General features: G+C 31.3%; 4 protein-coding genes across 4 annotated transcripts; 1 reads left to right on the top strand and 3 right to left on the bottom strand.

Moving 5' to 3' along the window:
- Positions 1–4,086: 4,086 nt before the first annotated feature.
- On the bottom strand, positions 4,087–5,019 carry LOC126891180 (homeobox protein 2-like). The gene has a single exon (XM_050660363.1). It carries the CDS (start codon positions 5,017–5,019, stop codon positions 4,087–4,089), a length of 933 nt encoding a protein of 310 aa, XP_050516320.1.
- A 25,926-nt stretch (positions 5,020–30,945) lies between these two features.
- LOC126891181 (uncharacterized) lies at positions 30,946–31,638 on the bottom strand. The gene has a single exon (XM_050660364.1). The coding sequence runs from the start codon at positions 31,636–31,638 to the stop codon at positions 30,946–30,948; it is 693 nt and encodes a 230-aa protein (XP_050516321.1).
- Positions 31,639–36,526: 4,888 nt separating this feature from the next.
- Positions 36,527–37,219, top strand: LOC126891182 (uncharacterized). The gene has a single exon (XM_050660365.1). It carries the CDS (start codon positions 36,527–36,529, stop codon positions 37,217–37,219), a length of 693 nt encoding a protein of 230 aa, XP_050516322.1.
- Positions 37,220–46,819: 9,600 nt separating this feature from the next.
- On the bottom strand, positions 46,820–48,187 carry LOC126891183 (GATA zinc finger domain-containing protein 14-like). The gene has a single exon (XM_050660366.1). It carries the CDS (start codon positions 48,185–48,187, stop codon positions 46,820–46,822), a length of 1,368 nt encoding a protein of 455 aa, XP_050516323.1.
- Between the last annotated feature and the right edge of the window lie 23,902 nt (positions 48,188–72,089).

A 72,089-nucleotide genomic window follows, 5' to 3' on the forward strand; every position in this document is an offset into this window, starting at 1 on the left:
CTTTTAGATCTGGTATTCCAAAAGGGATTTAATTGTCTTAATTCGAGATAAATTTTGTTTTCTAAAATTTGGATTAAATGATAGGAGTCTTGAAATTCTTTATTAAAGCTTAGAATTTGGGAAGTATTTGAAAGGGTATTTATCATGGAATCATATTGATTTTGTAGAGTAAGGAAATTTGTAGTAATGTTTGTAATGTCATAGATATGTATAAAAGTCCAAACATCTGTCTGAATTCGGGCTGTGCCTAAATGAAGGGGTAAAAGTCCGGGATTGTCGTTTAAGTTATGGAATTTGGATGTGTCTCGTCTTGCGTCGACGTTTGTTGTCCAGAGGGTGAACCTGCAACGGGAGGTTTCTTTAGTTCTTTGATATGTATAATTTCTGTCTGGTTAATGTCTTTTTTATATTTAAGTCTTTGTCGTACAAGTTCTACTCGGTTTCTGTCAAGAATTTTGGTTATTTTGTAGGGACCTAAGTATGGTTGATGTTTTTTGTTACGTTTTTGGGTATTAACTTTATAAACTACTTGTCCAATTTTAAATTCTGAATTTATTTCTCCTTGATCGTTTCGTTTATCAATTACTTTAGTTTTATTTTGTGTTAGATTTTCATGTACATTTTGGTAAACGTGTTTTAATTTATCTTTGTGATTATTTATATATTCTGAATAGAAATTTTGGGACAGAAATAGTTCGTTGGGGTTTCTAGAATCTGTGTGTCCGAAAGTTAGTTCAAATGGGGTAAATTTTGTGGAACTATGAATAGAATTATTGTAAGCTATAAGAGCATAGTCCATTAGGTCATCTTCGTTAGGATACGTTTGTTTTAGAAGTCTTAAATGTTCGATTAGTGTAGAGTGTATTCGTTCAGCTATTGAATTTGATTCATGGTGGCCAGGAGTAGTAAAATGAACTTTGATTTTGTGAATTGCTAATAAATCTTTTATTACTTCATTATTAAATTCTCTACCTTTGTCTGCTACTATTAATTGGGGAATGCCGAAAGAAGTGAAGTATTTTATTAAGGATTTCGTAATGTGAATTGCGTTTTTACCTGGAATAGAATAAGCTTGAGCAAATTTAGTAAATGCATCTGTGAGGGTCAAATATTTGTTACCGTCATATGTAAAAATATCTATATGAATAATTTGAAAAGGTTTGCTGGCGGTTTCCGTAAGCATTAGTGGGACATAGGGGGTGTGTCTACCATATTTATTTTTTTGGCAAATAGAACATTCGTTAATGTAATTAGTAATAGTTGTCTTCATATTTTTCCAGTAATAATTTTGACGTAATTTTTCAAATGTTTCGTTAATTCCTCTATGGTTAGTTTTTCCTTCGTGGTAATTTTTTAATAAAATGATTTGTTCCTCTTCGTTTGCTACTGTATTAATTAATCTAGTGCATTTAATTAGTTTCGGACCATTTTCAGAAAAATGTTTTAGGTAATATTTATTAAAATCATTATACAGGTTGTCTTTACTGAAGTACAAATAAAATGTAGTGTTAAGGTCTGTGTATGCCATAAGAAATTCAAAAATATCTTTTTCATTATCAGTTTCAGGGATTTTAACTTTAATTATTTTATGGTTTTGATAAGTTTCATGAGTTATATCGGTTTTTGGGTAAACGTTAGGGTATACTAAGATTTGGTGAACTTTGTTATTTATTATTTCGTCTAAAATGGGTATTCCTTGATTCGTTGTTTCGTTTGCGGTTGTATGTTGTGTAGATTCGTCTGAGCTTTCGTCTTGTGTATTTATTTTGTCTGGAGGTATTCTTATATCAGAAATAATGTTAATTTTTCTTGAGTCGTTATTGTTACTTGTTGAAGGTTGTTGGTCTAATGGATTCTCTGCAAAATTTTGGAGGTACTTTAAAATATCTTCGTCTACGTCTCCAGGATTATTTATTATTGATTCATCTTCTAATGCGTTAATTGTAATGCGAGATAGACAGTCTGCGTTTGTATTGTGTTTTCCTTTTTTATAAATAATTTTATAATCGAATTCTTCTAGTTTTAGACGCCAACGTATTAATTTTGAGTTTGGCTCCTTTAGACTAAAAAGCCAAGATAATGGTTTGTGATCCGTGTAAATGAAAAATTTTCTTCCGTAAAGGTATGGTCTAAAATGTTTACAGGCCCATACAATTGCTAATAGCTCCTTTTCTATAGTTGAATAATTTGTCTCTGATTTATTTAGTGTTCTTGAGGCGTATGCGATGGGTCGATCATTTGGTACATTTCCTTGTGATAATACGGCTCCAATTGCATAATTGCTAGCATCTGTCGTTAATATAAATGGTTCGCTAAAATTTGGGTATTGTAAAATAGGGTCATTTGTTAATATTTGTTTACAAGTTTCAAAACAGTCAATAAAATCTTTATCGTGGTTTACTTTAGAACCTTTTTTCAAACATTTGGTCATTGGTTTAGTAATTTTTGCAAAATCTTTTATAAATCGTCTATAGTAACCTAGTAATCCTAAAAAGCTTTTTATTTCAGTTTGGGTTTTTGGAATGGGAAATCTTTTTATGGCGGCGATTTTATCAGGGTTTGGTTTTACGCCTTGAGGGGTAATTACATGTCCTAAATACATAACTGTTTTTTGTAAAAATTCTGACTTGTCTAATTGTACCTTTAAATTACTTTTTCTAAGTCTTTCGAAAACTATTTTTAATTTTTCAAGGTGCTCTTGTAAAGATGTGCTATAAATTAAAATATCGTCTAAATATACTATACATGTTTCGTCTGTTAGTCCTCTTAAAACATTGTCTATTACTCTCTGAAAAGTTGAGGGTGCATTTTTCAAACCAAAAGGCATTCTTTTAAATTGAAAGTGACCTTGTGGGGTACTAAAGGCTGTTTTTTCAACATCTTGTGGGTCTACTTCTATTTGGTGGAAGCCACTTGCAAGATCTAGTGTCGAAAAATAATTTGCTCTTCCTAATTTATCTAAAATTTCTGTTATGTTTGGTAATGGGTATTTATCATCTACGGTTCTCTCGTTTAACTTTCTGTAATCTATTACTAGACGCCATTTTCTTTTTCCTGTAGCATCTTGTTTTTTCGGGACCACCCAAATGGGACTGGAAAACGCTGAATTGCTATCTTCTATTATACCTTCTGCTAACATCTTATTTATTTGGGATTTAACTTCTTCTCGGTGAACTTCCGGGAAACGATATGATTTTGTATATATTGCAGAATCATCAGTAACTTTAATTTTATGTTTAATACTATTAGTAAAACTTAAGGGTATGCCTTCACAATAAAATATATCTCTGTATTGGAAACAAAGCTTTTTTAGTAATTCTTTTTCTTCTTTGTTGCAATGATTTATCCTTATATTTTTTAAATTCCTTTTTAACATATTATCATCATTAATAGACGTTTCTTCGTCAGTTTCCATCTTTCTTATAAAATTAGTATTTACTATATCTAATGGTTCTATATCTAAGGGTTCAATATTACTTAACGTTGTCTTATATTCGCTCATATTCGTAATAGTGGTTATAGCAAAATTATTTTTAACGTTAACTATTGCTTTGGGCATTTCGATTCCTTTACCAAAATTTTTATATTCTAGTATACCTAATCCTTCATTTAATTTTACCGGTATTTTGACTATTTGCTTAGTTCTAGGGGGAATAATTATTGTATGATTAAAAGTTGCTTTGGGATATAATATATTCTTTTTACTGGGTTCAAAAATTATGGGTATAGTTACATAAGGCGTTTTCATTTGTCTCGTGTTGACATTAATTGAAGCTTTTAATTTTTATAATAAATCTATACCAATTAATCCATCAAAATTTTCGCTAAATTTAAAAACATAAAACTTATTATATTGGTTTACTTTAAAAATGTTAAAAGCTGGAATATTAATTATTTCATTGTGCATGGAAATTCCGTGAGCTGTCTGTATATTAAAATTTTCATAGGAAATAAAATTTTTATAATATTTATGCGCTAACTGTGGAGAGATTAAACTTTTGGAAGACCCTGTATCTAATAAAAATCTGGCATTGAGTTCTGGTATAATAATATGTGGTAAATCTGCTATCGTTGTATTTAAGTATATTATGTCGGATTGTAATTTTCTTGGGTCATGCAAAAATTTACGTTTTCAACATTTTGAGTTGGATTGTGATATGATCTTTCATTTGTGTTGTCTTGAGTTTGATAAGGACTGGATTGAGTTTCATAATTGTTCTCGTAAGGCGGTAATGAATAGGGTAATGAACTTTGAGTCGGGTGTTCGTAATCAGTGGGAATATTATTATTTTCAAAGGGATTTTCGAATTGTATTTGATCGTTATTAATTTGTTGATTAAATAATTGCGTGGAGGTAAAATGTGGTCTAGATCTTAAAGAAGTATTTCGTGAATTTGTATCCATCGGTTCTGGCTGGTATTGATTTTGATTTTGAGGTTGATTATTAACATTTCTTTGTTGAAAATTAGAATTATTATTATTGAAGTATCTTGGTCGAAAATTAGAATTATTATTGTCGAAATTTCTTGGATTGAAGTTAGAATTATAATTATTATTGAAACTTCGGAAATGATTTTGGTGTGGTTGAAAAGTATTGTTAGGATTAAAATTATTATTCTGGTATTGCGGTCTGATATTTTGATATTGGTAAGGTAGAAATCTCATATTAGGGCGATTTTGTTGAAAATTATTTCTAGGAATAAAAGTTTGATTAGAATTATTGTTTCTCGTAGGAGTATGTCTCGATGAGGGTCTAAAAGAATTTTGTGAGTTTAAATTATTTCCGCGTTGTAACGAATATAGAAAATTCTCTTCTTCGATAACGAAGCACATAGCTTTCTCTAAACTGTCTGGGTTTCTCAATCTAATATTTGTTTGTAACGATAAGGGTAAGCCTCTAATGTAAGTTTTTAAACATAAGTCATCGTAACTTTGTATTCTAATTAATTTTTCTGGTGCTTTAATATTAAGGGTATTTAATTTTTGTGCTACTAAACTACGTGTTTCTTGGCATCGCATGCCGAAATTATAAGGGGTTTCATTTTTGAAAGGCCTCAACGTTATCAGGTCTTGGATAAGGCAATCGAGATCTCTCTGATCTCCAAAACTAAGATTTAGGGCATTCTTTACAAGTTGCCATGTATTTAATTCTGTCCTAGAGCCTATTAACATTTGAGCTCTTCCATTTAATTTACCTAATATAGCTCGAAGTAAAAATGTATTCAAAGTGCCATCTGTTTGGCTAGCAAAATTAGTTATTAAATTTTCACAATTTTCAATAAATATGGTTAAAGTATGTGGATTACCATCATATGCTGGGATAGAATCTAAGTATAGTTTTAACAATTGGTAGTTTGTTTGAGCCATTTCGTTATCTTTATCACTATTTGGTTCTAAAATTGAATTTAATTCTGCTACAAGGCTACTTAAATCTAATTTACTATCAGTTTCACTCATTAAATTTTTTTTTTCAAATAATATATCAGGTTATAATAAAATAATATTAAATATGTTTCAACTTCAATATAATCAAATATTTTCAAAAATATAATAATATAATATAATAATAATATTCTTTTTCTTATTTAAAATAAAAATCTTTGTAAAATCATAAAATCTTAAAAAAAATCATTTACTGTCGTTAGCTCTCTGACTATAAGTATTGTCAAATATGTATAGGAAAATATAAAATGGAATAATAAAATGGAAAAAATAGGAAACACTTACATTAAAATGTAGAATTTCAACATTTCTGCCTATAGGATTCGACGATTTTGTTCTTCTCCCAGGTCTCGTTGAACTACTGCTTAAAATCTACTGCCTCTAGGGTTCGACGATTCTTGTTCTCTCCCCAGGTCTTGGTGATACCTTGTCTAAAGCTGATCTTGGACACTTTCACAAAAAGTTCGGTTTTCCGGTAAATCGTTAAAACGAAAAACTACTCGCGAAATCGTTCGATTTTTGTAACGTAATTTTGCGACGTAATTCCCGAAAAATCCTACTGACTGCGCCAGTGAAGTTTCTAAGTCCAAGAACAACGTTTTTAAAAAGAACTTTATTGACAAGGGACTACTTACTACAGTTAAATGCAAAATAAGAGTGACGCTATACAATGCAAAAGTTTATTTATAAGCTCGGTGACGCCGAGGTGTGGTCGAGGTGAAGCTTGCTGACGCTGTCCTTTTATTATTGGTGATTTAGCAGTTCTGGTTTCTTAACTTGCATATAAATATCTAGTTATATCCTCTATAATTTAAAATATGTAGTAGTTTTTGATATTTTGATTACTAATTTAATAATCTAATACTAACTTTTCAACTTAAAATAAAATAAACAGATTTTTGTGTCTTTTTGACATTATTCGAGTGTCTTTCTGGCATTAATCAAAATTAAAAACTAAATTATTAAATCGAATTTTTGAAAATTAAAACATTGCTATTTGGATAACATTAGAATAAGAATTATATATATATATACTATGTTTTGTGAAAATGTTTAGGAATAACCTCAAGTTGTAAGTCTTTTTTGTTATTTTTTATACAATGTATTTTAACTTAATTTCATTGTATTTATAATATACTCATTTCAGCTTACCCTGAAGAAGCAAATATATTTTGCGAAAGCTAGGTAATAACACAGAGTTTTACTTATCCTGCCCCTAAAAAATAAATGACTGCAACCCCAAAACAAAACTATAATCTACATAGTATCAGTCAATATTACCTAATTACTTATATATATATATATATATATATATATATATATATATATATATATACATATATATATATATTTTATGCTCCCAACGAAGATGCTGCGGTAGCAATTAAAGAGAAATTTTACGGTAATCTTCTGAACGTATTAGAAGGAATTAAGAAAAACCAAGAAGTATTCATTCTGGGAGATTTAAATGCACGAGTGGGAAGAAGAGACAACAGTCAGATTATTGGAAAGCATGGAGAGGCTATTTTAAATGAAAACGGTACGCGACTTTACATCTTATGTGAGAGCTTATCGTTAAAAGTGACAAATGGATTTTACGCTCATAAAGACATACACAAATATACGTGGACACAGCCAACAAGAGGGCTAAGGTCAATTATTGATTATATCATCATGCGCCAACAATCAAATCTAAAAGTTTTGGACGTAAGGGTGTATCGAGGAGCGGAGCGTGGATCGGATCACCACTTAACCGTGGCAAAGGTGTTAGTTAAATACCGGGAAAATATCAGCGACCAGCAATATGAACAAACAATACCCGGAAATACGAACGTAAACAAATATAACTTGGAAAGTCTAAAGAATGAATCCACCCAATTTTTGTACAAACTCAGATTGGCTACAAGACTGCAAAATATTCGAAAAGAAAACAAGACGGTGGAAGAACTATATGGTCAAATTAAAGACTGTATCCATCATGCAGCACAAGAGGCCATAGGCTATAAGGAAAATGTGCGAAACCAAGATCCGGAGTGGTGGTCACAAGAAATAAGAGAGTTGGTAGATACCAAAAAGAAAGCCTATTGAATCTGGCTACAAACACAAAATCCAGAAGACTGGAAAACATACACTTACTGGAATAGGGAAGTTAAGAAAACTGTGTCCAAAAGAAAGAACGAAACATGGGACAAAAAATGTGAAGAAATGAACAGATATATGGGTGGAACTCGAGTATCTGAAGCATGGAAGTTTATAGAAATCTCAGAAAAAATCAAAAAGGAACATGGAGATTAAACCCCATAAGTATGTCAGAATGGGAAGAATATTACAAATTCCTATTGACAGAAGCAAGACCAAATTGCGAAATAAATTACAGAGACTTAAGAACAGATCCAATAGACGCAAACGAAGTACAGCCAATCAGTGTGGATGAGATAAGACGATCCTTAACGGACATGAAAAATGGGAAAGCCGCAGGACCTGGAAACATCCCCATTGAGTTAATAAAATGTGGACCGTCAATACTAATAGAATTTTTAGCAGAGATCTTTAATAAATGTCTAATCAAACAAGATAATATTCCAGAAGATTGGAGTTTGGCGTGCATAAGCTCTATCCACAAAAAAGGTGACAAGAAGAAATGTAAAAATTACAGAGGTATAAGCGTTATTAGCTCATTGGGGAGGCTGTACGGTCGATTGATAAAAGAACGAATCGAAAACCAATATGAGGAAATAGAAGATCAAAGTGGATTCCGTGCTGGCAGATCTTGTGTTGATAATATATTTGTACTTCAACAAATTATAGAGAAACGAACAGTCAGAAATTTACCGACTCATTTAGTGTTCGTTGACTTAGAGAGTTGACTTATACAGTACCCTTAAAAAGATTATTTGAAGTATTGACGAAGGCAGGCCTAAGTAAAGCATACATGAACGCCATAGCGAGCATGTACATTAATGCAAAAAGTGTCGTTAAAATGGAAAATACAATTTCAGACCCGTTCCCTGTAACAAAAGGCTTAAGACAAGGATGTTCTTTGTCCCCAACCCTATTTAAAATCTATATTCAGGAAGCATTAAAGAACTGGAGGAGAAAATGCACAGGAATGGGAATAGAACTTGGAAACAAGTACCTAACAAATCTTTTCTTCGCAGACGATCAAGTGATTATGGCAAATGATGAGGAAGACATGGATTATATGATTCGAAAGTTAACCGAAGAATACGAAAATTGGAGACTCACAATCAATATAAACAAAACAGAATACCTTAGAATTAAAGACGAAGAAAGAGACCCAGAACTCTCGATTAGAGATATAAAACAATGCGAAGAATTTAAATACTTAGGGACAGTCATAGCGAAGGAAGGAACATCGAAACGGGACATCCAGCAGAAAATACAACAGGGTCGAAATGTACAAACACTAAACTCGTTACTTTGGTCTCCTAAAATTAGTTTACAAACCAAAATGACAATCTACAAGTCGGTTGTAGAACCAATTTTGACGTACGGATCTGAATGTTGGCAAATGACAATGAATGAAAAGAAAAAACTGGAAGTAGTAGAAATGAGAAGAGCGTGTCGGATATCTAGACTTGATCACATCCCTAATGAAGAAATAAGAAGAAGGACAAGAAGAATCTACAATACCATAGATACAATAGAATCCAAACAACTTTTATGGTACGGGCATGTAATGCGAATGGATGATAAACGATGGCCAAAACAGGCTTTAAACTATGTCCCATGGAATAGAAGAAGAATAGGAAGACCAGCACTGAAATGGAGAGAAGGAATCAGAGAAATAATGAATGATAGAGCCATAAATGAGGAAGAATGGACCGACCGAAAAAGGTGGAGATCGAAATGCGGGATGCGGCAGAGGCTGTAGGACCCCTGTATATATATATATATTGTCATGATTTTAAATAGTTATTATGATTTTTTAAGATACTCAAACCATAGAATAGTTAAAAATAATAGATAATTTAGTAATTTTAATAAAGCCCAAAGTATATGGATAATTTTTTTTATTATTGCCACTTTTGAGGGGTATCGTTGATTGGAAGGTTGAGAAGAATGAGAATTATAAAAAGAACTAAAGTTAGGAGAGCACTTAGTAATAATTAAATAGTTATAAGATGGTTTTATTTAAGTGTATAAAGGTAGAATTACATAAGAAATCAAAATAGATAATCCTATATCAAAGATGATATTTCAATGACATATAAATTAGAAATTAGTAACTAGAACATATAATAATTTGAATTTTGAGTATTACCAGAGAATTACTTCTATTTGTAACATACAATAGCCTTATTTGTTCGTAAGAATCATCAAAAGGTTCCATGTTTCCAAAAGTCACTTCGAAAGGAACTTCGTTAAGGTGATACGTCTTGCATCATTTAGCTGCATGTATAGATTTGTGAAATTATGTTGAAATAGACATTAATCTAAAATTTGAGAACAATAGTTAGTTCAATATTAATAGTTTTAGTATAAATTTTAAAGAAAAATGTGGAAAATAGTTCAATAGAATAATAGCTTTGACAAGTGTCGAAACTATAGGTCAAATTAACGTATAAGAATGATATTTTGAGGAAATGGCTTATGCATATTCAATTGCTGATTTATTTTGTGTAAATTGAAAGTTATTTCAATCCTTTGTATGTAGTAATTGTGTAAATATTTGAATTTTAATATGTGAGTGTAAGTGATAAAGAAACTAAAAATGAAGTGTCGGACGTTGAAATGAACCCTAATAGAACTTTAATAAGGGCACCTAGCAAGAAGGAAATTATATCAAAATGAACTAGAAAGTTTAATCTATTCAAATCCCAGATTAGATTATACCCAAAGATTAGGATAGAATCACAATTTGGGTTCATATTTCCAAAATTTTCATCAAAATTATTATTTTGATGAAATGTCAAATTTATTGGAATTTTTTGATTGGTGAATTCAAATTTTCATAGCAAGGATTGTTATTAATAATTAATTTCCATTGGCTGTGAAGGGACGCCAAGCCAAAAGGAATCCATTTTAGAGAGACTTCTGCAGGCTTTTGAACAAGCAACACCTGTTTATAAGGAGCTCCGCAATTTTTTGAGAAAAATGCGGTAAATCGTAAAAATTTTAAATTAAAAACTTTTATTCTACTAACCTGTATAAATAATCTTCATGGTAAAAAAAAAAAATTTTCAAAAATGACCCTCAACTTTATAAGAAAAGTGAAAAAGTCTTCCGATGCGGGTATCTACCATATTTAGAACATTGTTCCAGTGAAATAGAAGGAGTTGGTTTCGTCTTGGATCCGAAGAGACTTCATAGCAGTTTGGTTTATCTTCATATTACATCGTGAAAGGTTGTACTGAACAGTTTATATTTTTATTGATCATGATCTAAAATCAATGTTTTTCATTTTCTAGCTTTAGTATAACAAATTTTGAATATTCAAGATAATTTTGGGTTATCTTCGACTTAAATTTTTGTCAAATACTTTTATTTTTTTTTATAGTTAAATTCATTGCATCGTATTTCTTCCTTCAGACTTTCGACTAGATAACCTAAAATAAATAATTTAGCGTTAGATAGATCAGCAAATATTTCAAGTTGATATCATATTGATCTGATCTATATTATTGTATAATTACCTTGTATTTTTGATGTTGCATAACAAAGCCTTTATTTTCAATATATTTCCAAATTCGTGTACAATATTCGACAGTCTTTTGTTATTTATCAACCATTTCATATAGCTGTATTTTTGTGTCGTTTGTTTAGTTGATATTTCAGAAATCTTTTCTCACACCTCCACAGATAGGAGATCTCATGCAGAATTCACTTTATAACTGAGCTAGTAAGGTAAGTGATTAATAGATGGCGCCGGGCAAAATCAATATTAAAATCAATTATTAAATCAGTATATATTTAAAAAAATTCTATAATAAATAAATTCTATAATAAATATATTTTAAAAATTATAATTAAATTAAAATTAAAAAAATATAATAAATAAAAATAAATAAACATAATTCTATAATTAAATAAAAATATAATAAATAAATAAAAAAATAATAAATTCTATAATAAATATAAAAAAAAAATAATTCTATAATTAAATTAAATAAATTAAATAAAATAATTAATAATAAAAATAAATAAAATAAAATAACTTATAAAAATAACCAAAAAATAAAATAAATTATTAAATAAATAAATATATAATAATTGGCGCAACCAACGTGGAACGATAAGATAAATATAGGGCAAAATAGTCACATATTAAATAATCAATATTAAAATTTTGAGTCTGATATATTTTACACAATGGCAGATGGACGTAGATCTGTTTCGAAGACGACAAAGGAAGAAGAGGAACAGAAACAAGAAAAGTCTGACCTTGAAAAATTCATGGAGTTAATATTAACAAAAATAGAAGAAAATAATAATAAAATAGAAAGAAAATTAATTCACTTAGATGAAAACAACAAGAAAATGGGAAATAAATTAGAGGGAAATAGTAAATCATTAGAAGAAAAATTAGTAGAAAATAGTCAAAAAGTAGAACAAAAATTAGAAGAAAATAGTCAAAGGGTAGAAGAAAAATTAGAAGAAAATAGTCAAAAGATGGAAGACAAGTTAGAAGAAAATAACAGAAAAGCAGAAGAAAATAGTCAGAGGTTGGAAAAGAAACTTGAAGAGAACATTAAAAGAATAGAAGAACAAATGGAACAGAGAATAAATAAGAGTATTGGAGAAGTGAAAATGTTGTACGGAGAGATCATGAATAAACATGAAAATTTAGAAACTAAATTAACTGTTGAAAATCAAGAGATTAAAACACAGATACAACAGCATAAAGAAAGAATAAATATAGTAGAAGAAGATATAGAAAAGGAAGCAGAGTGGACGAACAGAAGATTCATCATGGTAGATGAAAACATAAATCAAATCAAGAAAGATCAGAAAACATCCAAGGAAAAGGAGGATCAATTGGAGAATAAATTAAATTTTGAAGTAAAAGAAGTTAAACAAGAGATAGAAAAGATGGAGAAGAAGATTAGGAATACAACAAAAGGAACAATAGTCCATACTATAGAAACATCGGAGAACAGAATTTATTTTAATGGGGACTATAAATCTCAACATCCAGTACCATTTATTCGTATACTCACAACCAAATATTTGCAATACAATGACTTTGACGAATTTCGTGAAGTCATTAGAAATCAGCTGAAGGGTGAAGCGTTGATTTGGTATACGAATGTGGAGAATGAGATCCAAGATTTTGATGGTTTTAAAGTGAAGTTTTTGGAATTTTTCTGGGGACAGTCCAGACAACAAGTTGTGAGAGCAGAATTGTTTGGAGGAAGATATAACTCCAACTCTAGAACAAGCATGCATCTGTATGCTATGAGATTATATAGTGCTGCCCAGTATCTGGATGGAAAACTCACAGAGAAGGAACTGGTGAACCACATAATAGTCCATTTTGAAAGTCAGATAGAGAATATCCGACTAAATTTCCATTTTACCGACTTCAACATGCTCTGCAATTTTCTTATTGAAAAGGAAAAAGCTTTTCAAAGTTATAGAAGCAGAAATAATAATAATGGCAATTTTCAAAATTTTATTGATAGTAATAATTACAATGACAACAGATATGATAATAATAATAACAATAATCAAACTTGGAATAATAAAAATAACAATAATAATAACAATAACTATAACAATCAAAACAGAAGTCAAAATAATAGATCAAATTATAATTATAATAATAATAGAAATAACAATGGACGTGGAGGTTATAATAATTATAACCAAAATAATAATAATAATAGGGGATATAATAATTACAGAGATAATAATTATAGAAATAATGGTGATAGAAATAACTCTAATGGTAATAATAATTTTTACAATAATAATGACAATAATGGTGATAGCAGACGATCACCAAGACGAGATATGGGTAATTCGAGTTCGAATCAGCCTTCCAACCAAAATAGTAGAAATAGTGATAATAGGGCACAATTTAGTGTAAATAATATAGTCATGGATGGTGAAATTTCTGATCAACCATCAACGTCATCAGGTGTTCAAATGGAGTCATTTGAACAGAATTTTGTAGATCGCACCTGCTAGGCAATATAGCAACCAAACTGTACGAGCATCATAGGGAATTTTTGGACATGGGAGCTAATGTTGTATCGAAAAAGTTCAGGGGATTAATTTTTATTAAAGTTCAATTTTGTGGTAAATATTTTAAAGTTTTATTGGATACAGGGTCAGAGATTTCCTTAATTAGTGAAAATGTCATTAAAAATTTGAATTTAGAAGATTCATGTTTTAAAATTCCTAAGTTAAGTTTAGTAGGTGCAAATAATAAAACGATTACACATGTTAATAAAAGTATTGTTGGTCATATTAAATTAATTAAAAAAGATTATATTCTACAACTGATTGTCATTGATAAGATGAGATATGATATTATGATTGGATCGGATATGTTAGACAAAATGGGTATGGTAATCAATTATGAGAAAGGTTTGGTACAAGTAGAGGAGGAGTATGTGAAATTTGAGGAAGAATTATGTCCAGAAAAGGGCAAGGAATTGATGAATATGAGGAGAATGTATATGGAGGATAATGAAATATTTAATGAATTAAGTCCAGAAAAGGGCAATGAATTGATAAATAATGATTATATAGATATTAATAATGTATTATATGAAGATGTTGATGATGAGGTGTGTAAAAGTAGTATGGATATAATGGAGGAGGAAGTGATATGTAAGAAAGAGTGGATAGGAGAAGTGAAGAAAATATTATTAAAGTATGAAGGACTCATAAATGAGGAAAATAGATTTGCTAGTGATTATGTTCACAAAATAGAAGTTAGAAATATCCAAGATTTTAGACCGAAAACATATCCGATACCATATAGATACCGAAGTGAGGTAAATAGAGAAGTAGAAAAGATGTTAGAAAATGGAATAATAGAAAAATGTAATTCAAGAATAATAAATCCAATTGTTGTAGTCAAAAAGAACAGTGGAGAATTAAGACTTTGTCTAGATGCAAGAAATTTAAATAATCACACCATACCGCAATACGAAGCACCTGCTACAACGGAAACTATTTTCGGGAGAATAACGGGGGCAAAATATTATAGCAAAGTAGATTTGAGACATAGTTTTTGGTTAATTCCTTTAGCCCATGAATCCAGAGATTATACAGCTTTCATGATAGATGGTGTTCTGTACAGATTTTGTGTTGTGCCTTATGGTTTGCAAAGTTCATGTAGTGCTTTAGTTCGTGCTCTTCATAATATTTTAGATAAATATGATGATTTTGTTCTTCATTATATAGACGATATCCTTATACTTTCAAAAGACGAATTTTCACACCTAAAACATATTGAAATATTATTAAGAGAATTAGATTTAGCGGGTCTTAAAATAAATATAAAGAAATGCCAATTTTTTCAAGATAGTGTTACATTTTTGGGATATAAAATAGATAATTTGGGAGTTTCAATGGACGAGGAGAGAGTAGAAAGAATAAAGGAGTACCCTACTCCTAAAAATATTAAAAATTTGCGTGGTTTTCTTGGTTTGATCAACTATTTTAAAAGGCTTGTGCCTGATTTGAGCCAAAAGATAGTTCCTTTAAATCATTTACTCAAGAAGGGAGTGAAATGGTATTTTTCATTATTTTAATTTGCGTTTGAAAATATTTTCTTAATATAAATGATTTGTATAAATATTACCAAGGATAGATTAAAGTTTATAGGATAAGTAATTTTTTTTAAATAAATATAATTTATATAATAGTTAAAATTTTAAATGAAAAATTTAAATTTTACTTAAGAAAAATTATCAATTTTTCATTTAGGGCAATTGTCATGATTTTAAATAGTTATTATGATTTTTTAAGATACTCAAACCATAGAATAGTTAAAAATAATAGATAATTTAGTAATTTTAATAAAGCCCAAAGTATATGGATAATTTTTTTTATTATTGCCACTTTTGAGGGGTATCGTTGATTGGAAGGTTGAGAAGAATGAGAATTATAAAAAGAACTAAAGTTAGGAGAGCACTTAGTAATAATTAAATAGTTATAAGATGGTTTTATTTAAGTGTATAAAGGTAGAATTACATAAGAAATCAAAATAGATAATCCTATATCAAAGATGATATTTCAATGACATATAAATTAGAAATTAGTAACTAGAACATATAATAATTTGAATTTTGAGTATTACCAGAGAATTACTTCTATTTGTAACATACAATAGCCTTATTTGTTCGTAAGAATCATCAAAAGGTTCCATGTTTCCAAAAGTCACTTCGAAAGGAACTTCGTTAAGGTGATACGTCTTGCATCATTTAGCTGCATGTATAGATTTGTGAAATTATGTTGAAATAGACATTAATCTAAAATTTGAGAACAATAGTTAGTTCAATATTAATAGTTTTAGTATAAATTTTAAAGAAAAATGTGGAAAATAGTTCAATAGAATAATAGCTTTGACAAGTGTCGAAACTATAGGTCAAATTAACGTATAAGAATGATATTTTGAGGAAATGGCTTATGCATATTCAATTGCTGATTTATTTTGTGTAAATTGAAAGTTATTTCAATCCTTTGTATGTAGTAATTGTGTAAATATTTGAATTTTAATATGTGAGTGTAAGTGATAAAGAAACTAAAAATGAAGTGTCGGACGTTGAAATGAACCCTAATAGAACTTTAATAAGGGCACCTAGCAAGAAGGAAATTATATCAAAATGAACTAGAAAGTTTAATCTATTCAAATCCCAGATTAGATTATACCCAAAGATTAGGATAGAATCACAATTTGGGTTCATATTTCCAAAATTTTCATCAAAATTATTATTTTGATGAAATGTCAAATTTATTGGAATTTTTTGATTGGTGAATTCAAATTTTCATAGCAAGGATTGTTATTAATAATTAATTTCCATTGGCTGTGAAGGGACGCCAAGCCAAAAGGAATCCATTTTAGAGAGACTTCTGCAGGCTTTTGAACAAGCAACACCTGTTTATAAGGAGCTCCGCAATTTTTTGAGAAAAATGCGGTAAATCGTAAAAATTTTAAATTAAAAACTTTTATTCTACTAACCTGTATAAATAATCTTCATGGTAAAAAAAAAAAATTTTCAAAAATGACCCTCAACTTTATAAGAAAAGTGAAAAAGTCTTCCGATGCGGGTATCTACCATATTTAGAACATTGTTCCAGTGAAATAGAAGGAGTTGGTTTCGTCTTGGATCCGAAGAGACTTCATAGCAGTTTGGTTTATCTTCATATTACATCGTGAAAGGTTGTACTGAACAGTTTATATTTTTATTGATCATGATCTAAAATCAATGTTTTTCATTTTCTAGCTTTAGTATAACAAATTTTGAATATTCAAGATAATTTTGGGTTATCTTCGACTTAAATTTTTGTCAAATACTTTTATTTTTTTTTTATAGTTAAATTCATTGCATCGTATTTCTTCCTTCAGACTTTCGACTAGATAACCTAAAATAAATAATTTAGCGTTAGATAGATCAGCAAATATTTCAAGTTGATATCATATTGATCTGATCTATATTATTGTATAATTACCTTGTATTTTTGATGTTGCATAACAAAGCCTTTATTTTCAATATATTTCCAAATTCGTGTACAATATTCGACAGTCTTTTGTTATTTATCAACCATTTCATATAGCTGTATTTTTGTGTCGTTTGTTTAGTTGATATTTCAGAAATCTTTTCTCACACCTCCACAGATAGGAGATCTCATGCAGAATTCACTTTATAACTGAGCTAGTAAGGTAAGTGATTAATAGATGGCGCCGGGCAAAATCAATATTAAAATCAATTATTAAATCAGTATATTTAAAAAATTCAATAATTAAATAAAATAAAATAATTAAAATTAATAATAATTAATAAAATAAATAAATAATAATAAATTAACCCGCGTATATATGAAAATATATAATAATTGGCACAACCAAAAATAAAATAAATTATTATATATAAAAATATATAATAATATATATATATATATATATATATATATATATATATATTGTTAATAATAATATAATTGCTTGTTCTATCTTTAAGCATATTTGTAAAGAATGTTCTTCTTTGTAGCAAGTCCTGAAGAAGCCTAAAAACAATAGGCGAAAGCTTGACCAAAATAAAAGGCACTCACTTTGAAGCACCAGTCTTTCATTGCTTCCTCAGTACCAGGGTTTTCCCAGCTGTTATCTCAGTACTTTTTTTATATATATATAGGAGAAGGATGATCACAGCTGTCTAATTAATATCTATGTCAAAGGTAAAGTTCATTGGGTGTGCAGCTGGAAATGAAAGCCAAAGTGTACTCTTTTCAACGAGCTAGCAATATTTCGTTTAATTTCTTAAACATCATCAGGCCAGTTGCTACAAAGTTATTACAAACTGGTGAAATAGTGCAATTTACATAATAAGTTAAAACACTTATTTGGATGAGCTTGTTAGCCTCGATATAAAAAGTTCCATGAAGAACGCCAAGTGACAAAAAAAAAACCAACATTGGATTTAGTGTACAGTGAAGGCATAATAACTCACACAACCAAGTGTATTATTTTCCGTGTGTGCCGGAGTAGTCCAAATTACTTAAATTAACATTTAGGACAAACAATTTTACGAATACATAGACGAAACAATTAATAATTCAACATTTTTGTGTTTACATGTTGGGAGGAAGGCGTTAAAGCATTGCAATGTAGTTAGACTAACTACATTGCACATAATAAAAAATCTTTTAACTATTTTCATCATTTACTTAAGAAAACTAAAACTTTTTTAAAAAATCACTCAGAACTTATAGTCGCAAGATCTGACAAAGGTAACGTCACAGTAGTTATGTATAAAACTGATTATCTAGAACTTTCAAAACAACTTATTAGTAATAGTGACTCCTACCACACATTAACGTCTGATCCTACTCAATCTATACAAAGGCAAAGTAATAAATTGGTCAAGATGTTGTTTGATACCAAACAAATTGATGACACTGCAAAGAAAAAATTAAATTCATATAATAGCATTTCACCAAAGTATTACTCACTACCAAAAATACATAAACCAACATTAGCTGTTAGACCTATAGTATCATCAATGGGAGCTCCTACTGAAAATATTGCTGGTTTTATTACAGAAATTCTCACTTCTGCCTATGACTGTAACAATGATTATTATGTAAAAGATTCCTTTGAAATAAACACTAAATTCAATAGAATGCAACTACCTCAAGGTTACGTGTTAGTTAGTTTGGATGTGATCTCTTTATTTAGTAACGTTTATCTTGAAGCATGTTTAAGATCAGTAAACAAACATTGGCCAGAAATCAGTAGACATTGTACAATAGATAAAGATATGTTTTTGAACTTAATCACTTTCTTATTTAATAACACCTATTTTTCATTTGATAACACATATTATAAACAAACTTTTGGAACACCAATGGGTGCAAAGATTAGCCCTATTCTTGCATCATATGTTATGGATGACTTGCTAGACATTATTATTCCTGTACTACCTTTCAATCCTTTTTTTATAAAAAAATATGTAGACGATATGATCTTAGCTATACCTCATAATATGTTAGATGACCTGCTTTTTATTTTTAACAGCTATGATCCATACATACAATTCACAATCGAAGTAGAAGATGAAAATCAATCTCTTCCTTTCCTAGATACTAGATTAGTTCGTTCTAATGACAACATCATTACAGTAGATTGGTATAGAAAATCAATGAGTTCTGGCAGATACATTAATTATATGTCATATCATAAACATTCTACTAAAATCAACTTGGTGAAACAAATGAAAGATAGGGTTTTAAAAATTTCTGATAAATCATTCCATCAAAAAAATCTTAAAATACTATATGATCTCTTTATAGATAACTCTTATCCACCACTTCTCCTTAAAGGTCTGTTGTACAATACTCCATTAGAGTTCACTCCGATTAACTCAATATCTGTAGGCACGTCTACAAATACTAACACACAAAACACTGTTCACAATCACACTCCTACACATTATTGTGTGTTACCTTATATACAAGAACTGACACCAAAACTGACAAGAATCTTTAAATCATATGAGAATATTAAAATAACTAATAAAACCTCTCTAACAGTAAATTCTATTTTTTCCAAACTTAAAGATCCAACCCCACAAGATCAAATTTCAGATGTGGTTTATAGCATTCCATGTAGTGATTGTAATGGTAAATACATAGGCCAGACATCTAGACGACTAAAGGATAGAATAATAACACATAAAAGTGACTGTAGACTTTATCCAGATAGATGCACACTAGCAAACCACGTACACACCCTCAGTCACAAAATGAACTTTGCAGATGCAAAAATCCTTGAAAAAGAAACATCTTACAAGAGAAGACTTTTTTTAGAAATGACCCACATTGCAACAAATGACAACGTGATTAACACAAAATCAGATATAGAACATCTAAGCGAAATTTATTCCTTTTTGTTAAAGCTAGGAACAAATAATAACCAAGTTAGTTTATTAGACGATTCTCAATAATACCATCTTGTTTATTACAAACTTCTTTTCCGTTTCATATATCACAATTTTTAGTTGCCCCTAAAGATGTCAGTTGGTTTTGGTCAATCTTTATTAATAATTTTTATCTCTCATTACCTTTTGAATATAGTTCCTAAATAATATTTAGTAAAATAATTTTTTTTAATTTAATTTAGTGCTCCTTTGTCATATAGCCATTCTTTCTATTCTGTCACCATAAACTACCAATATAATTTAGTTCAATGAATTTGTTTTTTAGATTCAGTAGTTGCCATTGCAATTGACACCTTGAAATAAGTAGGTATCAGCTGTGTATGTATATACATTTGTATTTGTACGCATGTAATCCATGTGTGTGTATGTATATGTGTGTTTGGGTATGCATATGTGCCTCTTTACAAAGTGGTTTACCATTCTGCAAAGTTTTTTGTGATTTCATTTATACCACCAAATTATAGAAAGAAGTTAAGTATTATTACAATTGTTTGCATTTCTTTAACCATTGAATACTAATATTATTAAAAAATAAAACAGACAATCGCTAGTAATCTGTCTTATAAATTCTTTATTTAATAAACAACAACATAATGATCTTACATTGATCTTAACAAAAATCTATCAATTTAATACAACTTGTACTTAAACTAAAAATTGCCTAGCTCTGGCTGACACTTCCGTATATTGACAGCTAACAGACCGCTGTGACCTTGAGGTACTTGCTTTCACGCCTTCCTCCCAACATGTAAACACAAAAATGTTGAATTATTAATTGTTTCGTCTATGTATTCGTAAAATTGTTTGTCCTAAATGTTAATTTAAGTAATTTTGACTACTCCGGCACACACGGAAAATAATACACTTGGTTGTGTGAGTTATTATGCCTTCACTGTACACTAAATCCAATGTTGGTTTTTTTTTCACTTGGCGTTCTTCATGGAACTTTTTATATCGAGGCTAACAAGCTCATCCAAGTAAGTGTTTTAACTTATTATGTAAATTGCACTATTTCACCAGTTTGCAATAACTTTGTAGCAACTGGCCTGATGATGTTTAAGAAATTAAACGAAATATTGCTAGCTCGTTGAAAAGAGTACACTTTGGCTTTCATTTCCAGCTGCACACCCAATGAACTTTACCTTTGACATTGATATTAATTAGACAGCTGTGATCATCCTTCAGTTATATATATATATATATATATATATATATATATATATATATATATATATATATAAAACAAGGTTGAAATATTGGGGTAGCAGCAATCTCAAAGAAAACTCTTTATAATAATTCCAAGCTTTCGATAATGTTTATTATCATCTTCAGGAAACTACAAATATAAATATACAGTATTTAACAATTAGTCTAACTAAAATCAATAAAAATTGTTATCTTTGTGCCATCAAAAATCCAAAACACCATAGTTTTCTCTCACTAAACTAGGTGTCTAGGATCCCCAGAAACACAAAAATAACAAAATATTGCTCTGAGAAATGCAGAGCTAATACTCTCACTATAAACACCGCATATCACAGAACAACCTTACTAAAAAATTATTTATATGTTTTGGTACTTACATTATTTGAGGATGTAGAGCCTAGTTGTTAAATACTGACATAACAATGAAATTTTGTCTTGGTAAATAGTAAATAATATAAATTAAAGTAAAAATGACTAAAGTAAAAATAAAATTAATAGTAAAAATTTATAACAAAATTGTAATTGGTTCAGTGAATGTGACGTTTCCGTATGAATTCAAAGAAAAATGAATAAACATCCATAACATTTTGTTAGACATTTTGTAAAATGCCAATTAGACATACATAATTTTTTAAAAAATATTTTAGCTTTTATCGCTTTATACTCAGATTTTTATAAGTTTTTATATAGTTTTTACTTTAATTTATATTATTTACTATTTACCAAGACAAAATTTCATTGTTATGTCAGTATTTAACAACTAGGCTCTACATCCTCAAATAATGTAAGTACCAAAACATATAAATAATTTTTTAGTAAGGTTGTTCTGTGATATGCGGTGTTTATAGTGAGAGTATTAGCTCTGCATTTCTCAGAGCAATATTTTGTTATTTTTGTGTTTCTGGGGATCCTAGACACCTAGTTTAGTGAGAGAAAACTATGGTGTTTTGGATTTTTGATGGCACAAAGATAACAATTTTTATTGATTTTAGTTAGACTAATTGTTAAATACTGTATATTTATATTTGTAGTTTCCTGAAGATGATAATAAACATTATCGAAAGCTTGGAATTATTATAAAGAGTTTTCTTTGAGATTGCTGCTACCCCAATATTTCAACCTTGTTTCCTAACTGTCCAGCAAAGATTATATACCTGTTATATATATATATATATATATATATATATATATATATATATATATATATATATATATATAAAAAAAACAAAAGATGTAGATCTTTGAAACACACTCAGTGATCAAAAGATCCACAGGTACTGGTTTAACGACCACTCGTACGAAATCAAACAAATGAAATAGAGAATGTGGAAAAATCCACTTACGAATAACTCACACATCCACTATTTCTGGCTGGGAAAAATTTTTCGAATAGAATCAAAGATCCAAACACCAGTTCTTAGAAATGTGTTTCGCCCTCTTCAACCTCCGTGGGCTCATCGGTAAAGATGAGAGGTTGAATATCTTTAGACACATTCCATCAAAAAACAACATCCGAGACATAGACATAATAGGAGCGTAAATCTATTTTATAGATCACTGAGTGTGTTTCAAAGATCTACATCTTTTGTTTTTTCATAAACATTATCTTACTTACTCTAAAGTAATTAGGGAATTAAAACTTGAGACTGTCATTTTCAGGTTGGGCGTAGATTTACGCTCCTATTATGTCTATGTCTCGGATGTTGTTTTTTGATGGAATGTGTCTAAAGATATTCAACCTCTCATCTTTACCGATGAGCCCACGGAGGTTGAAGAGGACGAAACACATTTCTAAGAACTGGTGTTTGGATCTTTGATTCTATTCGAAAAATTTTTCCCAGCCAGAAATAGTGGATGTGTGAGTTATTCGTAAGGGGATTTTTCCACATTCTCTATTTCATTTGTTTGATATATATATATATATATATATATATATATATATATATATATATATATATATATATATATATATATATATATATATATATATATATATATATATATATATATCATAAAGGAGTACGACCGTCAATTCCAATATAACAAAGGAGCACTCGTAAGTGTAGGGTTTTATCGGTCAAGTGGGTGAAAAAAGAGACAAAGAATTCAGCTACTTCATCTATTTATTGAAGACGTTTCGTCTACTGCTCAGTAGACATCATCAGTTCATCTACAAAAAGAGTGGTATAAGAGACAACATCCAAAAGAGAGGTAAACAAGCACTAGCGTTACCTTAAAAAGACATGTAGCAAACGATAAGATGTACATAGTAAAAAAACCTTATCCATGAACCAACGTAATGTAAAAGTATATAACATTTAAGTGTATAGTTAATATTTAAAAAACTTTAGTACAGCCAAAGACAAGACCATGTGGTAACAGTCATATATAAAAAACAAGTGGAAAAAGCCTGCTTGCTTTTTTTGAAGTCAAGAATGAACCAAGAAAAAACCAGATTCACTTCCAAAAACTTAGTAGTATTTAAGCATACTTCATTTTAACTTTAGGTAACATCATTAAATGAGTAGAATGCTAATATGCAACTTTAAAAATTTAAGGTCAAATAGTTACCAGCAGGTCATCCTAGCCCAACCGACACACAAAAGAAAATGGAGTTTGAATTATCAGGTGTAAACTGACATCTCGCCAAGAGGCAGGCAACCTTTAAAAAATTATAACAAAGAGTGACTGACAACTGCAGTGCAGCGCGGTAAAATTTAAATTGATGTAATTAAAACAGTTATAAAAGTGTTTAAAAAGTGAAAGTAATATCAAGAAGTAATCAAGGGATGTACCTTATACCTCGTAGACAAGAATCACAGTTTATTTTAAACAAGTGAGGGCACTTCACATAATTATATGGAAAAGTGCCTACGTTAGTACTGGTAATCCAGTTAACTAACTAATATATAAGATAGTACAATAGTATAACTCCCATATATCGCAGCTCAAAAAGCAAGAAAAAAATATATGCAATAATTTAAGAAAATTTATAAATCAGTTTAGCAAATTGTAATTTATAATTAATATCAATAATGCAAAATTTTATCCTATGGCAAAATTTTAAATTGTACATCTAATAAGTAAACTGTTATTATCAAACAAAAAAAAAAGTGGGAAAAGCTTGAAAAAACCACCAAAAACTTTTTTACAATAAAATAATTTAAGTGAATAACATCGACTGATTCAGCAAGATCACTATTAAAGAAGTGGAAAAAGCCTGAAAACCACAAAACTTTTTTACAATATAATAATTTAAGTGTAATAATACCAACTAATTCTGCAAAATCAATGCATGGTATATTTGACTCAAGTTACTGATGTCAGTTCTCTTGTTAAGTACATTAGAGGTTTTTAATATGAAACACATCTCTAAGAACTGTCTTTTCGACAGGTTGCGTTCATTGCAAAGGATCTTGGCTTCATCAAAGTCCACCTTATGTTTTGTATCTATTACATGTTGGGCTAAGGCACAAGTTGGTTTTTTCAAATTGATATCACTACGGTGTGAAATTAAACGTGATTTTAAAGCTCGCTTTGTCTGCCCTACATAACATGCGTCACATTCAGCACAAGGTATGTGGTAGACCACATTAACTTGTTCCAAAGGGGACAAGGGTGTTTTAGTCTTAGAGAACAAATTTCTGACTGTTCTTGCATTCTTAATTGCAATCTTAACAGGAATATTATTATTTTTATATAGTTTAATAAGTTTATCAGTAACCTGAGGAAAATAAGGAAGTGAAGAAAACTGGGAAACAGGAGTCCCAAGGTTAGTAGTAGGCAGAATTGTGATGTTAACAGTATTATTCGATATTGATCTAAGTTGGTCACCATTGGGTATGTCGTTCAGAGAAGAACCGTAGCTTTGGGAAAAAAGAAATTTATTGATAAGGGAGGAAGGGTAGGAATTATCTACCAATATACTTCTGAGTAGCAGAAGGGATTCCCTTCGATTAACCGGATGTGCCAACCTATGTAACCTACAGCTTAAAGCTTTAATAAGATTTATTTTATATTTAAAAGGATGACAAGAATGGTAGTTGAGAAACCTATTAGAGGCCATTGGTTTCCTATACCAACTTGTACAAAGTGTGTTATCTCCACTTCTAGTGACACGCATGTCCAAGAAGGGGATACTATGGTTGTTGGGGTCCTCGAGTTCACATGTGAACTGCAAATGAGGATCAAACCCATTAAAGATGGACAAGGTGGCCTGAGTCTTGTCTGGTGGTAAGGCTAGTAATAGGTCGTCCACATAACGTTTAACAAAAGGAACTTGAAAATCTAAATAACCCAGACGGTCAGATACTAAATCATCCAAAACATAATTCACTAGGATGGGTGAAATCGAGGAACCCATTGGTGTCCCAAAAATTTGTAAATAAAATTTGTCGTTGAAGACCAAAAAATTAGTGTCAAACACTAATTGGAGCAATTCTGCAAACACTTCCCAGGAAACTGGAGAATTAGGTTGGATAATATTCCAATGATTTCTTAGTGAAGTAAGGACACTAGCTAGGGGGAGGTTAGTAAAAAGTGAAACTACATCAAAACTCACCAAAATATAACCATGTGGTAGCTTAAAGTCATTAATAAATTCACTAAATTGAAAAGAGTCAACAATGTTGTAATCATTATTGTAATTATAAGATTTTGACAAGATATCAGTCAAAAATTTTGCAATATGTATGTTGGGTGAATTAATTGAGGAAACAATAGGCCTCATGCTCAATGTGGGCTTGTGAATTTTGGGCAGACAATAAAATCTTGGAGCATAACCATCATAATTATGTAATGACTTAGCTAAAGTTTGATCTATGATCTTAATATTTTTTAAGTGAGTAATGAATTTATTAATTTTGTTAGAAAATTTTGAACAGGGATTTGAAGTAAGAGGTTGGTAGTACCTAACGTCATCTAACAATGATTGACTGAGGCTGATATATTGATCTTTATCCATAAGAACAGTGGCATTGCCTTTGTCACTGGTGAGAACGAGAAGATTAGGGTGGGTTTTTAAAAACGATACCGTTTCCCTATAAATCTTATCAATTTCAGATATGGATTGCCTAGGGCGGTTGGTATAATTCAACAGAATGTTATTAGAAGATGACCTTAGGGAAAGAAGATCAGCATTGTCTGCATGAGACAATATATTTTCTACATCTGCAAGGGTCCTACTGATTGAATAATCTTTGAAGGTAGGTTCCAGACCAAATTTAGGGCCCAAAGATAGTAGCTTTAGAATATTTTGAGGAACATCCACATTAGAAAGATTCTTTATCCAATTAGGATTAAATGGAATTTTGTGGAAGTCTGGTGCACCCAATTTATCAAGCTTACTCTGAAGATGTAAAATAGTTTTTTTTTTTATCTTATTTTTTTTTATTTAAAGATTTATCACAGATACCACTTCTAACATACTTACTACTACCACAGGAACCCACGATCACACACTCCAACGCAGGAGCCAGGCTCTTAATAGACAGGTGAGGGCACGATTACTTAATTTCCATATATCGAAGGTTCATTCAGATATTAAATTCATTTTTGGTCAAATAAATAATGTCACTGATTTCTTAGATCACACTTTACCTGCATCTTTGTTAGATAGGTTTGAGACCTCTTTACACAAGAAATTTAATTTCGTTTATAAAAAAACTATTTTACATCTTCAGAGTAAGCTTGATAAATTGGGTGCACCAGACTTCCACAAAATTCCATTTAATCCTAATTGGATAAAGAATCTTTCTAATGTGGATGTTCCTCAAAATATTCTAAAGCTACTATCTTTGGGCCCTAAATTTGGTCTGGAACCTACCTTCAAAGATTATTCAATCAGTAGGACCCTTGCAGATGTAGAAAATATATTGTCTCATGCAGACAATGCTGATCTTCTTTCCCTAAGGTCATCTTCTAATAACATTCTGTTGAATTATACCAACCGCCCTAGGCAATCCATATCTGAAATTGATAAGATTTATAGGGAAACGGTATCGTTTTTAAAAACCCACCCTAATCTTCTCGTTCTCACCAGTGACAAAGGCAATGCCACTGTTCTTATGGATAAAGATCAATATATCAGCCTCAGTCAATCATTGTTAGATGACGTTAGGTACTACCAACCTCTTACTTCAAATCCCTGTTCAAAATTTTCTAACAAAATTAATAAATTCATTACTCACTTAAAAAATATTAAGATCATAGATCAAACTTTAGCTAAGTCATTACATAATTATGATGGTTATGCTCCAAGATTTTATTGTCTGCCCAAAATTCACAAGCCCACATTGAGCATGAGGCCTATTGTTTCCTCAATTAATTCACCCAACATACATATTGCAAAATTTTTGACTGATATCTTGTCAAAATCTTATAATTACAATAATGATTACAACATTGTTGACTCTTTTCAATTTAGTGAATTTATTAATGACTTTAAGCTACCACATGGTTATATTTTGGTGAGTTTTGATGTAGTTTCACTTTTTACTAACCTCCCCCTAGCTAGTGTCCTTACTTCACTAAGAAATCATTGGAATATTATCCAACCTAATTCTCCAGTTTCCTGGGAAGTGTTTGCAGAATTGCTCCAATTAGTGTTTGACACTAATTTTTTGGTCTTCAACGACAAATTTTATTTACAAATTTTTGGGACACCAATGGGTTCCTCGATTTCACCCATCCTAGTGAATTATGTTTTGGATGATTTAGTATCTGACCGTCTGGGTTATTTAGATTTTCAAGTTCCTTTTGTTAAACGTTATGTGGACGACCTATTACTAGCCTTACCACCAGACAAGACTCAGGCCACCTTGTCCATCTTTAATGGGTTTGATCCTCATTTGCAGTTCACATGTGAACTCGAGGACCCCAACAACCATAGTATCCCCTTCTTGGACATGCGTGTCACTAGAAGTGGAGATAACACACTTTGTACAAGTTGGTATAGGAAACCAATGGCCTCTAATAGGTTTCTCAACTACCATTCTTGTCATCCTTTTAAATATAAAATAAATCTTATTAAAGCTTTAAGCTGTAGGTTACATAGGTTGGCACATCCGGTTAATCGAAGGGAATCCCTTCTGCTACTCAGAAGTATATTGGTAGATAATTCCTACCCTTCCTCCCTTATCAATAAATTTCTTTTTTCCCAAAGCTACGGTTCTTCTCTGAACGACATACCCAATGGTGACCAACTTAGATCAATATCGAATAATACTGTTAACATCACAATTCTGCCTACTACTAACCTTGGGACTCCTGTTTCCCAGTTTTCTTCACTTCCTTATTTTCCTCAGGTTACTGATAAACTTATTAAACTATATAAAAATAATAATATTCCTGTTAAGATTGCAATTAAGAATGCAAGAACAGTCAGAAATTTGTTCTCTAAGACTAAAACACCCTTGTCCCCTTTGGAACAAGTTAATGTGGTCTACCACATACCTTGTGCTGAATGTGACGCATGTTATGTAGGGCAGACAAAGCGAGCTTTAAAATCACGTTTAATTTCACACCGTAGTGATATCAATTTGAAAAAACCAACTTGTGCCTTAGCCCAACATGCAATAGATACAAAACATAAGGTGGACTTTGATGAAGCCAAGATCCTTTGCAATGAACGCAACCTGTCGAAAAGACAGTTCTTAGAGATGTGTTTCATATTAAAAACCTCTAATGTACTTAACAAGAGAACTGACATCAGTAACTTGAGTCAAATATACCATGCATTGATTTTGCAGAATTAGTTGGTATTATTACACTTAAATTATTATATTGTAAAAAAGTTTTGTGGTTTTCAGGCTTTTTCCACTTCTTTAATAGTGATCTTGCTGAATCAGTCGATGTTATTCACTTAAATTATTTTATTGTAAAAAAGTTTTTGGTGGTTTTTTCAAGCTTTTCCCACTTTTTTTTTTTTTTTTTTTTTTTTTTTTTTTTGTTTGATAATAACAGTTTACTTATTAGATGTACAATTTAAAATTTTGCCATAGGATAAAATTTTGCATTATTGATATTAATTATAAATTACAATTTGCTAAACTGATTTATAAATTTTCTTAAATTATTGCATATATTTTTTTCTTGCTTTTTGAGCTGCGATATATGGGAGTTATACTATTGTACTATCTTATATATTAGTTAGTTAACTGGATTACCAGTACTAACGTAGGCACTTTTCCATATAATTATGTGAAGTGCCCTCACTTGTTTAAAATAAACTGTGATTCTTGTCTACGAGGTATAAGGTACATCCCTTGATTACTTCTTGATATTACTTTCACTTTTTAAACACTTTTATAACTGTTTTAATTACATCAATTTAAATTTTACCGCGCTGCACTGCAGTTGTCAGTCACTCTTTGTTATAATTTTTTAAAGGTTGCCTGCCTCTTGGCGAGATGTCAGTTTACACCTGATAATTCAAACTCCATTTTCTTTTGTGTGTCGGTTGGGCTAGGATGACCTGCTGGTAACTATTTGACCTTAAATTTTTAAAGTTGCATATTAGCATTCTACTCATTTAATGATGTTACCTAAAGTTAAAATGAAGTATGCTTAAATACTACTAAGTTTTTGGAAGTGAATCTGGTTTTTTCTTGGTTCATTCTTGACTTCAAAAAAAGCAAGCAGGCTTTTTCCACTTGTTTTTTATATATGACTGTTACCACATGGTCTTGTCTTTGGCTGTACTAAAGTTTTTTAAATATTAACTATACACTTAAATGTTATATACTTTTACATTACGTTGGTTCATGGATAAGGTTTTTTTACTATGTACATCTTATCGTTTGCTACATGTCTTTTTAAGGTAACGCTAGTGCTTGTTTACCTCTCTTTTGGATGTTGTCTCTTATACCACTCTTTTTGTAGATGAACTGATGATGTCTACTGAGCAGTAGACGAAACGTCTTCAATAAATAGATGAAGTAGCTGAATTCTTTGTCTCTTTTTTCACCCACTTGACCGATAAAACCCTACACTTACGAGTGCTCCTTTGTTATATATATATATATATATATATATATATATATATAAATACTTTTTTCTTTTTGGGTGTGGTAGTCAAAATAAAATAGGGCTGTGCTAAGGCGTACTATTTATTCTATTCCAAGCTTTCGGAGGCAATTTCCTCCTTTTTCAAGGTTCTACAAAGAAATTACTTGCTAAGTACTCAAAAAGAAATACAAAGTTTTAACTTACCAAGAATGCTAGATTAAGCAAAAAACTGACATACGTTGAAAACGAACTTATTAAATAAAACATTTAAAGTAGTTAAAAAGTTAAAAAACACTGATTTTATAATTAAAAAATATGAAAACGACATGATGCATGTCGTCTTAAGTCTGGATCAAACCATTTCACGAACAGAAAGAGAGTCAAAAAGCGAGATTTACTGTTTAAATAAGTAGAAAGTTATGAAAAAACTTTTAAAAAGTATTAACCATGAAAGGCAGTTGTAACGGATTGCAAATACTACCAACTGTAATACCAACTTCATTTGAGCGGGAAATTTGAAAAAAGTTTTTATTATTCATCAAAAAGAAAACAGTATTTAGTAAATATGTTAAGAAAAAATATACTGAATTAATAATCAACTTGATCAAATAAATAAGAAAATTAAAAGAGATTACTAAGATGCAGAATCAGACTAGTCGAAAGTCAATATATAGTTATAAATTTTACTAAGATTCTGGATCTCAGATCTCTTATTAAGATTGTTGTCATCACTCTTGCTGATATGTACCATCTCCAGGAACGTTCTTTTGAATTTATTACTTTCTCTGGCTAATATTTTAGCATTGTTGAAATCGATCTTATGGTCTAGATTGATTGTATGCTCTGCCAAAGCACACGTAGGTTTATTTAATCTACAGTCGCTTTTATGTGAGATTATTCGACTAGACAAGTTTCTTCCGGTTTCACCTATATATGATGCTGGACATTCAGTACATTCAATGCGGTAAACCACATCTGTGCATTCTAATGTAGTTAAAGGTTGTTTGATTTTACTGTATAACTGACGTATAGTTTTGATGTTTTTGTTAGCTATTTTGATGTTTTTAAATTCCTTGAAAATTTTACTAAGTTCAATAGTTAGTTTCGGAATGTAAGGAAGGGCATAAAAGTACACACTAGTCTGCGCCGAGTTACTCTGAGCTAAAGGCCCTGGTTGTGACATGGTACTAGCAGTGAGAATGTTCCTATTGACAAAGGGAACATTGCAAATCAATTTATTAATCAGTCTTGGAGGATATGAATTTTCCACAAAAATATTGCGTAGAATGTTTAAATCATGTTGGAGATAGTCAGGATGAGACAACCTTCTGACACGTTCTTTCATTGCTAAGACTAAATTAGTTTTCATCCTAGGAGGATGGTACGAATGGTAGCTTATGAATCTGTTGCTACATATTGGTTTTCTATACCATTGTGTTTTCACCACATTACCTTCACATCTGTGCAACCTCATGTCAAGGAAGGGCAAGGATCTCTCCGCCTCTTCCTCGCACGTGAACTGCAAATGCGGGTTCTGTTGGTTGAAAACATTTAACGTAGGTTGTATTAGGTCTGTAGGTAGTGCCAAGATCAAATCATCCATGTATCTCTTTATGAATGGTATTTCAACATTAATTTGATGAAGACAATCTTCAATCAAATCGTCCAAGACATAATTACATAATATTGGTGAGATGGTGGACCCCATTGGAGTACCAAAAACTTGTTTATAATAACTGTCGTTAAAAATGAAAATATTAGAATCAAAAACAAAAGTAATGAGTTTTTTGAGATTAACTAGATTCAGAGTCGTGTGCAATGATATGTCACCCCAGTGTTTCTCGACACTAACTAAAATTGTGTGTAAAGGTAAGTTAGTGAACAAAGATACTACATCAAAACTAACCAGTTTATAATTATTAGGTAATTGAAAATTATTAATAAAAGAGCTGAAAGCGAAAGAGTCCTGAATGTAAAAAGCATTATTGTTATTGTATGATTCTGTGAGAATCTTTGTAAGAAAAGCAGCTATGGGGCCATTAGGTGTACCTATAGAGGACACTATTGGTCTCATAGACAGATCTGGTTTATGAATTTTTGGCAAAGCATAAAATCTGGGAGCAATTGCATTATAAATTTTTAAAGTTTTCCCAATAGATTCATTTATTTGATTTTCCTTCACCAAATCAGAAACTAATTTGTTTGCCTTTTGTTGCAAAGTGCACACAGGGTTATTATTTAACTTTTTGTAATATTTAGTGTCTGTGAGTAAATCTTCACATTTTTGTGTATAATCCCTTGTGTACATTGCTACAGTGACATTGCCTTTATCGCTCTGGACAATCCTGATCTCAGGGTGATGTTTCAAAAAAGTTCTACATTTGACATAATATTTGTTCAAGAAATGGTCTGCTTCATCTTTGTTAAGATAGTTAGTGATTTTATTGGTGCATTTAGACCTTAGAATGTCCTTATCGACATTCTCAATTGGTCTTAGAATGTTTTCAATATCTGCTAACGAAGAGGAAACTTTGAAGTCTTTTTTATTAGGAAGCAAAGCGAACTTTGGGCCTAAGGCCAACAACTTTTTAACTTCTAAAGGAAATTCGATATCTGTGAGGTTCTTGAACCAACTCTCCCTGAAATCAATACTGTCAAAGCTATCTAATCTGAACTTGTTGAACTTATTGATATTAGTTTTTTTAATTTTATGAAAATGTATATTATAAATAACTTGTTGTCTACGTTTGAATTCGACATAAGTGTAATAATTGAGTATAGATTTTGATTTGGCTTGGAGATCTTTTAACCTGTTTTCAAAATGATTAATATCAGCAAAAGTTATCTTAATCTCTATATTAAGTATATTTTTTCCAAACCTTTTACTAAGTCCTTGTGCTCGAAAGTCAATCTCTCCTCTCCTGTGGTGTAACAAGTTATTAACATTAGTGAGACTGTTCGTGATATGGCTTGGAAAACAATCTGAATTACGACACTTGATTAAAAAAGTCTTTCTGTTTCTTAACGCTGCCAATTTGATGTTCACATTTGCCCATTCCTTCAAATACGACACAAGTAATGGTCCGTATTGGAGTCTGATGTCTTCAAAAAAACCCATACTAAAATAGTAAAAAAAGGTAGTCCAAGTTTTTTGACTAGTTTGGAAAAAATATATAAATACTTTTTTCTTTTTGGGTGTGGTAGTCAAAATAAAATAGGGCTGTGCTAAGGCGTACTATTTATTCTATTCCAAGCTTTCGGAGGCAATTTCCTCCTTTTTCAAGGTTCTACAAAGAAATTACTTGCTAAGTACTCAAAAAGAAATACAAAGTTTTAACTTACCAAGAATGCTAGATTAAGCAAAAAACTGACATACGTTGAAAACGAACTTATTAAATAAAACATTTAAAGTAGTTAAAAAGTTAAAAAACACTGATTTTATAATTAAAAAATATGAAAACGACATGATGCATGTCGTCTTAAGTCTGGATCAAACCATTTCACGAACAGAAAGAGAGTCAAAAAGCGAGATTTACTGTTTAAATAAGTAGAAAGTTATGAAAAAACTTTTAAAAAGTATTAACCATGAAAGGCAGTTGTAACGGATTGCAAATACTACCAACTGTAATACCAACTTAATTTGAGCGGGAAATTTGAAAAAAGTTTTTATTATTCATCAAAAAGAAAACAGTATTTAGTAAATATGTTAAGAAAAAATATACTGAATTAATAATCAACTTGATCAAATAAATAAGAAAATTAAAAGAGATTACTAAGATGCAGAATCAGACTAGTCGAAAGTCAATATATAGTTATAAATTTTACTAAGATTCTGGATCTCAGATCTCTTATTAAGATTGTTGTCATCACTCTTGCTGATATGTACCATCTCCAGGAACGTTCTTTTGAATTTATTACTTTCTCTGGCTAATATTTTAGCATTGTTGAAATCGATCTTATGGTCTAGATTGATTGTATGCTCTGCCAAAGCACACGTAGGTTTATTTAATCTACAGTCGCTTTTATGTGAGATTATTCGACTAGACAAGTTTCTTCCGGTTTCACCTATATATGATGCTGGACATTCAGTACATTCAATGCGGTAAACCACATCTGTGCATTCTAATGTAGTTAAAGGTTGTTTGATTTTACTGTATAACTGACGTATAGTTTTGATGTTTTTGTTAGCTATTTTGATGTTTTTAAATTCCTTGAAAATTTTACTAAGTTCAATAGTTAGTTTCGGAATGTAAGGAAGGGCATAAAAGTACACACTAGTATGAAAAAGTAGAACCTTGAAAAAGGAGGAAATTGCCTCCGAAAGCTTGGAATAGAATAAATAGTACGCCTTAGCACAGCCCTATTTTATTTTGACTACCACACCCAAAAAGAAAAAAGTATTTATATATTTTTTCCAAACTAGTCAAAAAACTTGGACTACCTTTTTTTACTATTTTAGTATGGGTTTTTTTGAAGACATCAGACTCCAATACGGACCATTACTTGTGTCGTATTTGAAGGAATGGGCAAATGTGAACATCAAATTGGCAGCGTTAAGAAACAGAAAGACTTTTTTAATCAAGTGTCGTAATTCAGATTGTTTTCCAAGCCATATCACGAACAGTCTCACTAATGTTAATAACTTGTTACACCACAGGAGAGGAGAGATTGACTTTCGAGCACAAGGACTTAGTAAAAGGTTTGGAAAAAATATACTTAATATAGAGATTAAGATAACTTTTGCTGATATTAATCATTTTGAAAACAGGTTAAAAGATCTCCAAGCCAAATCAAAATCTATACTCAATTATTACACTTATGTCGAATTCAAACGTAGACAACAAGTTATTTATAATATACATTTTCATAAAATTAAAAAAACTAATATCAATAAGTTCAACAAGTTCAGATTAGATAGCTTTGACAGTATTGATTTCAGGGAGAGTTGGTTCAAGAACCTCACAGATATCGAATTTCCTTTAGAAGTTAAAAAGTTGTTGGCCTTAGGCCCAAAGTTCGCTTTGCTTCCTAATAAAAAAGACTTCAAAGTTTCCTCTTTGTTAGCAGATATTGAAAACATTCTAAGACCAATTGAGAATGTCGATAAGGACATTCTAAGGTCTAAATGCACCAATAAAATCACTAACTATCTTAACAAAGATGAAGCAGACCATTTCTTGAACAAATATTATGTCAAATGTAGAACTTTTTTGAAACATCACCCTGAGATCAGGATTGTCCAGAGCGATAAAGGCAATGTCACTGTAGCAATGTACACAAGGGATTATACACAAAAATGTGAAGATTTACTCACAGACACTAAATATTACAAAAAGTTAAATAATAACCCTGTGTGCACTTTGCAACAAAAGGCAAACAAATTAGTTTCTGATTTGGTGAAGGAAAATCAAATAAATGAATCTATTGGGAAAACTTTAAAAATTTATAATGCAATTGCTCCCAGATTTTATGCTTTGCCAAAAATTCATAAACCAGATCTGTCTATGAGACCAATAGTGTCCTCTATAGGTACACCTAATGGCCCCATAGCTGCTTTTCTTACAAAGATTCTCACAGAATCATACAATAACAATAATGCTTTTTACATTCAGGACTCTTTCGCTTTCAGCTCTTTTATTAATAATTTTCAATTACCTAATAATTATAAACTGGTTAGTTTTGATGTAGTATCTTTGTTCACTAACTTACCTTTACACACAATTTTAGTTAGTGTCGAGAAACACTGGGGTGACATATCATTGCACACGACTCTGAATCTAGTTAATCTCAAAAAACTCATTACTTTTGTTTTTGATTCTAATATTTTCATTTTTAACGACAGTTACTATAAACAAGTTTTTGGTACTCCAATGGGGTCCACCATCTCACCAATATTATGTAATTATGTCTTGGACGATTTGATTGAAGATTGTCTTCATCAAATTAATGTTGAAATACCATTCATAAAGAGATACATGGATGATTTGATCTTGGCACTACCTACAGACCTAATACAACCTACGTTAAATGTTTTCAACCAACAGAACCCGCATTTGCAGTTCACGTGCGAGGAAGAGGCGGAGAGATCCTTGCCCTTCCTTGACATGAGGTTGCACAGATGTGAAGGTAATGTGGTGAAAACACAATGGTATAGAAAACCAATATGTAGCAACAGATTCATAAGCTACCATTCGTACCATCCTCCTAGGATGAAAACTAATTTAGTCTTAGCAATGAAAGAACGTGTCAGAAGGTTGTCTCATCCTGACTATCTCCAACATGATTTAAACATTCTACGCAATATTTTTGTGGAAAATTCATATCCTCCAAGACTGATTAATAAATTGATTTGCAATGTTCCCTTTGTCAATAGGAACATTCTCACTGCTAGTACCATGTCACAACCAGGGCCTTTAGCTCAGAGTAACTCGGCGCAGACTAGTGTGTACTTTTATGCCCTTCCTTACATTCCGAAACTAACTATTGAACTTAGTAAAATTTTCAAGGAATTTAAAAACATCAAAATAGCTAACAAAAACATCAAAACTATACGTCAGTTATACAGTAAAATCAAACAACCTTTAACTACATTAGAATGCACAGATGTGGTTTACCGCATTGAATGTACTGAATGTCCAGCATCATATATAGGTGAAACCGGAAGAAACTTGTCTAGTCGAATAATGTCACATAAAAGCCACTGTAGATTAAATAAACCTACGTGTGCTTTGGCAGAGCATACAATCAATCTAGACCATAAGATCGATTTCAACAATGCTAAAATATTAGCCAGAGAAAGTAATAAATTCAAAAGAACGTTCCTGGAGATGGTACATATCAGCAAGAGTGATGACAACAATCTTAATAAGAGATCTGAGATCCAGAATCTTAGTAAAATTTATAACTATATATTGACTTTCGACTAGTCTGATTCTGCATCTTAGTAATCTCTTTTAATTTTCTTATTTATTTGATCAAGTTGATTATTAATTCAGTATATTTTTTCTTAACATATTTACTAAATACTGTTTTCTTTTTGATGAATAATAAAAACTTTTTTCAAATTTCCCGCTCAAATTAAGTTGGTATTACAGTTGGTAGTATTTGCAATCCGTTACAACTGCCTTTCATGGTTAATACTTTTTAAAAGTTTTTTCATAACTTTCTACTTATTTAAACAGTAAATCTCGCTTTTTGACTCTCTTTCTGTTCGTGAAATGGTTTGATCCAGACTTAAGACGACATGCATCATGTCGTTTTCATATTTTTTAATTATAAAATCAGTGTTTTTTAACTTTTTAACTACTTTAAATGTTTTATTTAATAAGTTCGTTTTCAACGTATGTCAGTTTTTTGCTTAATCTAGCATTCTTGGTAAGTTAAAACTTTGTATTTCTTTTTGAGTACTTAGCAAGTAATTTCTTTGTAGAACCTTGAAAAAGGAGGAAATTGCCTCCGAAAGCTTGGAATAGAATAAATAGTACGCCTTAGCACAGCCCTATTTTATTTTGACTACCACACCCAAAAAGAAAAAAGTATTTATATATTTTTTCCAAACTAGTCAAAAAACTTGGACTACCTTTTTTTACTATTTTAGTATGGGTTTTTTTGAAGACATCAGACTCCAATACGGACCATTACTTGTGTCGTATTTGAAGGAATGGGCAAATGTGAACATCAAATTGGCAGCGTTAAGAAACAGAAAGACTTTTTTAATCAAGTGTCGTAATTCAGATTGTTTTCCAAGCCATATCACGAACAGTCTCACTAATGTTAATAACTTGTTACACCACAGGAGAGGAGAGATTGACTTTCGAGCACAAGGACTTAGTAAAAGGTTTGGAAAAAATATACTTAATATAGAGATTAAGATAACTTTTGCTGATATTAATCATTTTGAAAACAGGTTAAAAGATCTCCAAGCCAAATCAAAATCTATACTCAATTATTACACTTATGTCGAATTCAAACGTAGACAACAAGTTATTTATAATATACATTTTCATAAAATTAAAAAAACTAATATCAATAAGTTCAACAAGTTCAGATTAGATAGCTTTGACAGTATTGATTTCAGGGAGAGTTGGTTCAAGAACCTCACAGATATCGAATTTCCTTTAGAAGTTAAAAAGTTGTTGGCCTTAGGCCCAAAGTTCGCTTTGCTTCCTAATAAAAAAGACTTCAAAGTTTCCTCTTTGTGAGCAGATATTGAAAACATTCTAAGACCAATTGAGAATGTCGATAAGGACATTCTAAGGTCTAAATGCACCAATAAAATCACTAACTATCTTAACAAAGATGAAGCAGACCATTTCTTGAACAAATATTATGTCAAATGTAGAACTTTTTTGAAACATCACCCTGAGATCAGGATTGTCCAGAGCGATAAAGGCAATGTCACTGTAGCAATGTACACAAGGGATTATACACAAAAATGTGAAGATTTACTCACAGACACTAAATATTACAAAAAGTTAAATAATAACCCTGTGTGCACTTTGCAACAAAAGGCAAACAAATTAGTTTCTGATTTGGTGAAGGAAAATCAAATAAATGAATCTATTGGGAAAACTTTAAAAATTTATAATGCAATTGCTCCCAGATTTTATGCTTTGCCAAAAATTCATAAACCAGATCTGTCTATGAGACCAATAGTGTCCTCTATAGGTACACCTAATGGCCCCATAGCTGCTTTTCTTACAAAGATTCTCACAGAATCATACAATAACAATAATGCTTTTTACATTCAGGACTCTTTCGCTTTCAGCTCTTTTATTAATAATTTTCAATTACCTAATAATTATAAACTGGTTAGTTTTGATGTAGTATCTTTGTTCATTAACTTACCTTTACACACAATTTTAGTTAGTGTCGAGAAACACTGGGGTGACATATCATTGCACACGACTCTGAATCTAGTTAATCTCAAAAAACTCATTACTTTTGTTTTTGATTCTAATATTTTCATTTTTAACGACAGTTACTATAAACAAGTTTTTGGTACTCCAATGGGGTCCACCATCTCACCAATATTATGTAATTATGTCTTGGACGATTTGATTGAAGATTGTCTTCATCAAATTAATGTTGAAATACCATTCATAAAGAGATACATGGATGATTTGATCTTGGCACTACCTACAGACCTAATACAACCTACGTTAAATGTTTTCAACCAACAGAACCCGCATTTGCAGTTCACGTGCGAGGAAGAGGCGGAGAGATCCTTGCCCTTCCTTGACATGAGGTTGCACAGATGTGAAGGTAATGTGGTGAAAACACAATGGTATAGAAAACCAATATGTAGCAACAGATTCATAAGCTACCATTCGTACCATCCTCCTAGGATGAAAACTAATTTAGTCTTAGCAATGAAAGAACGTGTCAGAAGGTTGTCTCATCCTGACTATCTCCAACATGATTTAAACATTCTACGCAATATTTTTGTGGAAAATTCATATCCTCCAAGACTGATTAATAAATTGATTTGCAATGTTCCCTTTGTCAATAGGAACATTCTCACTGCTAGTACCATGTCACAACCAGGGCCTTTAGCTCAGAGTAACTCGGCGCAGACTAGTGTGTACTTTTATGCCCTTCCTTACATTCCGAAACTAACTATTGACCTTAGTAAAATTTTCAAGGAATAGGAATTTAAAAACATCAAAATAGCTAACAAAAACATCAAAACTATACGTCAGTTATACAGTAAAATCAAACAACCTTTAACTACATTAGAATGCACAGATGTGGTTTACCGCATTGAATGTACTGAATGTCCAGCATCATATATAGGTGAAACCGGAAGAAACTTGTCTAGTCGAATAATCTCACATAAAAGCGACTGTAGATTAAATAAACCTACGTGTGCTTTGGCAGAGCATACAATCAATCTAGACCATAAGATCGATTTCAACAATGCTAAAATATTAGCCAGAGAAAGTAATAAATTCAAAAGAACGTTCCTGGAGATGGTACATATCAGCAAGAGTGATGACAACAATCTTAATAAGAGATCTGAGATCCAGAATCTTAGTAAAATTTATAACCATATATTGACTTTCGACTAGTCTGATTCTGCATCTTAGTAATCTCTTTTAATTTTCTTATTTATTTGATCAAGTTGATTATTAATTCAGTATATTTTTTCTTAACATATTTACTAAATACTGTTTTCTTTTTGATGAATAATAAAAACTTTTTTCAAATTTCCCGCTCAAATTAAGTTGGTATTACAGTTGGTAGTATTTGCAATCCGTTACAACTGCCTTTCATGGTTAATACTTTTTAAAAGTTTTTTCATAACTTTCTACTTATTTAAACAGTAAATCTCGCTTTTTGACTCTCTTTCTGTTCGTGAAATGGTTTGATCCAGACTTAAGACGACATGCATCATGTCGTTTTCATATTTTTTAATTATAAAATCAGTGTTTTTTAACTTTTTAACTACTTTAAATGTTTTATTTAATAAGTTCGTTTTCAACGTATGTCAGTTTTTTGCTTAATCTAGCATTCTTGGTAAGTTAAAACTTTGTATTTCTTTTTGAGTACTTAGCAAGTAATTTCTTTGTAGAACCTTGAAAAAGGAGGAAATTGCCTCCGAAAGCTTGGAATAGAATAAATAGTACGCCTTAGCACAGCCCTATTTTATTTTGACTACCACACCCAAAAAGAAAAAAGTATTTATATATTTTTTCCAAACTAGTCAAAAAACTTGGACTACCTTTTTATATATATATATATATATATATATATATATATATATATATATATATATATATATATATATATATATATATATATATATATAAGTGAAGTTTCTAAGTCCAAGAACAACGTTTTTAAAAAGAACTTTATTGACAAGGGACTACTTACTACAGTTAAATGCAAAATAAGAGTGACGCTATACAATGCAAAAAGTTTATTTATAAGCTCGGTGACGCCGAGGTGTGGTCGAGGTGAAGCTTGCTTACGGTGTCCTTTTATTATTGGTGATTTAGCAGTTCTGGTTTCTTAACTCCTCCGGGGCTAGATGAGAACTATGGGGTGGCATAGTTCGAAGAAATGGAAAATTTTCTGGTACCTTCTTTTCTTGTTCTGTGGATTCTTTTGGTGATTCTGGATTCGTATTTTTCCTGTATATTTGCCAAATGGTGTAGACAAGGAAAATGATTGCTATGACATATGCAATTATGGTATAAAAACTGACATGTTGAAAATGAATGGGAACTGTGTCTAGATTGTCTATTTTGTTTTCTTGATCTGCTAAAGCACTTTGAACATTATTTAATTCGTCTAATTTTATCGAGTCTATTTTTATTGTTTTAAAGTTTAGATCACTGACCGGGGTTTTTAGTAACACTTCTAAATTTGGCAGTTCCATTTTAACAAAGTTTGGAGTTTTTAGTTCAAATGATTTTAAAACGTAATTGTCTATATAAATTTCGCACGCACTATTGAGTTCGATTAAGTAACTACCGTTTAATGGAATATTGTCCGAATTTTTGTCGCATTTTTGAATACTAATCACTTTGTTTAGAGTTATTACGATCCACTTATTGTTTTCAAGTTTTTGAATTTTTATATTGTTAATTTCTGTTGGCACTGATTGACATTGATTTACAAATTTTGAGTACTGTATTAGTTGAACTTCGCAAGGGGCTGTTGGTGTTACTTCAATGGACTGGACATCGTGGCATAAATATTCTTCTTCCAACAATTTTTGACATTGAACGTTGGCAAGTGCATATTGGTATCGATTGGAAAGTAAAAACTTGGATTTTGGAATAATTGTTCTAAAATGAGTTTGGTATCGGGTCGGAAAGGAATAAAGATGATAATAATCATAGTCATTGATCTCAACAATGGGTAATTCAAGTACAAAAATTATTTTATTTGCTTTACTATAACTTCTTATTTTTATTATTTTTTCGAACAACAAAATATTTTGCAAAGATAATTCAAAAGGGAATTTGTTATTTTTAAGAAATTTACTAACGTTTAAAATTTCGAGAAATAGTTCATCTGGGTCGGCTATCGAATTATGAAATGTATTTAGTTTTGAAAAGCTGATAGCAACTTCGATTTTTTCTAGAAGATCATAAATAATTTGGAAACTAGTGTAAAATTGCGATACAAGTCTTTCTAGTGCAAAATAATGAAATGTCTCAACTTTTTCTATCTTTATATCTTTAATTAAATTTTGAACTTCTGTTATTCGTGAACTTAAAATTAACTGGTTATGGGCTAAGATTTTTGTATTATTTTCAAAATTCTTTATTGAAGATCTTAATAAGGTGATTTGGTTTTTAACTATAGTTTTAATATTATTTTGATTATTTGTTATAGTTGATATAGCGTCGTCGTAGCGTTTTGCATCGTTTTGGTCTAGGTTTCCGGTTATAAATTTGATTGCGGAACCTACACCATCAAATAGAGATCTTTTAGATCTGGTATTCCAAAAGGGATTTAATTGTCTTAATTCAAGATAAATTTTGTTTTCTAAAATTTGGATTAAATGATAGGAGTCTTGAAATTCTTTATTAAAGCTTAGAATTTGAGAAGTATTTGAAAGGGTATTTATCATGGAATTATATTGATTTTGTAGAGTAAGGAAATTTGTAGTAATGTTTGTAATGTCATAGATATGTATAAAAGTCCAAACATCTGTCTGAATTCGGGCTGTGCCTAAATGAAGGGGTAAAAGTCCGGGATTGTCGTTTAAGTTATGGAATTTGGATGTGTCTCGTCTTGCGTCGACGTTTGTTGTCCAGAGGGTGAACCTGCAACGGGAGGTTTCTTTAGTTCTTTAATATGTATAATTTCTGTCTGGTTAATGTCTTTTTTATATTTAAGTCTTTGTCGTACAAGTTCTACTCGGTTTCTGTCAAGAATTTTGGTTATTTTGTAGGGACCTAAGTATGGTTGATGTTTTTTGTTACGTTTTTGGGTATTAACTTTATAAACTACTTGTCCAATTTTAAATTCTGAATTTATTTCTCCTTGATCGTTTCGTTTATCAATTACTTTAGTTTTATTTTGTGTTAGATTTTCATGTACATTTTGGTAAACGTGTTTTAATTTGTCTTTATGATTATTTATATATTCTGAATAGAAATTTTGGGAAAGAAATAGTTCGTTGGGGTTTCTAGAATCTGTATGTCCGAAAGTTAGTTCAAATGGGGTAAATTTTGTGGAACTATGAATAGAATTATTGTAAGCTATAAGAGCATAGTCCATTAGGTCATCTTCGTTAGGATACGTTTGTTTTAGAAGTCTTAAATGTTCGATTAGTGTAGAGTGTATTCGTTCAGCTATTGAATTTGATTCATGGTGGCCAGGAGTAGTAAAATGAACTTTGATTTTGTGAATTGCTAATAAATCTTTTATTACTTCATTATTAAATTCTCTACCTTTGTCTGCTACTATTAATTGGGGAATGCCGAAAGAAGTGAAGTATTTTATTAAGGATTTCGTAATGTGAATTGCGTTTTTACCTGGAATAGAATAAGCTTGAGCAAATTTAGTAAATGCGTCTGTGAGGGTCAAATATTTGTTACCGTCATATGTAAAAATATCTATATGAATAATTTGAAAAGGTTTGCTGGCGGTTTCCGTAAGCATTAGTGGGACATAAGGGGTGTGTCTACCATATTTATTTTTTTGGCAAATAGAACATTCGTTAATGTAATTAGTAATAGTTGTCTTCATATTTTTCCAGTAATAATTTTGACGTAATTTTTCAAATGTTTCGTTAATTCCTCTATGGTTAGTTTTTCCTTCGTGGTAGTTTTTTAATAAAATTATTTGTTCCTCTTCGTTTGCTACTGTATTAATTAATCTAGTGCATTTAATTAGTTTCGGACCATTTTCAGAAAAATGTTTTAGGTAATATTTATTAAAATCATTATACAGGTTGTCTTTACTGAAGTACAAATAAAATGTAGTGTTAAGGTCTGTGTATGCCATAAGAAATTCAAAAATATCTTTTTCATTATCAGTTTCAGGGATTTTTACTTTAATTATTTTATGGTTTTGATAAGTTTCATGAGTTATATCGGTTTTTGGGTAAACGTTAGGGTATACTAAGATTTGGTGAACTTTGTTATTTATTATTTCGTCTAAAATGGGTATTCCTTGATTCGTTGTTTCGTTTGCGGTTGTATGTTGTGTAGATTCGTCTGAGCTTTCGTCTTGTGTATTTATTTTGTCTGGAGGTATTCTTATATCAGAAATAATGTTAATTTTTCTTGAGTCGTTATTGTTACTTGTTGAAGGTTGTTGGTCTAATGGATTCTCTGCAAAATTTTGGAGGTACTTTAAAATATCTTCATCTACGTCTCCAGGATTATTTACTATTGATTCATCTTCTAATGCGTTAATTGTAATTCGAGATAAACAGTCTGCGTTTGTATTATGTTTTCCTTTTTTATAAATAATTTTATAATCGTATTCTTCTAGTTTTAGACGCCAACGTATTAATTTTGAGTTTGGCTCCCTTAGACTAAAAAGCCAAGATAATGGTTTGTGATCCGTGTAAATGAAAAATTTTCTTCCGTAAAGGTATGGTCTAAAATGTTTACAGGCCCATACAATTGCTAATAGCTCCTTTTCTATAGTTGAATAATTTGTCTCTGATTTATTTAGTGTTCTTGAGGCGTATGCGATGGGTCGATCATTTGGTACCTTTCCTTGTGATAATACGGCTCCAATTGCATAATTGCTAGCATCTGTCGTTAATATAAATGGTTCGCTAAAATTTGGGTATTGTAAAATAGGATCATTTGTTAATATTTGTTTGCAAGTTTCAAAACAGTCAATAAAATCTTTATCGTGGTTTACTTTCGAACCTTTTTTCAAACATTTGGTCATTGGTTTAGTAATTTTTGCAAAATCTTTTATAAATCGTCTATAGTAACCTAGTAATCCTAAAAAGCTTTTTATTTCAGTTTGGGTTTTTGGAATGGGAAATCTTTTTATAGCTGCGATTTTATCAGGGTTTGGTTTTACGCCTTGAGGGGTAATTACATGTCCTAAATACATAACTGTTTTTTGTAAAAATTCTGACTTGTCTAATTGTACCTTTAAATTACTTTTTCTAAGTCTTTCGAAAACTATTTTTAATTTTTCAAGGTGCTCTTGTAAAGATGTGCTATAAATTAAAATATCGTCTAAATATACTATACATGTTTCGTCTGTTAGTCCTCTTAAAACATTGTCTATTACTCTCTGAAAAGTTGAGGGTGCATTTTTCAAACCAAAAGGCATTCTTTTAAATTGAAAGTGACCTTGTGGGGTACTAAAGGCTGTTTTTTCAACATCTTGTGGGTCTACTTCTATTTGGTGGAAGCCACTTGCAAGATCTAGTGTCGAAAAATAATTTGCTCTTCCTAATTTATCTAAAATTTCTGTTATGTTTGGTAATGGGTATTTATCATCTACGGTTCTCTCGTTTAACTTTCTATAATCTATTACTAGACGCCATTTTCTTTTTCCTGTAGCATCTTGTTTTTTCGGGACCACCCAAATGGGACTCGAAAACGCTGAATTGCTGTCTTCTATTATACCTTCTGCTAACATCTTATTTATTTGGGATTTAACTTCTTCTCGGTGAACTTCCGGGAAACGATATGATTTTGTATATATTGCAGAATCATCAGTAACTTTAATTTTATGTTTAATACTATTAGTAAAACTTAAGGGTATGCCTTCACAATAAAATATGTCTCTATATTGGAAACAAAGATTTCTTAGTAATTCTTTTTCTTCTTTGTTGCAATGGTTTATCCTTATATTTTTTAAATTCCTTTTTAACATAATATCATCATTAATAGACGTTTCTTCGTCAGTTTCCATCTTTCTTATAAAATTAGTATTTACTATATCTAATGGTTCTATATCTAAGGGTTCAATATTACTTAACGTTGTCTTATATTCGCTCATATTCGTAATAGTGGTTATAGCAAAATTATTTTTTACGTTAACTACTGCTTTAGGCATTTCGATTCCTTTACCGAAATTTTTGTATTCTAGTATACCTAATCCTTCATTTAATTTTACCGGTATTTTGACTATTTGCTTAGTTCTAGGGGGAATAATTATTGTATGATTAAAAGTTGCTTTGGGATATAATATATTCTTTTTACTGGGTTCAAAAATTATGGGTATAGTTACATAAGGCGTTTTCATTTGTCTCGTGTTGACATTAATTGAAGCTTTTAATTTTTGTAATAAATCTATACCAATTAATCCATCAAAATTTTCGCTAAATTTAAAAACATAAAACTTATTATATTGGTTTACTTTAAAAATGTTAAAAGCTGGAATATTAATTATTTCATTGTGCATGGAAATTCCGTCAGCCGTCTGTATATTAAAATTTTCATAAGAAATAAAATTTTTATAATATTTATGCGCTAACTGTGGAGAGATTAAACTTTTGGAAGACCCTGTATCTAATAAAAATCTGGCATTGAGTTCTGGTATAATAATATGTGGTAAATCTGCTATCGTTGTATTTAAGTATATTATGTCGGATTGTAATTTTCTTGGGTCATGCAAAAATTTACGTTTTCAACATTTTGAGTTGGACTGTGATATGATCTTTCATTTGTGTTGTCTTGAGTTTGATAAGGACTGGATTGGGTTTCATAATTGTTCTCGTAAGGCGGTAATGAATAGGGTAATGAACTTTGAGTCGGATATTCGTAATCAGTGGGAATATTATTATTTTCAAAGGGATTTTCGAATTGTATTTTGTCGTTATTAATTTGTTGATTAAATAATTGCGTGGAAGTAAAATGTGGTTTAGATCTTAAAGAAGTATTTCGTGAATTTGTATCCATCGGTTCTGGCTGGTATTGATTTTGATTTTGGGGTTGATTATTAACATTTCTTTGTTGATAATTAGAATTATTATTATGGAAGTATCTTGGTCGAAAATTAGAATTATTATTATCGAAATTTCTTGGATTGAAGTTAGAATTATAATTACTGAAATTTCGGAAATGATTTTGGTTTGGTTGAAAAGTATTGTTAGGATTAAAATTATTATTCTGGTATTGCGGTCTGATATTTTGATATTGGTAAGGTGGAAATCTCATATTAGGGCGATTTTGTTGAAAATTATTTCTAGGAATAAAAGTTTGATTAATATTATTGTTTCTCATAGGAGTATGTCTCGATGAGGGTCTAAAAGAATTTTGTGAGTTTAAATTATTTCCGCGTTGTAACGAATATAGAAAATTCTCTTCTTCGATAACGAAGCACATAGCTTTCTCTAAACTGTCTGGGTTTCTCAATCTAATATTTGTTTGTAACGATAAGGGTAAGCCTCTAATGTAAGTTTTTAAACATAAGTCATCGTAACTTTGTATTCTAATTAATTTTTCTGGTGCTTTAATATTAAGGGTATTTAATTTTTGTGCTACTAAACTACGTGTTTCTTGGCAACGCATGCCAAAATTATAAGGGGTTTCATTTTTGAAAGGCCTCAACGTTATAAGGTCTTGGATAAGGCAATCGAGATCTCTCTGATCTCCAAAACTAAGATTAAGGGCATCTTTTACAAGTTGCCATGTATTTAATTCTGTCCTAGAGCCTATTAACATTTGAGCTCTTCCATTTAATTTACCTAATATAGCTCGTAGTAAAAATGTATTCAAAGTGCCATCTGTTTGGCTAGCAAAATTAGTTATTAAATTTTCGCAATTTTCAATAAATATGGTTAAAGTATGTGGATAACCATCGTATGCTGGGATAGAATCTAAGTATAGTTTTAACAATTGGTAGTTTGTTTGAGCCATTTCGTTATCTTTATTACTATTTGGTTCTAAAATTGAATTTAATTCTGCTACAAGGCTACTTAAATCTAATTTACTATCAGTTTCACTCATTAAATATTTTTTTTTTCAAATAATATATCAGGTTATAATAAAATATTAAATATGTTTCAACTTCAATATAATCAAATATTTTCAAAAATATAATAATATAATATAATAATAATATTCTTTTTCTTATTTAAAATAAAAATCTTTGTAAAATCATAAAATCTTAAAAAAAATCATTTACTGTCGTTAGCTCTCTGACTATAAGTATTCTCAAATATGTATAGGGAAATAAAAAATGGAATAATAAAATGGAAAAAATAGGAAACACTTACATTAAAATGTAGAATTTCAACATTTCTGCCTATAGGATTCGACGATTTTGTTCTTCTCCCAGGTCTCGTTGAACTACTGCTTAAAATCTACTGCCTCTAGGGTTCGACGATTCTTGTTCTCTCCCCAGGTCTTGGTGATACCTTGTCTAAAGCTGATCTTGGACACTTTCACAAAAAGTTCGGTTTTCCGGTAAATCGTTAAAACGAAAAACTACTCGCGAAATCGTTCGATTTTTGTAACGTAATTTTGCGACGTAATTCCCGAAAAATCCTACTGACTGCGCCAGTGAAGTTTCTAAGTCCAAGAACAACGTTTTTAAAAAGAACTTTATTGACAAGGGACTACTTACTACAGTTAAATGCAAAATAAGAGTGACGCTATACAATGCAAAAAGTTTATTTATAAGCTCGGTGACGCCGAGGTGTGGTCGAGGTGAAGCTTGCTTACGGTGTCCTTTTATTATTGGTGATTTAGCAGTTCTGGTTTCTTAACTTATATATATTGTCATGATTTTAAATAGTTATTATGATTTTTGTCGGTCTTGACGGTCCAGTTAGCTGGGGCTCAGGCGATCGACAAGTTTAGTGGATTTGCGATTTGCGGTCGCTGGTTCGAGCCTCAGCTAGGTCATGAAATTTATAAAAGGCCAACGCCGTAGTATAAAACTCAATAGAGTTTACGGCTTGGTCTGAAATAAACTGGCGTCTGATCGGCCTATGGAGGAGCGGTACGGGAAGGGATAAGGGCTTCCGGCTCGGTGATACTCCTCCATAGATCCCTACCGAAGGGCGTTGACGCCTAAGAACGGTGTATACATTATGATTTTTAAGATACCCAAACCATAGAATAGTTAAAATAATAGATAATTTAGTAATTTTAGTAAAGCCCAAAGTATATGGATAATCATATTTATTATTGCCACTGTTGAGGGGTATCGTTGACTGGAAGGTTGAGAAGAATAAGAATTATAAAAAGAACTAAAGTTATGAGAGCACTTAGTAATAATTAAATAGTTATAAGATGATTTTATTTAAGAGTATAAAAGTAGAATTACATAAGAAATCAAAATAGGTAATCCTATATCAATGATGATATTTGAATGGCATATAAATTAGAAATTTGTTACTAGAACCTATAATAATTTGAATTTTGAGTTTTACCAGAGAATTACTTCTAGTTGTATCACACAATAGCCTTATTTATTCGTAAGAATCATCAAAAGGTTCCATTTTTCCAAAACTTACTTCGAAAGGAACTTCGTTAAGGTGATACGTCTTGCATTACTTAGCTGCATGTGTGGATTTGTGAAATTATGTTGAAATAGACATCAATCTAAAATTTGAGAACAATAGTTAGTTCAATATTAATATTATTAGTATAAATTTTACCAAAAATGTGGAAAATAATTTAATAGAATCATAGCTTTGACAAGTGTCGAAACTTTAGGTAAAATTTAACGTATAAGAATGATCTTTTGAGGAAATGGCTTATGCATATTCAATTGCTGATTTATTTTGTATAAATTGAAAGTTATTTCAATCCTTAGTTTGTAGTAATTGTGTAAATATTTGAATTTTAATATGTGAGTGTAAGTGTTAAAGAAACTAAAAATGAAGTGTCGGACGGTGAAGTGAACCCTAATAGAACTTTAATAAGGGCACCTAGGAAAAAGGACATTATATCAAAATAAACTAGAAAGTTTAATCTATTCAATTCCCAGATTAGATTATACCCAAATATTAGAATAGAATCACAATTTGGGTTCATATTTCCAAAATTTTCATCAAAATTATCATTTTGATGAAATGTCAAATTTATTGGAATTATTTGATTGGTGAATTCAAATTCTCATAGCAAGGATTGTTATTAATAATTAATTTCCATTGGCTGTGAAGGGACGCCAAGCCAAAAAGAATCCATTTTAAGGAGAGTGTTCCAGACCTTTGAACAGGCAACAGCTTGTTGCAAGTAGCTCCGCAAATTTTGGAAAAAAAATGCGGTAAATCGTAAAAAATTAAGTTCAAAAAACTTTTATTCTACTAACCTGTAAAAATAATCTTCATAGTGAAGCAAAATTTTTCAAAAATGACCCTCAATTTAATAAGAAAAATGAAGAAGTGTTCTGCATATGCCGGTAACTACCATAGAATTTAGAACAAAAGACGGTGAAGGAGAATGGATTGGTTTCTTCTTGGATCCGAAGAGACTTCATAGCAGCATTCGTTGGTTTATCTTCATATTACATCGTGAAAGGTTGTACTGAACAGTTTTTTTTAAATCGATCATGATCAAAATCAATGTTTTTTTTCATTTTCTAGCTTTAGTATAACAAATTTTTAATATTCAAGATAATTTTGGGTTATCTTAGACTTAGTTTTTTGTCAAATACTCTAATTTATTTCATAGTCAAATTCATTGCATCGTATTTCTTTATTCAGATTTTCGACGAGATAACCTAAAATAAATAATTTAGCGTTAGATAGATCAACAGATATTTCAAATTGATATCATATTGATCTGATCTATATTATTGTATAATTACCTTGTATTTTTGATGTTGCATAACAAAGCCTTTTATTTTCCAATATATTCTCAAGATTTCCGTACATATTCGACAGTATTTTGTTTTTCTTTATCCACCATTTTGTATAACTTTATTTTTTGTGTCGTTTTGTTCAATTGATATTTCAGAAATCTTTTTCTCACACCTCCACAGATAGGAGGTTTCATGCAGGTTTTATATTATAACTGAGCTAGTTAGGTAAGTGATTAGTAGATGGCGCCGGGCAAAATCAATATTAAAATCTTATAAATCAATAATATAAATCAATATTATTTTTATTAAAATTAAATAAAAATAAAATAATAATAAAAATATATAAATCAATATAAATCGATATTAATTTAAATAATCAATATAAATAAAAATATATTTTAAAAATATAATAAATAGGATATAAATAAAAATATTTCAATAATAAAATTAAAATCAATAAATTAAATAAATTAAAAATATATAATAATTAGCTTACCAACGTGGGAGCTAAAGACAATGGAAGCTAAGCTAAATAAATAAATAAAATAATTAATAATAAAATTTTAAATAAATAAATAAATTAAATACAATAAATATATGTTAATTGGCACAACCAACGTGGGACGATAAAATAAATATAGGGCAAAATTGTCACATATTAAATAATCAAGATTAAAATTTTGAGTCTGAGATATTATACAAAATGGCAGATGGACGTAGATCTGTTTCGAAGACGACAAAGGAAGAAGAGGAACAGAAACAAGAAAAGTCTGACCTTGAAAAATTCATGGAGTTAATATTAACAAAAATGGAAGAAAATAATGGTAAAATAGAAAGAAAATTAATTCACTTAAATGAAAACAACAAGAAAATGGGAAGAAAATTAGATGAAAATAGTCAAAAGTTAGATGAGACTAGTAAAAAAGCAGAAGAAAATAATAAATCATTAGAACAAAAATTAGAAGAAAATAGTCAAAGGGTAGAAGAAAAATTAGAAGAAAATAGTCAAAAAACAGAAGAAAATAATAAATCATTAGAACAAAAATTTAAAGAAAATAGTCAAAAAGTAGAACAAAGATTAGAAACAACATTAATGAAGATGGAAGACAAGTTGGAAGAAAATAACAGAAAAGCAGAAGAAAATAGTCAGAAGTTGGAAAAGAAATTAGAAGAGAACATTCAAAGAATAGAAGAACAAATGGAACAGAGAGTAAATAAGAATATTGGAGAAGTGAAAATGTTGTACGGAGAGATCATGAGTAAACATGAAAATTTAGAAACTAAATTAACTGTTGAAAATCAGGAGATAAAAACACAAATACAACAGCATAAAGAAAGAATAAATATAGTAGAAGAAGATATAGAAAAGGAAGCAGAGTGGACGAACAGAAGATTCATCATGGTAGATGAAAACATAAATCAAATCAAGAAAGATCAGAAAACATCCAAGGAGAAGAAGGATCAATTGGAGAATAAATTAAAGTTTGAAGTAAAAGAAGTTAAGCAAGAGATAGAAAAGATGGAGAAGAAGATTAGGAATACAACAAAAGGAACAATAGTCCATACTATAGAAACATCGGAGAACAGAATTTATTTTAATGGGGACTATAAATCTCAACATCCAGTACCATTTATTCGTATACTCACAACCAAATATTTGAAATACAATGACTTCGACGAATTTCGTGAAGTCATTAGAAATCAGCTGAAGGGTGAAGCGTTGATTTGGTACACGAATGTGGAGAATGAAATCCAAGATTTTGATAGTTTTAAAATGAATTTTTTGGAATTTTTCTGGGGACAGTCCAGACAACAAGTTGTAAGAGCAGAATTGTTTGGAGGAAGATATAACTCCAACTCTAGAACAAGCATGCATCTATATGCTATGAGGTTATATAGTGCTGCCCAGTATCTGGATGGAAAACTAACAGAGAAGGAACTAGTGAACCACATAGTAGTTCATTTTGAAAGTCAGATAGAGAATATCCGACTAAATTTCCATTTTACCGACTTCAACATGCTCTGTAATTTTCTTATTGAAAAGGAAAAAGCTTTTCAAAGTTACAGATCTAGAAATAATAATAATTGCAATTTTCAAAATTTTATTGATAATAATAATTATAATGACAACAGAAATGATAATAATAATAACAATAATCAAACTTGGAATAATAAAAATAACAATAATAATAACAATAACCTGTGGGAGTTTTATGTCAGTTCTTCTATCAGGCGCGGCCCCCTGCGAATGGGGATACTTTCTGTGTATTCGTAGCGCCAATACCCAGAGAGTAGCAGGAATACTTGCCGTGGAACAAAAACTGACACCTGGCAGTAGGTATAAAATGCACACCCATGAGAATGGAGACTAATAGTTTATGTTTAGGGCCCCTGCCTGGGGATCGCCAGGGCACGTCTGGAGCCGACGCTGGACGTGACAGCATGCGGGACGTCGGTGGCAGGGTGTTGAGGAGGCGGGCCCCTGTCTCACAAACAGCTACAGCCCAACAACAAGAACAACAACCACAAGCGAGCCAAACAACAGCAAGAGCTCCACTCGCTGAAGGTGCTGCGCTGGAACATCAACCGGCGCTCACTGAAGCGGGACGACCGGGGCAGCGCATGAAATGGACTGTGTCCATCAACGAAAGCATTTTGCGCTTCTATTATAAGGTGACCAACCTCGGTCAAGAAACGATCGGCTACAGACAACAGCTGTATGCCGAATTTTGCAGGGAGTACCCAGATATTCAAGTATCGGAGCAAAGATCAATATCGTATCAATACCGGGTAATCATAAGAAACAACCTTATCCCAGAGACTAGACGCAATACGATCAAAAGCGAAGTCGAACGGGAGATTAATAACCAAGAGCTAGTTTTAGATCAAGTCCCTAATGAAATCCTTGATGAGCAGATTCCTGAGATTCCCATATCAGAAACTCAACCTGACAATACACAGCAGGAAAACAACGAGTTGCGCGATAGTCTAGAAAGCGAAATGGCTCGTGCCGTACAAGAGTTTAACGGAACAAATCCACTTAGCAGACCACCGCTACCACGAATAAACTCTTGTAAGAAACTAGGTGCGCTGTTACAAATTGTGAATACTGAAGTCCTACCCAATTATGTCGTAGAAGCCCACACATTGGAATATCTGCATATGCTAATCTACTGTGCAGCAACAGCAATTGCCAATGTAATGGGCGTTAAGATCAGAACACGACGGGGTACTAATAACGGAAGGACTGGTAACAGAATTGCACCCTGGGAAAAAAGACTTCTCGGAAAAATTGAATTACTGCGTAGGGATATTGGTCAAGTCACAGAATATATAAGAGGTGTAACAAGTAGAAAAGTCATTAAGAGAGCTGAAGAAATAATGCGGAGCACTGCAAGACACTCGAGATACGATCCAGAAAATAACACAGCTCAACAGTGTCTGGATACATTAAAACAAAAACTCTCCGTCTATTCAGGACGATTAAGAAGGTATAAAGTTAGTAACAACCGAAAATGTAACAATGCACTTTTTGAGAACTCTGAGAAGGCGTTTTACCGAAAACTCAATTCCACCGTAGAAAGTGTCGACAAGTCTTACCCAAGCCAAGAAGAAATTCATGAGTTTTGGGGAAATCAACTTTCCACACCAGCTGCTCTTAACAACAATGCTGGCTGGATAGAAGATACGACGCACAACTGTCACCACTACGTCACTGCTAACTACGAACCATTCACGACTGAAGAAGTCTCAAATGTCATCAAAGAGCTTCATAACTGGAAATCTCCTGGACCAGACGGAGTTCAGAACTTTTGGCTTAAAAAGTTTTGGAGTATTCATGAGTGCTTATCAACATTAATTAATCATGTTATTTCTAATTCGCAGGAATTACCATCATTTCTAACTCAGGGAACTACTTATTTAATACCCAAGGATCAAAATAACACCCAAGATCCATCCAAGTACCGCCCAATTACTTGTCTTCCAACTTTGTATAAATTGGTCACATCCTGTGTAACCCGGCGTATCTACCAACACTGTGCTCTAAACAATATCATACAGCCTCAACAGAAAGGATGCGCTAAGGGTTCCATGGGTTGCAAAGAACAGCTTATCATCGACTCAGTCATTTCGAACCAGGCATTCACTAAAAAAAGGAACCTTTTTACTGCTTTTATTGACTATAAAAAGGCCTTTGATTCAGTACCGCATGAATGGCTAATAGATATATTGAAAATTTACAAAGTCGATGATAACATAGTGACCTTTTTAAGGCATATAATGAGAGATTGGAAGACTAAAATTCACCTCCAAATACCTGGTGAAAACAATATCGAAACCGAAAATATCGCAATCAACCGGGGCCTGTTTCAAGGAGACTCGTTGAGTCCACTGTGGTTCTGTTTAGCTTTGAACCCCCTTTCCCAACTATTAAACTTCACTGACTCAGGTTTTAGCATTAAAAGCAATAATACTGTAGTAGCGAAGCTCAATCATCTGTTGTATATGGATGAGTTAAAATTAATGGCTTCCACTCGATAACACCTAGAAGAGATGCTAAAAACTGTAGAAACATTCTCTAATGATACTAGTATGCAGTTCGGTCTAGACAAGTGCCGTGTTTTGAATATAGTCAGAGGAAAGGTACAGCCCGGTGGATTCGATATGCAAAATGGCCAGAACATCGAGGCCATGGGCGATAACGATATGTACAAATATCTTGGAGTAAAGCAGGCGCGGAAAATTGACCATAAGCAAATGAAAACTGAGATAACAACTGAGTTTATAAGAAGGGTAAAACAACTGCTTCGTTCACAGCTTAACAGTAAAAATTTGTTTAAGGCACTGAACACCTACGCTTGTTCCGCGCTTAGCTATTCATTTGGTATTGTTAAGTGGACAAAAACGGATATAGAAAATCTTCAGCGAAAAGTACGAACACACCTCACAAAGGCACAAAAACACCACCCTAAAAGTGCAGTAGAACGAACGACATTACCCCGGTATTTAGGAGGAAGAGGACTTATGGATATAGGTGAGCAATTAGATAAACAGATTGCTAATTTAAGAACTTATTTTCAGATGCAGGCTGAGACATCTACTCTACACCGCGCAATTTGCGCAGTAGATGACACAACACCGATCAAACTGAGGGAACCAGAAATGCGCATAAACCACCTTACTAAGGACGAAAAACTGCGCACCTGGATGGGTAAACCTCTGCACGGGCGACATCCCAATGAGGTTAGCCAAGACTATGTCGACAATACAGCGTCGAACTATTGGTTGACATCAGGAAAGAGTATGCTTGAGGATGGCAACTACAAGCTATACTGGGACCGCAGTGTGCTCACAGACCAAACAGTGGCACATAATAGACCAGATCTCGTACTAGTTAATAAATTAACAAGACAAACAACACTAATTGATGTGGCGATACCTAACAACAATAATCTACGTAGTAAATTTACTGAAAAGATCGCCAAGTATAGAGATCTGGAAATTCAAATACGGAGACAATGGAGAATGCAAAGTACCCAGACGATACCTATTGTTATGTCTACTACTGGAGTCATTCCGAAGACCCTCCTCGAAAGCATAAAAAAGCTGGGTCTCAATGAACATATTTATAAGACCATGCAGAAAGCTGTACTACTTGCGACGGCCAGAAGTGTAAGAAAATTTTTGGGAGATACACCTGCATTCCAAGTCACCTAGGGCTCGATAACACGGAAAGAGTCCCACCAGAGCTCAATCCTTTTGATACCGTAGGTATCTGGGATGAGTCAATTTTCCCCTCAGAGGGAGTGTGAGCCGTATGGCTAAATCTGAATAACAATAATTATAATAATCAAAACTAGCTAACAAGCTAGATAGCTAACAAGCTGGGACTTCTCCAAACGGACTATCTCCCATATTATCAATACGTTCCTGAGAGTATGCTTGAGGATGGCAACTACAAGCTATACTGGGACCGCAGTGTGCTCACAGACCAAACTGTGGCACATAATAGACCAGATCTCGTACTAGTTAATAAATTAACAAGACAAACAACACTAATTGATGTGGCGATACCTAACAACAATAATCTACGTAGTAAATTTACTGAAAAGATCGCCAAGTATAGAGATCTGGAAATTCAAATACGGAAACAATGGAGAATGCAAAGTACCCAGACGATACCTATTGTTATGTCTACTACTGGAGTCATTCCGAAGACCCTCCTCGAAAGCATAAAAAAGCTGGGTCTCAATGAACATATTTATAAGACCATGCAGAAAGCTGTACTACTTGCGACGGCCAGAAGTGTAAGAAAATTTTTGGGAGATACACCTGCATTCCAAGTCACCTAGGGCTCGATAACACGGAAAGAGTCCCACCAGAGCTCAATCCTTCTGATACCGTAGGTATCTGGGATGAGTCAATTTTCCCCTCAGAGGGAGTGTGAGTCGTATGGCTAAATCTGGATAATAATCAAAACAGAAGTCAAAATAATAGATCATATAACAATTACAATAATAATAGAAATAATAATGGACGTGGAGGTTATAATAATTATAACCAAAATAATAATAATAATAGGGGATATAATAATTACAGAGACAATAATAATAGAAATAATGGTTATAGAAATAACTATAATAATAATAATGACAATTTTTACAATAATAATGATAATAATGGTGATAGCAGACGATCACCAAGATGAGACATGGGTAGTTCGGGTTCGAATCAGCCTTCCAACAACAATAGTAGAAATAGTGATAATAGGGCACAATTTAGTGTAAATAATGTAGTCATGGATGGTGATATTTCTGATCAACCATCAACGTCATCAGGTGTTCAAATGGAGTCATTTGAACAGAATTTTGTAGATCGCACCTGCTAGGCAATATAGCAACCAAACTGTACGAGCATCATAGGGAATTTTTGGACATGGGAGCAAATGTTGTATCTTAAAAGTTCAGGGGATTAATTTTTATTAAAGTTCAATTTTGTGGTAAATATTTTAAAGTTTTATTGGATACAGGGTCAGAGATTTCATTAATTAGTCAAGATGTCATTAAAAATTTGAATTTGGAAGATTCATGTTTTAAAATTCCAAAGTTAAGTTTAGTAGGTGCAAATAATAAACCGATTACACATGTAAATAAAAGTATTGTTGGCCATATTAAATTAATTAAAAAAAATTATATTCTACAACTGATTGTCATTGATAAGATGAAATATGATATTATGATTGGATCGGATATGTTAGACAAAATGGGTATGGTAATCAATTATGAGAAAGGTATGGTACAAGTAGAGGAGGAGTGTGTGAAATTTGAGGAAGAATTATGTCCAGAAAAGGGCAAGGAATTGATGAATATGAGGAGAATGTATATGGAGGATAATGAAATATTTAATGAATTAAGTCCAGAAAAGGGCAATGAATTGATAAATAATGATTATATAGATATTAATAATGTATTATATGAAGATGTTGATGATGATGTGTGTAAAAGTAGTATGGATATAATGGAGGAGTAAGTAATATGTAAGAAAGAGTGGATAGGAGAAGTGAAGAAAATATTATTAAGGTATGAAGGACTCATAAATGAGGAAAGTAGATTTGCTAGTGATTATGTTCACAAAATAGAAGTTAGAAATATCCAAGATTTTAGACCGAAAACATATCCGATACCATATAGATACCGAAGTGAGGTAAATAAAGAAGTAGAAAAGATGTTAGAAAATGGAATAATAGAAAAATGTAATTCAAGAATAATAAATCCAATTGTTGTAGTCAAAAAGAGCAGTGGAGAATTAAGACTTTGTCTAGACGCAAGAAATTTAAATAATCACACCATACCGCAATATGAAGCACCTGCTACAACGGAAACTATTTTCGGGAGAATAACGGGGCCAAAATATTATAGCAAAGTAGATTTGAGACATAGTTTTTGGTTAATTCCTTTAGCCCATGAATCCAGAGATTATACAGCTTTCATGATAGATGGTGTTCTGTACAGATTTTGTGTTGTGCCTTATGGTTTGCAAAGTTCATGTAGTGCTTTAGTTCGTGCTCTTCATAATGTTTTAGATAAATATGATGATTTTATTCTTCATTATATAGACGATATCCTTATACTTTCAAAAGATGAATTTTCACACCTAAAACATATAGAAATATTATTAAGAGAATTAGATTTAGCGGGTCTTAAAATAAATATAAAGAAATGCCAATTTTTTCAAGATAGTGTTACGTTTTTGGGATATAAAATAGATAATTTGGGAGTTTCAATGGATGAGGAGATAGTAGAAAGAATAAAGGAGTACCCTACTCCTAAAAATATTAAAAATTTGAATTTTTAAAAAAGATAGTTCCTTTAAATCATTTACTCAAGAAGGGAGTGAAATGGTATTTTTCATTATTTTAATTTGCGTTTGAAAATATTTTTAATATAAATGATTTGTATAAATATTACCAGGGATAGATTAAAGTTTATTGGATAAGAAATTTTTTAATAAATATAATTAATATAATAGTTAAAATTTTAAGTGAAAAATTTAAATTTTACTTAAGAAAAATTATCAATTTTTCATTTAGGGCAATTGTCATGATTTTAAATAGTTATTATGATTTTTAAGATACCCAAACCATAGAATAGTTAAAATAATAGATAATTTAGTAAGTTTAGTAAAGCCCAAAGTATATGGATAATCATATTTATTATTGCCACTGTTGAGGGGTATCGTTGATTGGAAGGTTGAGAAGAATAAGAATTATAAAGAGAACTAAAGTTATGAGAGCACTTAGTAATAATTAAATAGTTATAGGATGATTTTATTTAAGAGTATAAAAGTAGAATTACATAAGAAATCAAACTAGGTAATCCTATATCAAAGATGATATTTGAATGGCATATAAATTAGAAATTTGTTACTAGAACCTATAATAATTTGAATTTTGAGTTTTACCAGAGAATTACTTCTAGTTGTATCACACAATAGCCTTATTTATTCGTAAGAATCATCAAAAGGTACCATTTTTCCAAAACTTACTTCGAAAGGAACTTCGTTAAGGTGATACGTCTTGCATTACTTAGCTGCATGTGTGGATTTGTGAAATTATGTTGAAATAGACATCAATCTAAAATTTGAGAACAATAGTTAGTTCAATATTAATATTATTAGTATAAATTTTACCAACAATGTGGAAAATAATTCAATAGATTCATAGCTTTGACAAGTGTCGAAACTTTAGGTAAAATTTAACGTATAAGAATGATCTTTTGAGGAAATGGCTTATGCATATTCAATTGCTGATTTATTTTGTATAAATTGAAAGTTATTTCAATCCTTAGTTTGTAGTAATTGTGTAAATATTTGAATTTTAATATGTGAGTGTAAGTGTTAAAGAAACTAAAAATGAAGTGTCGGACGGTGAAGTGAACCCTAATAGAACTTTAATAAGGGCACCTAGGAAAAAGGACATTATATCAAAATAAACTAGAAAGTTTAATCTATTCAATTCCCAGATTAGATTATACCCAAATATTAGAATAGAATCACAATTTGGGTTCATATTTCCAAAATTTTCATCAAAATTATCATTTTGATGAAATGTCAAATTTATTGGAATTATTTGATTGGTGAATTCAAATTCTCATAGCAAGGATTGTTATTAATAATTAATTTCCATTGGCTGTGAAGGGACGCCAAGCCAAAAAGAATCCATTTTAAGGAGAGTGTTCCAGACCTTTGAACAGGCAACAGCTTGTTGCAAGTAGCTCCGCAAATTTTGGAAAAAAAATGCGGTAAATCGTAAAAAATTAAGTTCAAAAAACTTTTATTCTACTAACCTGTATAAATAATCTTCATAGTGAAGCAAAATTTTTCAAAAATGACCCTCAATTTAATAAGAAAAATGAAGAAGTGTTCTGCATATGCCGGTAACTACCATAGAATTTAGAACAAAAGACGGTGAAGGAGAATGGATTGGTTTCTTCTTGGATCCGAAGAGACTTCATAGCAGCATTCGTTGGTTTATCTTCATATTACATCGTGAAAGGTTGTACTGAACAGTTTTTTTTAATCGATCATGATCAAAATCAATGTTTTTTTCATTTTCTAGCTTTAGTATAACAAATTTTGAATATTCAAGATAATTTTGGGTTATCTTAGACTTAGTTTTTTGTCAAATACTCTAATTTATTTCATAGTCAAATTCATTGCATCGTATTTCTTTATTCAGATTTTCGACGAGATAACCTAAAATAAATAATTTAGCGTTAGATAGATCAACAGATATTTCAAATTGATATCATATTGATCTGATCTATATTATTGTATAATTACCTTGTATTTTTGATGTTGCATAACAAAGCCTTTTATTTTCCAATATATTCTCAAGATTTCCGTACATATTCGACAGTATTTTGTTTTTCTTTATCCACCATTTTGTATAAATTTATTTTTTGTGTCGTTTTGTTCAATTGATATTTCAGAAATCTTTTTCTCACACCTCCACAGATAGGAGATTTCATGCAGATTTTACATTATAACTGAGCTAGTTAGGTAAGTGATTAGTAGATGGCGCCGGGCAAAATCAATATTAATATCTTATAAAAATAAAATAATAATAAAAATATATAAATCAATTATAAATATAATAAAAATATAATAAAAATAATAAAATTAAATAATAATAAATTATATAAATTGAAGAATATATGTTAATATATATATATATATATATATATATATATATATATATATATAAGAAGACAATGAGTCTTTGCTGACAGTAAATGTACAGTTTTTGGTTATTGGGTTATGCAGCAATTGATAAGTGTACTCTTTTAAGTCTTTATTCCGAGCTTTCGTTCATGATTATGAACATCGTCAGGGTGCTACAATTATATTATATATGTGAAACAATATGAAAATATGTATATAAAATTATATGTACTTACAACTTATTGAGGATATTTCAAATAGGTGGTCATTAAAATGAGAATTGTACTTATTAAAATGGTCATGTAATGTCTCGATAAAACAAAATTATTCAAATAAAAATTTTATAATTTAGTTCAACTTCAAAATCGACGAAATATAAAATGACACTTGGACATTCATGACATGGCATTATTTGAAATATCTAACAAAAATTTTTTTAAAGATGACTTGTCAACAACATTATAAATTACTTTTGTATAAATTAATTTTTGTCAACAACTTTATAAATTACTTTTATATAAATAATTTAAAACTTCTAATTAAACTTGATCAAAAAATCTTACTAATTTTTTTAAATTTTACCTTAATTTATAATTTCAACAGTAATTTATAAAATTTAAAAAAAATACTTTCTTAATTATCATTGACCCTATTGGTCGTTTACTAAATTGATCATCTTTAAAAAAATTTTTGTTAGATATTTCAAATAATGCCATGTCATGAATGTCCAAGTGTCATTTTATATTTCGTCGATTTTGAAGTTGAACTAAATTATAAAATTTTTATTTGAATAATTTTGTTTTATCGAGACATTACATGACCATTTTAATAAGTACAATTCTCATTTTAATGACCACCTATTTGAAATATCCTCAATAAGTTGTAAGTACATATAATTTTATATACATATTTTCATATTGTTTCACATATATAATATAATTGTAGCACCCTGACGATGTTCATAATCATGAACGAAAGCTCGGAATAAAGACTTAAAAGAGTACACTTATCAATTGCTGCATAACCCAATAACCAAAAACTGTATGTATATATATATATATATATATATATATATATATATATATGAAACTTAAAGCTAAAATCAATATCAATAAAAGAATTAATATTAAAAATAAACTCACCAGGCTTCCGAGTTGAGCCGCGTCGTTGATTTCTAGGCTAGCTTTCGACGTCCTCTCTGACGTCATCTTCAGGGCTTCCGGGGTCTCAGTCTCCTGAGGCTCCAGACACTACACTCACTACTCACTGCACTACTGTTGTTGTTGACGCTGGGGCGGTTATTTATACCGTGGACTGGCGTGACTGACGTGGCTGTCGATGACGTGGCGGAGTGGAAATTCATCATGAAAATTGGAATATAGGGGTTTTGAGGAATGATCTACTAAATGAAAATATTTTCATCTCTTTGCAACTTCCGTTTATACCGGAAGTTGCTTATAACTTGGTTTTTTTAAAATGGGACACCCTGTATATTTTTACATTTTTGAATTCTCCATAATATTTTCTTTCTTAAAATATGAGATATTGTAATATACAGAGTATTATAAAAGATATTTACGTTTTTTTATTAATTTCGTAGCAACATTCACACCTTGTAGAATTGTAATAGTTTGACATTAAAAACTCTGCTTACGTTCAAGTTATTTTTAATATAGTCTATTATTGTTAAGAATCATTAGTATAGCTAATTTTGAAATTTTAGTATACAGGGTTGGTCGAAATTCGGAATGAATATTTTCTGAGTTTTCTTAAATAGAACACCCTGTATTTTAGTATTGCAATGAAATGATATTTCATAGTAGTTTTTTATTTTATAAGTATTCCCTATACCTAACTGCTTTAATTTGTGAGTTATTGGTGATTAAAGCTAAACATTAATTTCAACAACAAATACGTAAAATTTTATTAGGTTGGCCGTGAAAATATTCAATCACAAATAATTTTTCGGAAATAAATACATATTAATCTAGACTGATCTTTAAAATTACCAATAATGGTTTAGCTATAAAAATACCTACGTAGTTAAGATTGTTGGTGCGACTAACAATTAAGCACAAATTAAAGCAGTTAGGTATAGGGAATGCTTAAGAAATAAAAAAGTACCATAAAATATCACTTCATTATAATACTAAAATACAGGGTGTTCCATTTAAGAAAACTCAGAAAATACTCATTCCGAGTTTCGACCAACCCTGTATACTAAAATTAATAATTTAGCTATATTAATGATTGTTAACAATAGTAGACTATATTAAAAATCATTTGAACGTAAGTAAAGTTTTAGTTGTCAAACTACTACAATTCTACAGGGTGTGAATAGTGCTACGAAATTAATAAAAAAACGTAATTATCTTTTAAAATACCCTGTATAACATTACAACTCCTCATATTTTAAGAATGAAGACATCGAAGAGAATCCAAAAATGTAAAAATATACAGGGTGTCCCATTTAAAAAAACGAAGTTATAAGCAACTTCCGGTATAACCGGATTTTCCTGATTATAACCAATTTTCATGATTCTGTTGCTTTTAGTTCTCGAGATATTTCTAATAGGCCAGTTATCTGCCTCACCCTGTACAAATATAAAAATTATGTACTTACAATTTTCTTAATTACTTACTGGTCGTGAGATTACATTGGAAAAATTAGGAACTTTACTAAAAGGAATATATCTGGAACAAGCATTAAAACTTTGGAAGCGGAAGTGCAGCGGCATGGGTATACAATTAAATAATAACAACCTGTACACTTTATGTTTTGCTGATGATCAAATTGTGATTGCCAACGATTATGACGATCTGGAATACATGACTCGGAAATTAATCGAAGAGTACAAAAAATGGGGATTAGAAGTTAACATAGAGAAAACAATGTACATGAACATCGGTGGCAACGAACAGAATCTAGTTTTAAACGACGGACAACACATTAAGTACAACAATAAATATTCTTATTTAGGAGTAGAAATCACGGACGACGGATCGGTGGCAACGAACAGAATCTAGTTTTAAACGACGGACAACACATTAAGTACAACAATAAATATTCTTATTTAGGAGTAGAAATCACGGACGACGGCAAATCAGATCAGGCTATAAAAAAACGAAACACTCAAGGTAGAAGGGCCATATCTTAACTAAATAGTATTATTTGGGATCAACATATATATAAAAAAAATAAACATCGAATATACAACACTATTATAAAGAGCATAGTAATGTATGGAAGTGACGTGTGGCAGTTAAAGACAACTACTGAAAGAACACTACAAGCCACGGAGATGGACTACTGGAGACGTGCCGCAGGAAAATCAAAACTCGAAAGAATTAATAACGAACGTATACGAGAGATTATGGGAGTCACACATACGATTGTCGAAGATATAAGAGTACAACAACTAAAGTGGTATGGACATGTGCAGAGAATGCCAGAACACCGTCTGCCAAAACAGATTCTAGATTGGTCACCACATGGTAAGAGAAAAAGAGGCCGACCCAGAAAGTGCTGGAGAGAAGGAATAGACAGAGAGATCCGAGAGAGAGGTTTAGACGAAGACCTTTAGGAAGATAGAGATGCATGGAGATTGGGCATCGGAAGACGTCGGACGACGTTTTAAACCGATTATATATATATATATATATATATATATATATATATATATATATATATATATATATATATATATATATATATATATATATATATATATATATATACTAAAAGGACAATCATGCACATATAAAAATTCATTTTAAATACTTCAATTATGTTGTCATGTTTGAAATATGTCACGAAATATATAAAGTGTATATACTTTATGGAGAAGGAAAGTAAAACTAGTAACAATATAAATTTTTATTAGATTTTATTAGTTTGATCGCTGAAAAATACTGCAACCTCTCCACCTTCCATCATTACAAGCCAAGAAATAAATAATAGCCCAACAGTTGACACCTTAGTACCAGCAACATCGCAAACATTTGGATCTTTACCTTATATTCCATTCTTAACACAAAAACTTCTAAAATTATTTAAAAGATTGGAAAACATGAAAATTTCTACTAGAAATGTTAAAACTATAGCACAACTATACACTAAAACTAAAGATCCTCTAACGACTAAGGAAAGTTCAAAATTTGTGTATCAAATACCTTGCTCAGACTGTGATAAAGTTTATATAGGAGAAACTTCTCGTACATTGCACAATAGAATAATTTCTCACAGAAGTGATATTAACACAAATAAATCACAAGCTTGTGCGTTAGCCGAACACTCAATTAATTTAAATCATACATTTAACTTTTCACAAGCGTCAATCCTACACAGGGTTAAAAATGGACAGAAGAGGTTATTTATAGAAATGACACATATACAGAAAAATAAAAAATGTATATATAAAAAATCCGATATAGACAAATTAAGTAACATTTATTGTTACATATTAGCATATCAACAAAAAAATTAGCACATCATAATTTGATTTTCTATCATACAATCCAACATCAAAATTTATATATACTTTAGACAAATTGACTGGACTAATTAAACTTAATTTATTTTTCATAGATCAAACTAATAAAATCTAATAAAAATTTATATTGTTACTAGTTTTACTTTCCTTCTACATAAAGTATATACACTTTATATATTTCGTGACATATTTCAAACATGACAAGATAATTGAAGTATTTAAAATGAATTTTTATATGTGCATGATTGTCCTTTTAGTAAAGTTCCTAATTTTTCCAATCACGACTAGTAAGTAATTAAGAAAATTGTAAGTACATAATTTTTATATTTGTATATTTTTGTCAACAGATGTCTTGAAAAAGAATTAAAATAAATTCGAAAGCTTGACAGTAAGTCAAAGAGTTTTCTTTGTCTTGTGGGCCAAAAATTGACTTCATCCTCAAGAACTACTGCTTGATGTATGTATATATATATGTATATATATATATATATATATATATATATATATATATAATGTTCGGAAAGGTTTCCGCGGTTAATACAATGAAACTTAAAGCTAAAATCAATATCAACAAAAGAATTAATATTAAAATTAAACTCACCAGGCTTCCGGGTTGAACCGCGTCGTTGGTTTCTAGGCCGAGCTTTCGACGTCCTCTCTGACGTCATCTTCAGGGCTTCCGGGGTCTCAGTCTCCTGAGGCTCCAGACACTACACTCACTACTCACTACTTCACTACTCACTGCAATACTGTTGTTGCTGACGCTGGGGCGGTCATTTATACCGTGGACTGGTGTGACTGACGTGGCTGTCGATGACGTGGCGGAGTGGGAATTAGCGCGAAGACGATTTGGAGAGGCGCGAAGATTTTTGACGGCGGGAATTGTATTTGTAGATGGAGCGGACGATGTTTTCTTTAGGAGGGGTCTCCAAGTCGAAGGTAAACGGATGCCGTCATCTCTTTTATTGAGACAATTTGGCCGTTTTTCGATTTCTATGGCTTCTCGGATAATTCTTTGTTTATAGAAGCGGATGGGGGCTATGGTTCTGGAGTGTTCAAAGTCAATTTTTTGACCTGTATGAAGATGGTGTTGGCCTAGGGCTGAAACTGAATCGGAATTGCGAACAGATATGGAATGTTCATAAATCCTATTTTGGATTCTACGATTGGTTTGTCCTATGTAAGATCGGGGGCAGTCTGCACAAGGAATTTCATAAACTCCGTGTTGTTCATTTGGAATGTTGTCTTTGACGGATCGGACAAGAGATGAAAGTTTTTGTTGGGGGGTAAATACTGTTTTTATTCCTCGTGGTTTAAGAATTCTGTCGATTTTGTCAGTAACACCTTTGATATAGGGAAGAAAAGCTTTCGTATGATCAGGATCTGACTCTTTGGGTTGTGATTGAGCGGGAGATTGAAGTTTATGGATGCTCCTATCGATGTGATTTTCGCGGTAACCGTTTTGGATGAGGGCTTGTTTTAAAGAAGAGAGTTCAGTAGATCTACTTGCATCATCGGAAAGACGGATTGATCTGGAGACAAGAGTATTAATGACTGAATTAATTTGAGAAGGTGGGTGATGAGAGTTGCCATGCAAGTAGCGGTTGGTATGGGTGGGTTTTCGATAAACAGAGTGATGAAAACCTTGTGATTGGTTCTTCTTAATAAGAACGTCGAGAAACGGTAAGGATGAGTCAGTCTCCATCTCCATCGTGAACTGGATACTGGGATGTATACCATTCAGATGGGTCTGAAAAGACGCTAAAGCATCCCTGCCGTGGGGCCAAATGACGAATGTATCGTCAACATATCGTAGCCAACATGTGGGTTTGAGCGTAGATCTGGATAGTGCTCGGGTCTCAAAATCTTCCATAAAGATATTAGCAATTACTGGAGAGAGTGGTGAGCCCATTGGGGCACCATTTATTTGTCTGTAGAATTGATTTTGGAAGATGAAATAAGTGTTGGACATGCAATGTTTAATGAGAGATAAGTGGTCTTGCTGGATATTGTGTTTCGTTTCCAGAATATTTAGGGTGTCATCTATAGGAATGTTAGTAAAAAGTGAAACGATGTCGAAACTTACTAGAATGTCTGAGGGTGAGATAGGATATTGTTTGAGAAGTTCGATGAAATGAAAAGAATTTTTGACGAAAGATGAGGCATTTTCGGCGAAAGGTTGAAGAGTTTTGGCTAGATATTTTGCCAAAGGTTGTGTCGGACAGTTGTATGCACTGACAATGGGGCGTAGAGGAAGATCGGGTTTATGAATTTTGGGTAGGCCATATATTCGAGGTGTTCTAGAAGACTTTTCACGAGGAATTAAAGTTTGTTTTACGGCAAGAGGAAGAGAAGTTTTATTGATGATGGTTTTTGTTGTTTTTTCCAAATAGGTTGTGGGATTATTAGAAACTGGCTTGTAGTCGGGGGTGTTAATGAGATTTGAGAGCTTATCGATGTAAGACGAAGTGTTTAGGATGACAGTGGCGTTTCCTTTATCGGCAGGAAGAATGACTAGATCTGGATTTGCTTGAAGTTCTTTCAGGGCTTTTCTCTCAGATTGACTAATGTTTGGAGTAGGGGGCTTTGAGTTCCTAAGAACTCTAGCGACGTCTTGTCTAACTATTTCAGCATCTTCAGAAGGTAAATGAGAGATAGCTTCCTCAGTTTGACAGATGATTGTCTCAATTGGGGTGTGGCTTGGGGTAACAGAATAATTGAAACCTTTTGCTAAAGCTTGTGTGGCAATCGTAGAAATGGGGGTATCAGAAAAGTTGTGAACCACTGTGGTGGGTTTCATTTCATTGAACTTCTCAAACAATATCCTATCTCACCCTCAGACATTCTAGTAAGTTTCGACATCGTTTCACTTTTTACTAACATTCCTATAGATGACACCCTAAATATTCTGGAAACGAAACACAGTATCCAGCAAGACCACTTATCTCTCATTAAACATTGCATGTCCAACACTTATTTCATCTTCCAAAATCAATTCTACAGACAAATAAATGGTGCCCCAATGGGCTCACCACTCTCTCCAGTAATTGCTAATATCTTTATGGAAGATTTTGAGACCCGAGCACTATCCACATCTACGCTCAAACCCACATGTTGGCTACGATATGTTGACGATACATTCGTCATTTGGCCCCACGGCAGGGATGCTTTAGCGTCTTTTCAGACCCATCTGAATGGTATACATCCCAGTATCCAGTTCACGATGGAGATGGAGACTGACTCATCCTTACCGTTTCTCGACGTTCTTATTAAGAAGAACCAATCACAAGGTTTTCATCACTCTGTTTATCGAAAACCCACCCATACCAACCGCTACTTGCATGGCAACTCTCATCACCCACCTTCTCAAATTAATTCAGTCATTAATACTCTTGTCTCCAGATCAATCCGTCTTTCCGATGATGCAAGTAGATCTACTGAACTCTCTTCTTTAAAACAAGCCCTCATCCAAAACGGTTACCGCGAAAATCACATCGATAGGAGCATCCATAAACTTCAATCTCCCGCTCAATCACAACCCAAAGAGTCAGATCCTGATCATACGAAAGCTTTTCTTCCCTATATCAAAGGTGTTACTGACAAAATCGACAGAATTCTTAAACCACGAGGAATAAAAACAGTATTTACCCCCCAACAAAAACTTTCATCTCTTGTCCGACCCGTCAAAGACAACATTCCAAATGAACAACACGGAGTTTATGAAATTCCTTGTGCAGACTGCCCCCGATCTTACATAGGACAAACCAATCGTAGAATCCAAAATAGGATTTATGAACATTCCATATCTGTTCGCAATTCCGATTCAGTTTCAGCCCTAGGCCAACACCATCTTCATACAGGTCACAAAATTGACTTTGAACACTCCAGAACCATAGCCCCCATCCGCTTCTATAAAAAAAGAATTATCCGAGAAGCCATAGAAATCGAAAAACGGCCAAATTGTCTCAATAAAAGAGATGACGGCATCCGTTTACCTTCGACTTGGAGACCCCTCCTAAAGAAAACATCGTCCGCTCCATCTACAAATACAATTCCCGCCGTCAAAAATCTTCGCGCCTCTCCAAATCGTCTTCGCGCTAATTCCCACTCCGCCACGTCATCGACAGCCACGTCAGTCACACCAGTCCACGGTATAAATGACCGCCCCAGCGTCAGCAACAACAGTATTGCAGTGAGTAGTGAAGTAGTGAGTAGTGAGTGTAGTGTCTGGAGCCTCAGGAGACTGAGACCCCGGAAGCCCTGAAGATGACGTCAGAGAGGACGTCGAAAGCTCGGCCTAGAAACCAACGACGCGGTTCAACCCGGAAGCCTGGTGAGTTTAATTTTAATATTAATTCTTTTGTTGATATTGATTTTAGCTTTAAGTTTCATTGTATTAACCGCGGAAACCTTTCCGAACATATATATATATATATATATATATATATATATATATATATATATATATATATATATATATATATATATATATATATATATATATATACATCAAGCAGTAGTTCTTGAGGATGAAGTCAATTTTTGGGCCCACAAGACAAAGAAAACTCTTTGACTTACTGTCAAGCTTTCGAATTTATTTTAATTCTTTTTCAAGACATCTGTTGACAAAAATATACAAATATAAAAATTATGTACTTACAATTTTCTTAATTACTTACTAGTCGTGATTGGAAAAATTAGGAACTTTACTAAAAGGACAATCATGCACATATAAAAATTCATTTTAAATACTTCAATTATCTTGTCATGTTTGAAATATGTCACGAAATATATAAAGTGTATATACTTTATGTAGAAGGAAAGTAAAACTAGTAACAATATAAATTTTTATTAGATTTTATTAGTTTGATCTATGAAAAATAAATTAAGTTTAATTAGTCCAGTCAATTTGTCTAAAGTATATATAAATTTTGATGTTGGATTGTATGATAGAAAATCAAATTATGATGTGCTAATTTTTTTGTTGATATGCTAATATGTAACAATAAATGTTACTTAATTTGTCTATATCGGATTTTTTATTTATACATTTTTTTTTTCTGTATATGTGTCATTTCTATAAATAACCTCTTCTGTCCATTTTTAACCCTGTGTAGGATTGACGCTTGTGAAAAGTTAAATGTATGATTTAAATTAATTGAGTGTTCGGCTAACGCACAAGCTTGTGATTTATTTGTGTTAATATCACTTCTGTGAGAAATTATTCTATTGTGCAATGTACGAGAAGTTTCTCCTATATAAACTTTATCACAGTCTGAGCAAGGTATTTGATACACAAATTTTGAACTTTCCTTAGTCGTTAGAGGATCTTTAGTTTTAGTGTATAGTTGTGCTATAGTTTTAACATTTCTAGTAGCAATTTTCATGTTTTCCAATCTTTTAAATAATTTTAGAAGTTTTTGTGTTAAGAATGGAATATAAGGTAAAGATCCAAATGTTTGCGATGTTGCTGGTACTAAGGTGTCAACTGTTGGGCTATTATTTATTTCTTGGCTTGTAATGGTGGAAGGTGGAGAGGTTGCAGTATTTTTCATAGATCAAACTAATAAAATCTAATAAAAATTTATATTGTTACTAGTTTTACTTTTCTTCTCCATAAAGTATATACACTTTATATATTTCGTGACATATTTCAAACATGACAACATAATTGAAGTATTTAAAATGAATTTTTATATGTGCATGATTGTCCTTTTAGTATATATATATATATATATATATATATATATATATATATATATATATATATATATATATATATATATATATATATATATATATATATAATCGGTTTAAAACGTCCTCCGACGTCTTCCGATGCCCAATCTCCATGCATCTCTATCTTCCCAAAGGTCTTCGT

The sequence above is a fragment of the Diabrotica virgifera genome, chromosome 9, assembly GCF_917563875.1.
Source record: "Diabrotica virgifera virgifera chromosome 9, PGI_DIABVI_V3a".
Classification (NCBI taxonomy): Eukaryota; Metazoa; Arthropoda; class Insecta; order Coleoptera; family Chrysomelidae; genus Diabrotica; species Diabrotica virgifera.

Bases quoted from the DNA above. Each gene is read 5' to 3' on its own strand.
- LOC126891183 (XM_050660366.1), bottom strand. From the start codon at position 48,187: ATGAGTGAAACTGATAGTAAATTAGATTTAAGTAGCCTTGTAGCAGAA.
- LOC126891181 (XM_050660364.1), bottom strand. From the start codon at position 31,638: ATGAAAGAACGTGTCAGAAGGTTGTCTCATCCTGACTATCTCCAACAT.
- LOC126891182 (XM_050660365.1), top strand. From the start codon at position 36,527: ATGAAAGAACGTGTCAGAAGGTTGTCTCATCCTGACTATCTCCAACAT.
- LOC126891180 (XM_050660363.1), bottom strand. From the start codon at position 5,019: ATGCGATGCCAAGAAACACGTAGTTTAGTAGCACAAAAATTAAATACC.